The sequence below is a fragment of the Pongo abelii genome, chromosome 5 (assembly GCF_028885655.2).
Source record: "Pongo abelii isolate AG06213 chromosome 5, NHGRI_mPonAbe1-v2.0_pri, whole genome shotgun sequence".
In the NCBI taxonomy this organism is placed as follows: Eukaryota; Metazoa; Chordata; class Mammalia; order Primates; family Hominidae; genus Pongo; species Pongo abelii.
Window position 1 is genome coordinate 40932205 of NC_071990.2, and position 72089 is coordinate 41004293.

A 72089-nucleotide genomic window follows, 5' to 3' on the forward strand; every position below is an offset into this window, starting at 1 on the left:
ATGAGTAACTGCTATGGTTGAAATGAAGGTGTTCGCTCCAAAATTTATGTTAGAACTTTATCCCCAGTGCAACAGTATTAAGAAGTGTGGCCTTTAGGAGATGATTGGATCACAAGGGCTCTACCCTTATGAATGGGATTAGGTATATTTATACAAGAGCTTGATGGAGGGAGTTCAACCATTTTCACCCTTTCTGTCCCTTCTGCCATGTGAAGACCAGTGTCCTTCCCCTCCAGAGGATATAGCAAAAAAAGTGCCATCTTGGAAGCAGAGAGCAGTCCTCACCAGACACCCACACCTGCCAGTGCCTTGATCTTGGACTTCCCACAGAATTCCTCCAGAATTCTGAGAAAATAAATGTTTGTTCTTTATGAATTACTGAGCCTCAGTGTATTTTGTTATATCTTCAAAAATGAACTAAGACAGTAATAGAATCCCGAATAAAAGGTGACTTCTGCACATTTATCCCACTTAATAAACAATACAGAGATAGGAAGTTGTAGTTTTGAGGTAATGGTTCAGCAGTGTTACTTTTCCATTGTCCTTTGCTGCCAACCACTGTGAGAGCCACCTCTCTCAGTATCAGATCCTCGCACCATGGGGCAAACACAGGAGGCAGAGTGGTGGGCTCTCTTTGATGATGCTCCTTAACAGGGAGGAAAGCTTTTCCCAAACACTCTCATGTTCTACTATGGGTGGGATTTTGTCCCCCAAAAGGAAATGTGGAAGTGCCTCACAATGTGATGTTATTTGGAAATAGGATCATTCATCACAGATATAATGAGGAGTTAAGAGGAAGCCATACTGGTGTAGGGTGGGTCCCTAATCCAATATGACTGGTGTCCTTATAAGAAGAAGAGAGAGACACAGAGAGGAGATGGCCATGTGAAGACAGAGAAACACAGGGAGAACACCACGTGACAAAGAGGCAGAGGCTGGAGTTCTGCAGCAGCAAGCCAAGAACTGCCAAGGATTGCCAGAGACACCAGAAGCCAAGAGAAAGAGATAGGACAGATTCTCCCTGAAAGCCTCCAAGAAAGAATGGCCTCGCGGACACCTTTTTTACACTTCTAGCCTCTAGACCTGAGAGAATAAATTTCTGTTGTTTTAAGTCACCCAGGTTGTGCTACTTTGTTATGGAAGCCCTAGAAAACTAATCCATGCCCCTTCTGCTAAAACTGAGTTACATGTCCACAACTATCGGTAAATCACCCATTGGTAAAAAAGAGAGTGGTATTGCCACGGTCAGTTATGGCTCATCTTGTGAGGCTGAGTTCATTGCTTCCAGGACAAAACCAGGTTCTACAGACTACAAAAAAATTAGGGAGTGACTATCAGGTTGCTGAGTCTAATATACACATTTGAAAAGTGAAAAAAAAAATAGGCTCAGAGAAGAGAAGCATCCTGCTTTAGCTTCTCCCCATCTGTGATGCAGTGCCTCCTCACTGCATGTGTGCAGTTGTTCCATGTGTGGACTCTTGCCCACTCTTAGTCTATGCTATGTGATTCTGGCTCGCACAGATTAGAGTAAATTGCTAAACAATGATTGATGAGAGACAAAGTAAGAAAAGGGCATTTTCCAAGGCTTTCAGCATCCCGGCTCACACAGGAGATTAAAAGTAGAGCTGCTGGGTCTGGGTATGACTCAGTCTGGTTGAGAAATGGGACTGGGAAGAAACAGCCTGAATACTGCTTCCTAGAGGCCAGGGGTCACAACAAAGGCTGAGGTTGGACAGGGGGTTAAAATGGGAAGGGACAGAAGAAGAACATGACACCTGAAGAGGAAAGCATGCCTGGCCTAGCCTGCAGAAGGCATGCTATTGGAGTCCTGAGCTGGTGCGGAAGGCTTCCTCATGGAGACTCTATAGATAAACACAGGCATGTCTAGAAAAAAAAAAAAAAAAAAACAGATATATTGCTGCCAAGAATGTCTCACGAGCACCTCACACTCGGATCAACACGTATGTCCTCCAAATGCTCTTCACTGTGTGCTTTCTGTCTTATCAAAAAGTGTTTGCATTGGCTCAGTTGTCCAAGCCATAGTCATGGGAGTCATCCTTGCTCCCTCCCCCGCCCCCTCCTTAACCAATCACTCACCAGCTCTCCCTCCTAAATACTCCCCAAACCCACGCACCTCTCCCAGTCTCTCTACCTCCATCATCCTCGCTTGTGGAGATTACTGCAGTGGTCTCCTTATTCATCTGTTGCCTTTAATGTCCCTTCCTCCCTTGCCCATATCTATCCCTACAGATGGAATGGTCTTCCTGAAACCCAGATCTGATCATCTCACTGCTTAATGACAGTCAGTGGCTCCCCATGGCTTTTGCATTAATGTCCAATCTTCCTGACTTGCTTTCAAGGGCCCTTATGACATTCCTCCTACCTCCCTCCAAGCCTTCTCTCTCACCTCATTTCCCCTGGACCCCAGCCTTAATTCTTCATGCTTCATAAAATAACTTTTCCCACTTCCTGCAGCAAACACACTCTCTTAAGCACCAGCGCCCATCTCCCCACCATTCCCACCCCGCTCCATCCCCCGGGCCCAAGTCTAGATTGAGCCTCTTGGCCCTCAGATTCATTTTGCACCCTCCCTGGTCTGCTCTGTGTTGTGGGGGGTGGGGAGGGCCTGGCTTACCCGTGTAGGTGGCAATTCCCAGCCTCCTCTGTCACAGGGCTCCTGGCTGGGTTCAGCCGGTGGGAGGCACTGGCAGACAAGAGGCAGCGGCAGGAGAAAAGGAAAAGAGAGGATATTTCTTTCCTCTTTCTCTTCCTCAGGGGATATCAGCAGGAGTGTCTCATCCAGGCTCCCACTGGACACAACCACTGTGGCTCTACTTTCCACTAGGGGACTCTATGATCTCGTTACACTGCTTCCTGTCCTTGTGGTTCTAGCTGAGATACAGTAACTGCTTCCTGGAGTTGTTAATTTCTAAGACAACCTGCCCCTTCCATCACCTGTGAGCCAATTTCCAACATTAAGTCACTTCAGTTATAAATACACTATGTGATTTTTGTTTTCCTGGTTTTTCCTAACTGACATTGGCCTTCTCTATCATCAGCTCCCTGTCCTTCCCCTAAGGCATCCCTATTCATCCTGAATTGTAAGGGCTGGTTTACTTGTGTCTACTCCCTTCTGATCTGAGTGTTCCATGAGGGCAAAGGCTGTGTCTGCTGGCTTACCATGGAACCACATCGTACTCCTAAACTACCTGGACACAGTAAGTATCCAATGAACACTTGAATGGGTGAGTGAGTAACAGAATGAATGAATAAACTTTGTAGCTAAGTTTCTTGCCTATTCTTCCAACTGCCCAAATCTACTTTGATTTTCTCTGTCTTTTAAACCTCCCTTCCCCAAGAAAAGAACTTTCGCTGTTTTATCCTTACCCTGTAGATTCCCCCTTTCCATTACTTTTTTAAATACAAGTAATATGGGGTAAACCATCTAAAGGTCTCTGCCCACACAGGCTTCCCCTTTCCATGGCATATCTCCTGGGCAGGGGCCTCAGCCAGGGCTGCTGACCAGAAGAGAAAGAGAGTTACAAGGCACAAGGATCTGCACAAAGCTGCCTGACAGGATTCTAGCTGGGCTTTGGCTGTGGTTCCCACATGGAGCTTCCTCCTGGCATCATGGGGTGTGAATCTGGAGACAGCTTCATGAGAAGAAAGGCCTTTGCACCATTTCCCCTTCCCAGTGTTCTGAGCCCCTAGTTGCTCCCTGCAACCCAGCTTTGCTGGAGTGAGGTGAGAATGTGAGGAAAAGAAGACACTTGGCTTTGTTCCCAAGTATGGACTGGGTGGAAGGTTTATGTCTGGTTTGGCAGCCTAGCATGGGAGGGGACAGGGTGCCCGGTGGAGGGTGGGAAGCATAGGCAATGAACCAGGACAACTGCTGTGGTCTGAGTCGCTGTTTTCCCTCTCTCCTTCCTAAGCCCACACATCACATTTCAGTCATCTCAGAGGATCTGTGCAGCAGTGGGAGACGGGCTGCAGGGATGCAGAGCATCCAGCCACGGCCTCCCCGGCACCATAAGCTGCTTAGAAATAAACATGAGGGCAATACACAGCAGTGGCTTTCTCATCTTATGCAGCAGAATCTGTTTCTAAGTCCAGGCTAAAAGCCAGCAGGCAAGAGAGAAGGGCAGTGAGACACTTAGGCAAAGGCTCAGGGGCTGGGGGCCTTGGGGTCATTTTGTCATGCCTCTATCTCCAAGAAAAACTTCAAAGATTCCAGTCTGGGCACTCTTTTGACTCCATTTGGATAATGAGACACCCTAAACAGTAAAGTGCAGGTCACCACATATCTCAATAAAATAAGAGGATTAAATGGAAGAGGAATCTGGATTGGTGCAAGGATTGGAAGAAACCTCTCCACTGTGCCAGCCAGAAATCTGTCTTGGAGTCCCGGATCTTCACACGATATGATGAGGAAAGGCTAGGACAGAGGGAGCTCTCAACCGTGTGGGTTGGGGATGGGTGGGATGAAGGGAACACAAGGTCAGTGCTGCTGGGGATATAATAACAACCAACACTTATCCTTACTGAGAAGGTCCTAGGCACCAGGGCCTATGCTAGGCACTTTTATTCATTATGACATTAGATCCTTATAATAAGCCTCTGAAGTAGCTACTATTGTCCTCGTATTACAAAAGAGGGGAACCAAGGCTCAGAGAGGCTTGGTAGGCTCACACAGCTAGGTGTGAGTAGCCCAGTCAGACCTGGAAACCAAGCTTCCAAAACCCATCACTCTTGCAGTGACATCTGTGCCCTGTCCCCCAGTGCAGAGCCATCACCACGGTGCTGCGCCTGGGTGAGGCTAGGGCCACAGCTCACCAATGGCAGGCAGAGGGGTGGCTCTAAAGTGGATGACGTTGGGTGGGGGGACCCCATGGCTCTGGTTCCATCTGCCTAGAGGCCTTTGCTTAAGGCAGCTGGAAGCCCAATCATCTCACTTCATGCTTCTAACACGTTTCTGGTTATTAACAGGGACAGCAGTCCAGTTTCTCCTCTCTCCCTGAAGTTTCACAGTGTCTAAGTGCCTGGGCACAGCCACTGCCTTAGCTCAAACCCTGGCCATCTTTCATGTGGCCCATCTGAGCAGCCTCCTGCGCCATAATTCTTCCTGAGGCAAAGCTCAACATGTCACCTCTCTTAAACTAACTCTTTCAGGACCACTTTTGCCTGGGGAGTGAAGTTCAGATTGCTTAATTTGACTTTCCCAAGCTGGCCCCAATGTGCTTCCCAGGGTCCTGTCTCTCCCGCATTCTCTGCACTCCAGAGACCTCAGAGGCCTGGCTGTTATCCTGGGTGTGCCTTGCATTGCCACACTTCCTCGCCTATGCTGGTGCTCCAGCTTTCCTGCTCCTGATTATTCCCCTTGGCAAAATGTCACCTTTCCTGCCCAATTCAAATGTCATATGCCTTACGAAGCTTCTCCTCTGTGGCAACTCCTCCCCTGAAGACTCCTGAGTTTGTGATGAAGATGAGGATAATGATAAAAGTAGTAAGAGCTAACACTGAGGAATGCTCACTCTGTGCCAGGCACTTTTCAAGTATTACCTTGTTTAATTCTCATAACAACCTGAGGAGATGAGTGCCATCATTATCTTCATTTCATAGATAGAAAATGGAGGCCCAGAGAGGTTAGGTAATTTGCCCATAGTCATGCAGCTCATAAGTGGAGAGGAGCAAGGATTCAACCACAGCCATGCAGTTCCAGAGCCTGTGCCCTTAAGCAATCCCCAAGGCTCCTCCACACAAAGAACACCCGTGGGGTGCAGATCGAAAGGTTCTTCTACAGAAGCATTGCTCACCTTATCTGAGAGGCCATGAGTCGCCTGTCTCCCCTGATCATCTGTGAGCTCCTGGAGGGCAAGGTCTGTCTTAGGAATCTGTCTTGTGTCTAGCACAGCACCAAGGACAACAATGAGCAAGGCGTTTGCAAGAGAGAACAAATGAATGACATGTAATGATAATTATTTAAAGCATCATTCTAGCTGAGTCATCACAGGAGAGTGATAAAGGCCCCAAAATGATGACCCAGTGGTGAGATGAGGCACTTCTGTGCTGTCTCCCAGGCAGAAATGTGGGAAGAGTCCAGGAAACATGTCCTCTATGAAGGGCCCTTAATGAGGCTCTGTGCACACAGGGAGAAGGAGGTCACATGTCCTTTCACTGTCCTTTGGGCCAATGGTTTAGGGCAGGGGCAGGGCACAGCTTTTCATTTTTCCTAAGTGCCAAGTCTCAGGTAGTACCTCATGGACTATACTGTTTATGGGCTCACCAAGTCCCATGAGACATGGCCAGCCATCTGCCCCTTCTCTCACCCACACGCTTCACTGCAGAGATGGAGGCAGATTTGGGATTTACATAAATCAGAGGGAGAAGGTGATGGGTGACAGTGCCATTAGCCACTGAGATTCAGCTTGCCCCACCCTGAGCCTGAAATCCACACACCCCACCAGACCTCCTATAGAGTCCCCATCTCAGTTCAGTTCACCACCTATCTGGCTATCCAAATGAGGAACCTCCTGCTCTCCAACACCACCCACCTCCCTCTCGCCCCCACACCCAGCAAGTCCCCTGGTCCTGTCACTCCATTTCCCAAATATTGCTGAACCCAACTCTCTTCTTCACCGCCATGATCCCAGCTCAAATCTCACCACTTCTCGTCTAGAACTAGAAAGCCCCTTCCTTCTACTTATTATTTAGCTCCCATGGAGCACATTATAGTTTATAAATGGGATCATACCACTTCTTGTTTAAAAACTTCCAGTGGATGTCATATGTCACTGTCCTTTGGGCCAATGGTTTAGGACAGGGGCAGGACACACCTGCTGGGCCCTCTCCCATGTCTCTATCACATTTTTATATTAAAAAATGAAAAAAGAATGGAACCAAAGGACAGTCCTTTAAATTAAATATGTTTAGCTTAACAACAACCATGCCTGTAACCTCTTCCCACCTCTCTCACTACCTTCCACCTCCCCTGCAACAGCACACCATGCTGTTGCCAGGCCTGGGGCCTTTGCCAGGCTTTCTGCCCAAAGTACCTCCCATCTCCACCCTCACCCTTCCCCACTTGGCAGGCTCCCCTCCCTGTGGAAGACATGGATCAGCTCCTCCAGGAAGCCTTCCATAAGCCACTCTGTCTTCAAATTCCCCCTACCTGAAATCTGGCCACCTGCCCCAACATACCCCCATATAAAAATTGCTCATGAGACTCAGCACATTTCACTGAAATCATTTCATTGCACATGTTTCCCCACTGAGCTGGTTCAGGGCAGAAACCCTCTCTTATTAATGTTCCCATGTCCCGACCCTAGTACAGCACCTGGAGTGGGACCTAATGGGGGCTCAGTGAATGTGTCTTGAATTGAACTGAAGTCATCTTTGAATCATCCATCTGTAAACAGTCTAACCCCTGAGCCTACTCACCGGGCTGCCATGAGACGAGAGAGATACTGCTTGTGAAGTGCTTAGCATGAGCTCAATGGATGTTCACTATTAACATAATCATTATTACTATAATCCAGTACCCTCCAGGCTGGGCATTAGGAGACACAGATTCTAGTCCCAGACCTGATGTTAACTATCAGGGTGACCTCGGGCAAGTCAATTATCTTTTCCAAATTTGTCCTCAATAAATTTTATTTTCCTTCCTTGCTTCACCTCCAGTATTGAACAATTCTCTATATAATCTCTACCTCTCCCTTACTTCAGCATAGACAATTCAGAATTTGCAGATAACTCACAGTATATCTGCACTTATGAACACTGCATTTATGAATATCCCAACACATAAGCAGTCACGTTGAGACTCACCGCATGGGGTAACCTCTTCCATCTCGTTCCTTGCTGGGCCCTCTCCCATGTCTCTATCACATTTTTATATTAAAAAGTAAAAAAAGAATCGAACCAAAGGACAGTCCTTTAAATTAAATATGTTTACCTTTACAACAAACAAGTTACATTTTTCTTATTTTCTCATTTCCTTGTGGACTGGTAAACCTTCATTGTGAATGAATAACCACCAGCCTGGATCAACACTTGGAAACAAAGCACTGTGGTGCCCACTATGGGATCTCCACGGGAAACAGAAGCACCTCTCGATTACCAAATCCCACTGGCCCACCCAGCCTCAGCCCCACCCCTAACCGTGGGGAAATAGCAACTTCCATCAGGAGAGAGGGGCCAGGATCTTATCAAAAACAGCACTGCAGCCAGGCCCAGTGGCTCATGCCTTTAATCCCAGCACTTTACGGGGCAAAGCGGGAGGATCACTTGAGCCTAGGAGTTCAAGACCAGCCTGGACAACATAGGGACCCCGTCTTTACAAAAGAAAATTTTTTTTAATTAGCTGGACATGGTGGCATGGACCTGTAGTCCCAGCTACTTGGGAGGCTGAGGTGGGAGGACCACTTGAGCCCAGGAAGTCAAGGCTGCAGTGAGCTATGATCACATCACTGTACTTCAGCCTGGGTGACAGAGCAAGACCCAATCTCAAAAAAAAAAAAAAAAACACAGCATTGCAATTGCAGGTTGCAGGTCTATATCAAAGCAACCTGCCCTTTCTGAAAATCTCTAAACTGTGTCAATCTATAAAAAAGAAAACCACTGTTTCTGTAACTCCAATTACACTATTACTCCCTTCCCTTCTGAAGGGATCCCCCTCACAAAAGCTACTTTAAGATTTGAAGCCATTTCCTTCCAATAGGAGCAGGAAGAAGGTAGGGAACTACATTACCCAGAAACCTTGTGGCAGAACCTGGGCTGTTCCATGGCTTTCATTCCTACCGGCAGTAGCCTGAGCTGCTAAGTAGGCAGAGAGAATCTCCTCTGAGCTCTAAAGACCAATCAGAGCATGAAACTGAGGGTGATGTTCCCATCTGTCTCACCAAGAAACTCGGGGTGGGTGTGAGGAAGGTAAGACAAAAGTGTTGAATTTTTCTAAGGCCGTTTTAGAAAAGAAGACTTGAGCAAAAAAACACAGTCTGCTGGTAACTAGTCCCTTAACCATAGCCTGGTGGAAACAGTTTAGAGCCCAGACTAACACAGCCACCTCTTCCACCCACAGAGGGTACTCTTTGTCTTATTTCTTTATCCCTAAGGCTGAGAGAAAAACGATCTCTGTGATCAGAGAACCCTTGATCTGATGGGGGAGACATAGCCCTTCTCCTCAGAGAACTCCCCATCTGACGGAATTATAACCCCTGACTTTCAAGAACCTCCAGTCTAATGGGGGTGACAGAGCTCCTGCCCCCAAGGAGCTCCCATTCTGATGGGAGAAGCAGAGGTCCCATCTTCAAAGAGCACCCAACTGATGGGGGAGCTCAGAGTTCAGTTCTCTGCCAAAGTGTCCTCTGCAGCCAGCTGGAGCTGGCTGTGCAGCTGTGAGGGACACAGGTGACTTGGCACTTGTCCTTGTCTTCGCCCTACTGAGCCTGAGGCTGGGCTGGCTCTGGAGATGAATGGGCGGTCCACACACCAGGGAGAAGAGCTTTGAGGATGCAGACAGACCCAAATGTAGCAGAACTTTCAGCCTGAGCAGGTGGTCCGCCGTCGCCCGCCAAGGGCGAGCTTCTCCGGAACTCTTATTGGCCAGAAACCTTTATTCTTAGCCCTCTTTCCACCCCCAGAATTCTGTTCTCTATTTTCTTTTCTCTTTCAGAAACTGGCCCAACTTGCCCTGTTCAGGCAGCTGTCAGGGGTTACTGTCCCACATCTGCCTGTCGCGTTCTGCATAAGGCTGCATAGGGCTGCCACAGACACATACATTTCCTCTTTTGACATCCTTTCCTCTCTCAGGGATTTGTTGGGTCCTTCAATTCTTTCAGAAGTCCCTGCACTCCTCAAAAGTTGGGCCTGAGTCTCTGCCTTTCAGATTATTTTGTTCCTATCTGTCCAGGGACTCCCTAAATGCAGGATCTTTGGGGTCTCCACAAGGGTGGAGCTGTCACCTCCAGGGGATTTGAAATTAGAAAACCTGTAATTTGAACCCTATCCCTGCCACACAACAGCTGTGTTACTTTAGCTAAGACACATCACTTCTCTGAGCCAGTTTCCTTGAAAATGGGGAAAATAACATTCTTCCCCAACTCAAATGGTAGTAAAGTTGTTTAACTGATTAAGAGCTCTGCAAACATTAATTACCATTAAGGTGGGGCACAACCAACACTGAGGAACCTCATTTCTAATGTATAAAAAAAGATAAAAGTGAGACTTCTCAGTTGACAGTCAGGATGGGGCTCCTGGAAGCCCTTCCTTCTCAACTTCCCCTACCTCCTATCCTCCTAAAGACCTCACAGCATCCAACATGCATAGTTGTAAAGTTAGAACATCACTCAACAACAAAGCCCAATTCTGAAGCTCATATCATTAGGAATGCATTCAACTGCACTTAGCAAGAAACCCAATCAGATAATTTAAATTAAAAGATGGTTATTGTTCTTTGATAACAAGTAATCCGGAGGTAGGTGTTGCTGGTATTGATTTATCACTCAGTGATGCCAGAGACCTCGGCCTTTCCTACCATTCCATTCCACCACCCTCCAAAAGCTGGCTTTCTTCCTTGTGCTTGGAGTATCATGGTCATAAGATGGTTTCTGTAGCTCCAGGTAACACATCACATTCAAGGAAGGAAGGAAGAGGTCAGGGGAAGGACAGGACCATCTGGTTGTCAGGGCAAATGCTGTAGAGGCCATGACCTTTACAGCAGACAGACCTCATCTTTCTAGGAGTGTCAAATGGGACCGCAGAAATGTGTTGTGCCTAGCCTTTTGGACAAGCAGCCTCACCCTCCCGCAACTTGCTGCTCACTCGGTTCAGGTTTCCAAAGGATCACCTGTGCAGATATGTGCTCATCAAGTGTAGAATCTTTATCCCTCACCAGACGGAGAGGGTGGAGGGAAGGTGGAAGGACCCCACTCCCAAAGCATCCTCCACCTCCTGGTGGCATTCAAGCTTCTTTCAAACACACTGGAGGTGGAATCTCTGGGAACAGAACTATGCCCATCAGAGGTTGCCAGCTTAGTTACTATAATGACTGTTTACCTCGCCTTCCTCTCACTGTTCTTCTCTACAGCAATACGACTAGAAGCACATGCTGTGCTAGGCAGAGATTATTAGAGATGCAAGACCATAAAAAGGCCCCCTCTTTGCCAACTGTCTCTTCTACAGAGGTTCTAGTGCACACATTTGAAAATGGCAGCACTAGGTTCTTAATATTTCACCTTCATTTGCTGCCTTTAATAGCAAGAACAGGAGGTGATTGGTGGTGAGATGAGCATCATGCTAGGAGTCCAGGCCTGGTCCTATGGCTGACCTCATTGTTTGGCCTTGGGCGAGCCACTTACTCTCTCAGGCTCCTCTTCTATAAAGCGGAAATGATAATCATATGCACCCTGGAGAATTACATGCTTTAAAAAGATCTCACTGGCTGCTGTGTAAGCAACAGACTCGAAAGGCAAGATTTGCCATGGAGTGGATATAGATTGTGAGAAAAACATAATTAAGATTATGCCAACATTTTTCCCTAAATATCTGGGTGAATAGAAACGTATTTCCTCATTATGATATACTCTCTGCAGGAGGAAAGAAAGGGTCAGAGAACTACTCATAAACCACGGTGCCAGGGTCCGGGAGCAGGTGGGGCATGTGACATTATTGGTCTCCAGTAGCACAGTAAGAACCACCACCGCACCTCACATCCCCGAGATGGCCCTTATGTTCTGGCGAACCAAAGGCTGAAGGCCCCTGAATGTAAAAGCTGGGAGGCCCACCTTCCTCATTACCACCTGGGATGCTTGACAAAGATGGAGTACCCAATCCCATCCATACACCTTCTGAATTAGAACATCACCCAAGCCCATCCGTACACCTTCTGAATTAGAACATCAGTGTCCGGGGGCTGGAAAGCTACCTGTAACAAGTTCTCTGGATGAATTTTATGTCTCCAAAGTCGATGTTCCCTGGCTCTAGCCTTCAATTTGCAGATAAAGAAACAGCTCTTAACCTCCAGGCCAGGTCTCTTCCATTGTGTCAAGCTTCTAGGGTCCTCAGTGGCTCAGCTGACATCACCCTTCACTGTGGCCTCCCCAGCTCTCTATCTCTTTTCGCAAATAGGGTATCAGTCACAAGGGGGCCCAGAGAGGATGCATGGTCCTCCACCCCCACTGCTGGGAGATGTCCTCACAGGTGGTCAGTGTGTCACTCCCGGGGGTAAAGGATGAAGACAGCTGGACTGATGGGAGAGCCTGTGGCTGGATGGCTGTGAGGCAGTGTTCAGCCAGGCACAGAAATGCAGTAGCAGGTATGAGATTGGGGTCCCCACACTCCTGACACTGCCTCTGCCGGGTGAGTTATTGAGACTGGAAGAAAGTGTTGCTGCCGGTTCCCTCCATAAAGCTACCCCATAGCAACTCAACATTAACCCAAATGGAGAAAGGCTGAGACCAGGCTCTGGTGAAGCCATCTCACTGATTAAAGACTCAGTTTTGTGGCAAAACCACCAGCAGCTACCCCCCTGAATCCCAGCACTGGGGATGAATTGGCAACTTTCTCATAAGGCCTTAAGCCAAACATGGCAGCCAGCAGCGGGCAGCACATGGCAATTCCAGCAGCATTATGCTTGACTGACTCTCCCTTCCTAAAGCCCCAGTCTCCAAGGAACATTGATGACAGAGAGTGCTAGCAGAGGCCCTGCAGTCAGATGATTTAGCAAACCCACCTATTTTGTTAATGTCTAAGAATTAGAGTGAGAAAAATCAGCCAGAGTTATACCTGGCCCCTTGGATTTTCATTAAACCCTGAGTTTTATTATACTGACAGGCAAAACTTTCATTCTCTGCCTCTGAAATGTGGCCATCCAGTTACCCACCTGTTCTCCCCTACAAAGGCCCAGGTAAAGGAGGCCTCTGCAGCAATGGGAGGACTTTGTATCACTAACTAGCTCCAGGAGAGCTCTTCCACTAGAAGGTGTGGGTGTCACATTCCACCTGGGAAGGGATGAGTCCCCAACAGCCAGGAAGTTCCCTGTCTTTAATCACACTAAGGTTTCATGCACACCTTCACGTGGTTGCCCTTATGCACACACACAACTGAACACACTCAGATTAACACATACATATGCATTCCAAACAGGAACTCATATGAATAAATACACGAAACACACGAAATGAAAGTAGCCATCATCATAAGTGCTTACAATATGTTAGGCAACCTATGAAAGGCAAGGTAAGTGTTAACTTCCTTTAACTCTCACAAGAACCCTTTAAGATAGGTGCCATTGTTATTGTTTTCTCCATTTCACAGATGAGGAAGCCCATTCGGGGCTTCCAGCTGTAAATGGTAGAGCCAAGATTCTAGTGTGTCTCTGCGGCCTGTACTCTCAACCTTCCAGGTTCCCACTAGGACACATTCCATTCCCTGCACATGTCCTGCATGTATGGTGCTCCCACACCCAACTCTTCATGACCACACACATGCATACCTGACTAAATACACTGTGTTCTTTGGGGACATGTGCCAAGTCAGCAGCGTTCAGTGTTTCTCTGACCCTCCCTGGAAGGGAATGGCAGTGCCTTCCAATGCTGTTTTAAGGCTCATTGGTTCCCCTCCAGTCCTCAGACCTCGAGAAATTGCCCATTTGTCTTATTCAAATGCAGGCAAATTGCTGAGATGGGATAAGTCCTTGTTGAAGCTTCTTGGTGATAGGCAGATCAGGAACAGAAGCATGAACTTTAAATCATCTTATCTAAGTTCACAACATTTAATAAACCTGTGGTCAGAAGCTTTTTCACTTGCTGCTGCCAGTTAAAGAAAAGGGCAGTTTTACAGCTAAGCCCTAATATGCTGGCTCATAAAGAAATCACTCCTTGTTCTGACTTATCAGCCTCCATTATCACTGCCTTAAGCAGAAACACACTGTTATGTTCTGCTGCTAACACCATTAGCTCAACGTGCACTAAAAATACCAAAAGCACCAAGGGACTTCCAGTCTCTAGCAAGTTCCTGGGGTGCAAAGTCCCTCCAGATAGGGTGAGATCCGCATGGAAAGAAGTGGGCATCGTGTGGGCAAGGGCAACTGCCTGGACATGCCAAGCACTTCTCTGGAGGGTAGACATTAGCTGCCTCACCTCCAGGCTACAGAGAGGACTCTTGGGCTCAAGCCTGGGCAGGTGCAAGGAGCAAGGCTATTATTCACCCCTCTGGGGCTGAACATGGCTTCATGAGTATTAGGACCGTAAACTTGGGTTTGAAATCTGATTCAGAATATGCTGACCGTGGCCTTAGACAAGTCAATTTTCTAGGCGTCAGTGTCCCAATCTGTGAAATGTGGATGATAAAAAATAGCACCTGTTTTGAGTTATTGAAAGAATTAAATAAAAAATGAGTTTACTCTTAGGGTTTTTGTTCTAAAAAACATTTCAGTGACATGAGTTGGTGCATGACCATGAGATCCCTCCTTTCTTGCTTCAGCAACCAGGAAGTCACCTGTTCTAGAGTCTGTATCTATAAGATGCAGCCTGGATCCCTGAGTCATTAGTTGGAAGAGGGCTTCTCTGGAGAGCCAATAGACCAAGAACAGACTTTAAATGAACCAAAAAGAAACATTTATGTATTAAGCTACTGAAATTTCAGAGTTCATTACTGCAACCTAGCTTAGCTTAACTTGACTGATATACCATGTGTTCCAGACAACACTGTTACTAGTTGGAATAGGGTTATCCAACCCATACTGGACTATGGTGGAGTGAAGAATAAACTATTATAGTGTTAAATTACTGAGATTTTAAGCTTTAGTATCTTATTGTATCAGAACCTCCTAACTTATTAATAAATCAACTGGAAATGATGCACCTTATAACTGAGGATCCCTTACAAATAAGAAAATTGAATAGTGAAAAATAAAAACAGACACAAATATTACCAGTAAGTTTCTGTGTGAGTGCAAGTAACAGCAAGTCAAACTAACAGTGACTAAAACCATGAGGACACTTATAGTTTACTTCACAAGAAGTCAGAGTTAGGCAGTTCAACTATTAGGTCAGCAGGTCCATGATGTTATCAGAGACCCAGACTCTCGCTCCTTCCTCTATGAGTCCTCAGCTTCCTGGTTTTCATCCTTATTGTCTTATGATCAAATGATGCTGCCACAGCTCTAACTATCATATCCTTACATAACCACTTTTTTATCAGGAAGAGAGGTAGGAAAAAAGAGCATTTCTCCTTGAGTGGCTCTGTCTCACCAGAGAAGAAAGCCTTTCTTAGACATCCCCAGGGAACTTCCCCTTAGACATCTTACTGGCCACAACTGATTCATAAACAAAAGAAAAGAGATTTACCATGTCATTGGGATCATTACCATATGAGAAAATCAGGATTCTCTTAGCAAGAAATGAAGGTAACAGCCATTAGATTGGGCAGATTATCAATAGTGTCTGCCCCATATATAAATTTGTCTCATTGCCTAACACCAAGGTATTAAAAAAGGAAAAAAAGTGGTAAGATAATGGTTAGAATACCATTGTCTCCCTCTGGCAAATCCATATTCTTCCTTTTCTTCAAGTCCCTTTTTTCCAGTTAATTGAGGCTCAGAGAGAAGGACTTGTCCAAGGTCTCCCTCCTGCTGATTGATAACAGAGCTCAATCTTCAAGCCAGATTACTTCACTCTTGGACAAAGGTTGGGTCCATGCTAATATTTCTCACTGTGAGTTTCAGAGAACATTTTTCATGATGTGCTCGGTAAACCAAAAAGGGTTGAGCAATCAAGTAACTTTTTAAAAATGCTACCTACTTGATGTCTATCTTGGTGATTCATTATGCCCACTAGTATATTAAAATCTCTGAGAAGTCCTGCAGCAAAGGACACATCTTATAACATTTAACCTTGTAGTTCCCAAAATGTATTTGAGCATGGAATTGTCACTTCACAGCACCTGTTAACATCTCATGGGACTAGTGTTTTGGAGAACACCCTTTGGAAATGCTGTCCTAAATAAGGCAGCTTCCAGCCACCCCACCCCATAGCGCAACCACTGTGCTGAACAAATCCATCTGTGGAGACAGGGGTAATTAGTTCAGCATATGCTGCTGTGCTTCTACTGCATTATGGTTCACGTTCCACTCAGGTGGTGGATTTTTTCCCTAGTTAATGAAGAGGTTTATTTTTGTGTGTTCATTTAGGGATTGTAATCACTTTCAAGAAAGAACAAGAGTGCATCGCTGGAAAGAATGAGCATAGCGTTGGGAGGTTATGGAGAAATCCACTTAGATGTATCTCTGGCCCAGAGAATGCTGGCAATGGCAGTATGCAGAGCTTTACCATGCCCATCGAGCACACAGCACCTCTGCAGACATCATCCCATCACTCTAAAAGCATTTGGGCAGGACCTTGACTACCTCATTCCATGTGGCCAAGATTCTCCCAACCACTGCCTGTGCAACCTTGGAAGATTCCCTTCTCTTGGGTCTACGTTTCCTTGTCATCTATTGATAAGGACATTGATATACTTTGGATACTTGTCCCCTCCAAATTTCTGTTGAAATGTGATCCCTAAAGTTAAGAGGTGGGGCTTAGTTGGAGGTGTTTGAGTCATGGGGACAGATTCTCCATGAATGACTTGATGCCCTCCCCACAGTAATGAGTGAGTTCTACTAGTTCATGGGAGAGCTGGTTATTTAAAAGAGCCTGGCACCTCCACCCCTCTCTCTTGCTCCGTCTCTTGCGATGTGACATGCTGGCTCCCCTTCTCCTTCCATTATGATTGGAAGCTCCCTGAAACCCACACCAGAAGCAGATGCCAGTGCCATGCTTCTTGTACAGCCTGCAGAACTATGAGCCAAATGAATCTCTTTTTCTTTACAAATTACCCAGCCTCAAGTATTCCTTTATAGCAGTGCAAAATCACCTGATATAGGCACTGAGACTTGGAATGCTTAAAGGTCCTGGCTCGGGGTCTAAGTCTTGGATCATGGACTTCTTTCCCTCCCACAAGGCTGCCTCCTCAGGAAGAGTAGGAGGCATGAAGCGCCTGATATTCCATGATCACTTAGGTTTTATTTTTTTTAACAGGCAGGGTCTCGTTCTGTCACCCATACTATAATGAATTGGCACAATTATAGCTCACTGCAGCCTTGAATTCTTGGGTTCAAGCAATCCTCATGCCTCAGCCTCCGTAGTAGCTAGGACTACAGGCATGTACCACCATGCCTGGCTAATTTTTAAATTTTTTTGTAGAGACAAAATCTCACTATGTTGCCCAGGCTGATCTCAAACTCCTGGCCTCAAGCAATTCTCCTGCCTCAGCCTCTCAAAGTGCTGGGAGTATAGGTGTGAGCCACTGCACTTGGCCAAAATTTTTAAACCTATTTTTGAAGTAATCACACCGAGAAGTGCACACATCAGAAGTATTCATCTCAGTGAAAGTTTACAAACTGAACACATCAGAGTAACCAGCACTTCTTAAGATAAGAACATACCTTACCAGCACCTTAGAAGCCCCCTTGGCCGGGCACAGTGGCTCACGCCTGTAATCCCAGCACTTTGGGAGGCCGAGGTGGGCAGATCACAGGGTCAGACTGAGATCATCCTGGCCAACATGGTGAAACCCCGTCTCTACTAAAAATAGAAAAATTAGCTGGTTGTGGTGGCGCATGCCTGTAATCCCAGCTACTTGGCAGGAGAACCGCTTGAACCCGGGAGGCAGAGGTTGCAGTGAGCCAAGATCGCGCCACTGCACTCCAGCCTGGTGATAGAGCAGGACTTCGTCTAAAAAAAAAAAAAAAAAAAAAAACCCTTGTGCCGCCGCCTTCCAGTTACTACGCTCCGCGGAGAGCCAGCATCTGCCGTCTAATGCCATAGATTCATTTTGTCTGTTACTGAATTTATATAAATGGAATCAAACAATGTATACATATTCTTCATGTCTGGCTTCTTTTGCTCGAGTATGTTTATGTGATTCTTTCATGTTGTTGAGTGTAATTGCAGGTCATTAATTCTCACTGCTGTGTAGTATTCTTTTGTGTGAATATGCCACTTTTGATTTTTCTATTCTACTCTTGACAGACACGTTTATTCAGGTAGTTTCCAGTTTGGTGCTATTAAATATAGCACTTCTATGAATATTCTAGCACCTGTCTTTCAGAGAATCATGCGGACACACTTCTATTGGTGTATTATACCTAGGAGTAGAAATATTGGACCATAGGATATACTTTGGTAATATTTCCAAACAGTTGTCCAAAGTGGCTTTATCAATGTATTATCACAGTGGCTGCATAGAAGAGTTCAGTTGTTCCACATCTTCCTCAGCACCCATCATTTTTCATCTCCTTTACTTTGGTCTTCCTGGTGAGTGTGTAGTGGTATCCCACTGTGGTTTTAACAGACATTTTCCTTCAAGCTAATGATGTGAGCACCTTTTCATATGTATTGGCCATGTGGCTATTCATTTTCAAGTAGCGTACAAGGCTTTTCTTCATTTTTCTCTTGAATTGTCTTTTTCTTATTAATACACTGTAATATAAATACAGGGGCCTGGTAACCTCCTACCCACCCACCCTGACACACCGCACTCTGTTTGACTAACAGAAACAAGAGAGTATGAAATCAAGTCCTAGGTGAGCAAAGAATGCTCCCTAGATGTGGGGTGCTTCCAGCAGGAGCTGAAGTAGACTCCTCAGCTCCAAACATCCCTCCTCTTCTCAGGGCCAGACTGACAGATGAGACATAGTGAGATGTCGTTTTCACACAGTGAGTAACTGCTAAGTCTACACTATGTTCTGAGCACTGCTCTGGGGGTTGGAAATTCTGCAGTGGACAAGACAAGACAGACCAGTCCTTGGAAACTCAGATGGTCAATTAAGCACGAGAATAGCACCCCATCCTTTCGCCTCTGCAGCTGGGCTGAACTTCCTCACCCAAGACTCTCGGAGTGATGAGTTCCCTGGCTAGTAACAGCAATCATAATAAGCTACTGAGACTTAACTGAGCACTTCCTATGTCTCAGGTGTTATGCTAAGTATTTCCATGTGTTAAGCCCATGGCTCTCAAATTTTAATGCACATCAGCATTGTCTAGGGGGTATATTAAACACAGACTGCTGCTGGGCCCTGCCAGTTTCTGACTCAGGGGGCCTGGGAATTTTCCTTTCTAACAGACTCCCAGATAATGCTAATGGTGCAACCATTTAAGTCACTATGTCAGAGCAACCCTATGGGGTAGGGACTATTATAATCTCCATTGCCCTGTTATGCCACTGAGACACAAACAAGCTAAGCAATATCTATGCCTCTGGCCACACTGCTAATAATCGGTGGAACTGGTATTAGAACCAAAGCAGCATGACTTCACAGAGCACACACTTGTCTATTAACTACACCACGCTATGCCCCAAGTAGCTTGCTTTTAAAGGCTCTCATAAACAGTCCAGCTTAACTGCTAAAATAAGAGCCAGGTGTAGCCTATAGCCTCTATTCCTATTAGATAAATCTGTCCTTCTCTGAGCACTCGTGGATGAGCTATATATCTGTTCTCATCCTGCAGAGAGGTGCCAGCTCCTGTGACAGGTGGATAAGCAGTGGAGGACAGGGACATATGTTAGGGTTTGCAGCTTAAAAATCTATATTTGAATCCCACCTCCAGGCCTTACTTACTACCTTTGAAACCTTGGAAAGTCCTTAAGGTAACTGAGCTTCATTTTCTTCATTATTGTTACAAGAAAAATATATAAAGTAATTTAAAACCCCAACTGATGATAGCTGTTTTGTCCTACCAGCTGGAAGGGCATAATTCCCCTTCAGGCAAATGGCTCTTTGTTTAACAGAATCTCCTGATGTAGCACAGCGAGTATGAATGGGGAGGCCCTGAAAGCTCAGACTACATCAAGTCAGAGGCAGGAGGTTTTAGGGGAAACTGGGGGAGGGAAGCAAAGGGCAGGAACAGGAGACAAGGGCCGGGGCCAGGGATCTGGGAGAGGCAAAGAGAAGTAATTCAAAGGCACACTGGGAAGATGGGATGTTCCATGGGGGTGGTGGACAAGGAGACCAGACAGAGGCACTTAAGAAAACTGGTATTTAAAATCCAATTCTAAGTAATTTGCTTTCTTATGGTATGATGTCACCACCCCTTCCTCCCCCATTACCTCCAAATTCTGCTACTACACGGTCGTGTGTTTCTGTATTTAGCAAATAAGCGAATAAATGGGGTTAAACATAAAGACAATATGCCCACCATGAGGAATGCAAATAGACCTCCATGTGGATGACCCACCATGGCAGCAAGAAAGCACACAACTTAAAAGAAAAAAATAGTTTTTGTGCCTCAGACTGCAGAGTCCCTGAGAGGAGGATCCAAGCCAAAGACCCCTTTCTGCCCTGAACCTGAACTAGTAAGTTGGCGCGAAGGAGGATGGCGATTCCTGCCTTATGAGCAGGGTGGACATTGAGCCCCGGCCCATGCCCCTGTGCTGGAAACACAGGTGTGCTGGCTAAGTAGGTAGTCATGGAGGTTTCTAATATATGTTATTCCATGGAGTCCACAAAGTAGATCTGGGAAGTTTCTCTTGATGGATGTAATCAGCTAAGAAATAAATAATCCACCTAATAAATGAAGAAAGAATAATAAAATCAAAATAGCACCATCTGGCAACCCCTGTGAATTAACGAATTCAGGCATTGCTCCTTGAGCTGCTAACATTACAAAAAGTGAAACAATCACACTTTTGTGCCTTTTGACCTAAGAATACACCATTACCTATGAGAGAGTGAGTAGTTTTGCCAAGAGAGAATCAGGGGGAGAGAGGAATGAGAGGGGAAGGGAGGGAGAGAGAAAGAGAAAGAAAAACAGAAAGGGCAGAGGGAGGGAGAAAGAGAGAGAGAGAGAAAGCTGAATCTACTCAAGCCTGTAGGTCCAGCTGCAATCTACAGGAAATACAGAAGACAGACGAGCATGTTAAAGGACGCCAAAGGAATGCAACCAGCAAAGACCGAAAAATGGAAAACTATGGCACAAACAGCCCAATTTCATCCATAAGTTGTAAGGGGAAAAAAAATGATGGGAGGAACTATAGATTAATAAACACTTAAAGACATATCAACCACTCAAAATGTGTGGACCTTATTCAAATTCTGACTTAAACAAATAAATGATTTTTAAAAAAATGTCATGGAGGCTCTTCTTCTGCCTCAAAGTAGAACATTATCTAACCCACGTTGGATTAGGTTTAGGTCCAGGGAGCGGTAGAAAAAATTCTTCCTCAACTCTTGGGGCTATGTTCATTCCTAGTCCTCGTGCTTGTGATGAATAAACACCTTGGTTGTAGGAGTTGGCTCTGTTGTCTGATGAAGGTTTTATACACTTTCCCACCCATCCCTTCACTGGGCCTTCTCAGGCAACCAGATGGATTGAGGAAGAGAGAGTTGGGAAGGGAAAAGAATATGTCTTTAGGGGAAGAAGCTTATTTTAGGGGTGAGGAGAAAAGGATAACTTCCTAGAATGGTGGGGCTAAACTGAAATGCCTGACACCACCTCCTGCTCCCATGTCAGCAGGGAAATGTAGAAATCATTGAGACCTAAACTGTGGCAGCCACCTTGTCAGGAGCTGAGAGAGGCACTGATAGCCACAGGTGACCCACAGGATGTCAGTCAGGCTAATGAAGGTATCAAGTGCTCCTTAGCACCAGAACACAAGGCTGCTGGGTCAGAAGGAGCAGAATCGAAGTCATGTTGCCAGGAGAAATATTTTTTGTTCTTATGAGGCTGGACTTTGCTCTCCTGGGAGAAAACCACTAACGTTTCCTTAGTGGGGTATGTGTGTATTTTTGATAGCTAGTGAGGAAATCAGCCATAGCACTCACTGGTGGGACTAACCTGGAATCCCAGAAGAAAAAGAGGTGGAGGGGGAGGTAGCTGAATCTGCTGAAGCCTATAGACCCAGATTCTAATTTGTAGAAATACAGAAGACAGAGAAATATGTTAAAGACTACCATACTATAAGGATGCAAGCAACAAAAAGCCAAGCACTGGAAAACTGCAAAGAACAGGAATTCAATTCATCGATAAGTCACAAGGGGGAAAAAAAGGGTGGGAAGACATAGATTTTTTTTTTTAATTAGCCAGGCCTGGTGGCATACCCCTGTAGTCCCAGCTACTGGGGAGGCTGAGGTGGGAGGATTTCTTGTGCCCAAGAGGTCAAGGTTGTAGTGAGCCATGATCATACCACTACACTCCAGCTTGGGTAACAGAGTGAGATCACCATCTCTAAAAAGTAAATAAAATTAAATTTAAAAAAAAGACTTAGAAGACATGTCACCCTCTCTCACTGAACCAGACAGCACCCTCCCTGCTCTCAACTGGCATAGCTTGAGCACAGGAGATGTTCTGAGGACAAAGCTAAGTTAGCTAGACAGAAGAGTAGACTGAGGCTGGGGATGGGATATCCTCTTCCTTCTGGAAGAAGGGAGACAGCTCTCCATGGAGGAGGTGGGAAAATGACCTGGGGGCTTAAAAGAGGCGGCCACTGCAGGAGGAGGTCAGGAAACTCGAGAGAGGCCTCTGGGGAGATGTAGCAACCATGTGAAGATACTCCTTTTAAAGATGTAATTTGAAAAGAGCTTCTGCCCCTTGAACAGAGACAGCAGTTACTGAGTTGATGAATGAACAGCCTCTTTTCTTCCCACCCTCCCTGCTCTGACCCTTTAGGGAAAGACTTGTATCAACAGGAACCTAGTCAGGTTCTGCCATCATGGGAAGTGAGTACTAAAACGTGCCACAGGCCCAAGGTCTGCACAGATCCCATTTGGGAGCAGGTGCTTAAAGATGTGGCTACTGCTCCCACAGTGTCCTATCTACACCTTCGTAGTACTGCAGAGTGGACCTGATGAGGAATCTGGGGAGGAGGAGGACACTCCGGACAAGGATGCAAATCCCTCCCTATCATGTCGCCAAGCAGAGCAGTACCAAATTGAGCATGGAGGTCCCTACGGCTGACCAAATGGGGTCACCACTGATTAATGGCAGCCCCAGAAAGACCTAGAGGAGGGAAGGCAGGAGCTGAAATACACCCCCATGCTTGAAAGCTGGGAAAACTGAAGGCCATAATCTCTCCCCTAGAGATTATTAAGAAATAGTTCTGAGTGTCTTAGTCCATTTTGTGTCATTGTAACAGAATACCACAAATTAGGTAATTTATAAAGAACAGATTTATTTCTTACAGTTCTGGAGGCTGGGAAGTCCAAGGCTAAAGGACCTGTATCTGGTGAAGGCATTCTTGCTGTGTCATCCTATAGTGGAAGGTGGAAAGGCGAGAGAGCAAGAGGGGGGCAAACCCACTTTTATGATGAGCCTACTCTCATGATAATGGCATTAATCCACTCATGAGAATTGGATGGCCTGATCACCTTTTGTTAGACCCTGCCTCCCAACACTGTTGTATTGGGAATTAAGTTTTCAACACATGAACTTTGGAAGACACATTCAAACCATAGCACTGAATAACAGAAAATGAAAGGATGCTGATTCTCCCAGATTAAACTAGTAACATGGTGATAAACTCTCAAAGCCCCTCAATAGTGCTACAAGCATGGTCTTGCATGTAGTCTCTTGTGGAGGTACAAAGGTGCTCCTTCCCCCAGTTGGACCCAGCCTGGATCCAAGGAACCCCACTTTTACTTTCAGCTTATGCCTCTGTGCAGTTCAAAAGGCATACAACTGTATGTAGCCCTCTGGGTAAAGGTAATACGTATCTCCCATGGAGGAAGGTGGGGGTTAGAGAAAGGGCCCATGTACCTAAGGGGGTTTTGGAACAGGGCAGAAAACGAATCCCACAGGCTCTGGCCAATGGTCCTCCCTGTGTGTCCTCTGCTTTCAGGGGCTTCCTGGTGTTCCTGTATTTCTTTTCTGAAGTTCAGTGATCTGGGATTTGTTTGAGCAGAAATGGAGACAATGAAGCCAAGCAACAGGTACAGGCATGTTTACTTGGGAAGTAAAGGGAATAAACTGGTACCGGGAATCTGGCAGGCTCTGATGGGTCTTCCACTTAAAGCCATTTATCTGGATTTCTGTCCAGCCTCTCCTGCTGCCCTTCCCGCTACTCCCACTCCTCCTGGGAATCTGCGCTTTGCAAATAAACCCAACTCTGACTGGGGTGGAAGCAGGCAAGTGACAGCGAACCAGTGAAAATGGAAAGAGGCTTCCCGTCTGTCTCCTGGGGCCCTGTGGCTGGAGAAACTGAGGGTGGGGAGATTGGATCACTTCCGCCATGAGGGCTTCAGCTGCATCCTGTTCTCACAGCCCCCTCCCTCCATCCTGCCCCCTCCAATTTATCTCTGAAGCTATGTGCATGTCATCTCTAATGGCTAACATTTATTGAGCACCTGCTATGTGTGTTCTGGGCACCAGGCCAAATGCTTTACACACTCTAGCAGACCGGGCTCTGAGCTGCAAGCAACAGAAACCAACTCTGGCTGATTTAAACCTAAAAATAATTTACTAAAAACATCTTTGGTTGCTCATAGAATCTCTAAAGGGCCTAAATACCAGGTTTGGGACTACACACTCAAGAATAACACCCAAAGTGATGCTGCTGCAAAAATGGTCCGCATTTGAACACCACTGCTGCTGGGCTGGCCCTAGGCTTGGAGCTTGCCAGCTGGATGCTGGCCACCAAATTAGCAGCACAGCCACTGCTGTCCTGGGAACTCTTAAAGTGGTTGCAGCAGCCAGAGATAATTCTTTAGGATCCCCCTGAGTCCTGGGCAGGTGCATCCGAATGGCAGAGCCAAGTCTTCCATAGTAGAAGGTAGGCTCTGCCACCCACTCTGGTCCCAACATAGGGAGAAATCTCCAGACACAGCGAGAGTGAGGTTGGCCACAAAGACAGACACCTGTCCACTTCACATGCTTGTTCTTGTTTCTCTCATTTAAATCCTGACGGTGGATATGTCATCCTCACTCATCAGAACAGCTACATGAGGGTCAGAAATATTAGCCAAGGATACACAGCTAGTCAGCGGCAGAAAGCTCAGGAGGACTGAGGGCTAACTGACTCCAGAGAGACCATCTCCTAACCCTAACTCCCTTAAGCCTCCTGTCTGCAGCACTGCCAGACAGAAAGGAGCAGTCTGCAGGAGAAAAATAAAGCAAGACAGAGAACGAGAGACAGAACATGTGTGTGTGTGTGTGTGTCTGTGAATGTGTGCATGTATGTGTGTGTGAATTGTATGTGTGTGTCTACATGAGTCTGTGCATGTATGGCTTCCCTGCATTCCCCTGTTTACATTGGCAACCCATGCCCCTGAGTAAGTGTATAAGTGTATGTGAATTGTATATGTGTTTGCATATGTCAGTATGAGTGTGTGTGTGTAAATTGTGTGTGTGTGTTTGGGGGGAGGGGTGGGTTCAGGACCTCCCCCTGACCCTGCCCGTTTAGGATATCAGGAGCTGACTATAACAGCCATGCCCTATCTACCCATTCCAGGGATAAGAGCACGTCTGTACCTAAAGGGGCTCCGTAACTCCAGACTTTATGAAGTTGACCAAAAGGATCTATAAAGAGAACTGAATGCAGGGTTGGCATTCTAAATCCTTAATACCCTAGTTGCTACTAGCTCTGACCACAACCACACAGCTCCACTCCACATGCAGCTCTGATGCCCATTCTCTCATCAGCAGCCCTGACCGTGTGCAGTATGGGCTGGATATATAGAAACCACACAAACTCGGAGGGAAACATGGGGTCTTTGAAATCAGTCCCATTGGACTGTGAGTTTCATGTCTCTCTTGTTCATCCAAAGGCCCAGGGCTGCCCCATGCTGGCACGTGGCAGGTGCTCAGTTGAATGAATAAATGAGTGGGCAAGTCAGTGAATGAAGGAATTAATAGGCCTTCTCACTGACAAAGTCACAGTGCCCTGGACCAGCGTCACCAGGTGGGTCACCTCCATGATCCTGGTCTGCCTTGACCCCTCTGTTTTCCAGTCCCCACACGATCCAACAGAGGCTTTGTTCATCTCTTGCTTCCTCTAGCTTTTTCCCATGTCCTGGTATTTGCTTATTCATTTGCTTAAAGCACTCTTCCAGAGTATGAAAACTGTCCCCATTGGTTTCTACAGGAAGGCTTTGATTCCCTCCAACATGTTCTGGAAATGGTGGACGAGTAGTAGAGCAACTCACCACACCTCAAGGAAGATTCCCTGGATGTGCAGCCAGGGAGCAGGCACAGGAGACAGAAAGAGACTGGATCTGTGGATAGCACAGTGCAGCCCCCCAAAGCCTGGACTCAGGGGGCTGGAGAGCCCACACGACAAGAGGACTGGGCCGTAACTAAGCTGCCATTTTCCTGACTGCACAGTATTTGCGCACACAGCAGTCAAGATACCTAGAAGATTAATATTATGTTTGATGCTCAGATGACCTGCTGCAGACCCAGGATCTCAACTCAAGACCTGGAGGAGAATCCAGTCCTTCAATGAAAGAAGTTACTTGCTTATTGCATGCCATAATGAGGCAGAGTCCTTGCTCTCTGTTGCCCAGGCATCTCAACCCAGGGCTCTGAGGCTTGGGTTTGTGCATCTGGCCCCCTGCACATCTGGAGTGTTGGAATTCAGAGACTGCAGCGGCAGCTTCTGTGGGCCCTGCCTGGAGGAAGCCTCAAGAGGGAAGCACTGTTACAACCTCAGAGCCTGCGTGTCTGAGCTCAGTGCAGTTCGAAGGCACCAGCACATGCTGGTTTCATCTCCCCTCTGCCTGGTCCCTCTCTGGTTATTCTTTCTCTTCTCTCTGCCAGCCCAAGCCTCCTCTGGCAGGAGGGAGGGAGAACTGTGTTGCAGGCAGGGAACTGAAAGGGAGAGGATGTCCCAGAGGAGCTGACAGCTCATGACTGTCACCACAGCAGGGAAGGTTGCCTTCTCCTGGCCAGTTTTGTTTTCTCCTCTTCCAGCCCTCATGCCTGTTTGCTGGGGGGAAAATGTCAGTGTCAAGACTCAGGCATGTCATCTCCCTTGCTGCCAGCAGGCCTCCCGGTTCCTATCAAAGGGCTGCTGGAGGGGAAAGGCCACCTCAGCTGAGGCGTGCCTAGGTGAGGGATCCCTATGAAGAGCCAGTGACATCCTCCTGGCCTGGCTTCAAGTCCTCAGGGAGCCACAGCACAGCTCCCTCTCCTCCCATGGATGCTGGCTTCCCTGCATTGCCCTGTTTACATTTGCAACCCATGCCCCTGAGCTCCAGGCCCTCCCAGAGGTTACAGGACTCGGCAATAAAAGTGGTGACAAAAGAAGAATTAAAGCAGGCTGAGGGGAGCCGGAGCTAGAGAAAGCGCCGCTTTACCCAGGGCGGTCAGGGAAGTCTCTCTGTGGAAGTGACACTTGAGCCTGGAGACCTGCAGGAGGGGAAGGGTGAGCTGGGCGGACATCTGGGAAAGCTCACTCCACAGGGAACAGCGTGTATCACCCCTGCAGGGAGGGGTCCAGCTGGTTGGAAGACAGCAAGGAGGCTGTGTGGAGTGGCGGGGACAGGGGAGAGGCTGAGGAAATGAGATCAGAGCAGGGCTGAGCAGGTCAGTTGCAGCTTCCAATAAAACCCTTTTAGGCATTTAAGTATCATTAAATTCTCACTCAGACACTCTGAGATAAGTATAATTATTATCCCCATTTTCCAGATGAGGAAACTGAGGAGGCAAGAGGTTACATAATTTCCCACAGATCACAGAGCCAGGATTCAAGCAGTTCTTGCCTGTGGTCTGCACACCAAGCTGCTTTGCTACATCACCCGTAATAGTAACTCATCCACCTGAGAGTTGGGCAGACACGAATCCCAGTGCTGGACAGCAGCGCAGGATTTCTATGGCCCTGGCAGGTGAATCCTCTTCCATGTGCTTCTGTCTCCTCACACCCTGCACCTCACAGGGTCATAGTGAAGCAGGAAGCAGAGATGAGCAGATATGGCTTCATGCGGTCTGGGGGTCATCCTTCCCTTCCCCACCCCGTTTCAGGCAGATGGGGGCATATTCCAGAAACCAGGGGTAAGGAAGGTCAGTCTGAAATCTGAGGGGGAGTGGGCAGCTCAGCTACAGAAACCACAGGGCATGAAGGTGAGGGTTCTAGTGGAGGGCGTAACTTCCCAGGGTGCCAAGGGGGTGGGTTCCAGAAGGCCTTAGGCCTGGTTCTTCATGGGAAAGGCTTAGCTCTGAAAGGCAGAACACCCACAGATAAGAGGAAGGAAGAGTGGGTCAAGTAAAGGATTTTCAAATGAAAGGAGACTTGAAGCAGTGGAGAGAATGGGAGGGAGATGGGGAGTGTTAGAGACAGTGATAGCAGGTGGGTGCGCTCAGGGCCAGTGTTTGAAATAACCAGGCGTGGCCCTTGGTTGGCTGTCCATGCCCCAGGTGCAACTACACTCACTGTTTGCAGAGCTTGGCCCTGTGTGTCATTATTTGCAGAGCTTGGAGCTGTTTGCAAAGCTTGTCATTGCCTGTGTCACCATTTGTAGACCGTGGCACTGTTTGTCATTCTGTGGAGTTTAGTTTTATTTGCAGAGCTTGGTATTATTGGGAGAGGCTAGTACTGTTTGTGTCACTGTTTGCAGTACTTGTCGCTGTGTCTGTTGGTGTTATGATGTCGACAGAGCCCATTCCTCCCTATTTCTCTGTTTGCTGAGCCTGCCAGTGCTGATGTTACTGTCTCTATGGATGTTTGGGGTCTGTCACTGTCAGAGGTATGGTCTGCAGTGCCCTTCACTGCCTGGGTCCCTGTGTGCAGATCCTGTCATGGCTGGAGTTACGGTGTCTGTGCTGTCAGTGTCACGAATGCAGAGGCAGTCTCTCTGTGCAACTCTGTGCTGAGGCTTTTCTCACTGTTAGTGTCACTGTCCGCGTCATGATTTGCAGAACCCATTGCTGCCTGTGCCTCTGTTGGCAGGGTCTCTCACTGTCTATGACACAATAGTGAAGCATGATATCACAGGAGAATATTCTTCACAACCATATCTGAAGCCTATCTCTGATCCCCAGCAGTCACTGCGCCCCCCACCTGGGACACACACACCACCTTGCCCCATGCTCACATGCCCTCTGACCTTTTTTGAATACTGGCCTCTGGGGTCTCGTAAGACCAAACACCCTGCCTCTGCTCCCTGCCACACTTAATGGGCCTCACACCCTGCTTCCTGGAGCTTGATTTCACTGCAGAGTCCAGGCCTCGTGGATGGCTCTAGACCAAGAGCACAAGCAGATTTACAAAAGAATCAGTGTTGGCAGGAAGGGGAAAAAACGCCATAGAAAGAGAGGAGCCATCCAGAAAGATGAAAGGGTTTTGCTTCTTCATCTGACGGGTCTTGAAGGCTGTCTTCGGGAGGGAGATGGCTCCTTACGGCAGAGGGTGCAATTAATTAAGGGTGAGGTGCAGTGAGCTCAGGCAGCTGGCGCAAGTGATAAAGTGGCATTGTGCAGCGACTCCCCGGTGGTGACAGAGATAAGGGCCCTACCACAGGCACGAGGCTTGCTGGTCGCAGTGTGGGGAAGGGGCAGGGGTGCTTCTGGAGGGAAGGGCAGGAACTGGCCAAAACACATTTACGGGTGAAGCTCTGCCTCCTTCAGACCAGAGCACCCAGAAGTTTAATCCCCTGGTGGGAAAGCCGAAAATACCCATTATGCCATTGCTCATTTCTTGTAGAGAGAAATATAGAAAATGAGAGCATGTGTTGAAGAAAAAAAATCAAAAGGAATGGTTAAAAGAAAGTTTTAAATAACATTTTTAAAAGCATAAGAAACCCATAGACTATTTTAAAAAAATAAAGAAAATCCTCATTGAAAGCCAGGAAAAAATGTGTGCTGAGGATCAAAAAGACTGGTTTCTGGAAAGGAAAAAAAAAAAACCCTCTGCATGGCTAACTAGCAGAGAAAAAGAAGTCATGTAAAGATGTAAAGGGAAAGGCATCCTGTAAGTGTATATAATCTATATTATATATTTATATTTTATTATTAATTATTTATTACAAGAAAAGAGTGCATGGCAGGTCAGATGTACATTTGAAGTCAAACATCCAGGAAAAGCATCTGAGAATCCCCTTGTGAGGAACTCCAAAGCCAGTAATAACAGTTCCTTTAAATAACTTCAAAGTCAGGGAACCAGGTGAAGAATAAGTGGGAGCCCTCAGTGATCACAGTGCAAAAGGTGCACAAAGAATGAAAAGAGGCTGGTGGACAGGCTCAACCAAATCTGTGCCAGGAAAGATGGCCCTGAAATCTCCACTCCCAAAATGCCTTTTGATGGTGAGAGTTGAATGTACAAGATCAAATATTAATGACAACAGTAACTCCTTACATGTACATATTGATTTATGGTTTGCTTTTTTGTTGTTATTGTTTTTACTCACATTATCTCATTTAATCTCATCATAACATAGTCTCTAAGATGGGTAGGAAAGGAATTTTTGTAGCCCCATTTCATAGATGCGAAAATTATAATCAAAATTGGTTATGAAGTACTATGGTTTGAATGTCTCCTCCAAAACTCACATTGAAATTTAATTGCCTGGCCAGGTGCAGTGGCTCACACCTGCAACCCCAGCACTTTGGGATGCCAAGCAGGTGGATCACCTGAGGTCAGGAGTTCGAGACCAGCCTGGCCAAAATGGTGAAACCCCATCTCTACTAAAAATACAAAATTAGCTGGGCATGGTGGCATATGCCTGTAATCCCAGCTACTTCGGAGGCTGAGGCAGGAGAATTACTTGAACCCAGGAGGCAGAGGTTGCAGCAAACTGAGAACATGCCAGTGCACTCCAGCCTGGGCAACAAGAGCAAAACTCCATCTCAAAAAAAAAAAAAAAGAAAGAAAGAAAGAAAAGGAATTTAATTGCCATTGTGACAGAATTAAGAGGTGGGTCACTTAAGAGGTGATTGGGCCATGAGGGATCCACCCTCATGAATGTATCAGTGCCATTATTGTGACGGTGAGTTACTGATAAAAAGGATGGGTTTACCATTCTAATGTTCTCCCTCTGTTTGATACACTCTCACACTTTCTTGCCATGTGATGTCTTCCACAATGTTATGACACAGCACTAAGGCCTTTACCAGATGCCAGTGCCATACTCTTGGACTTTCCAGCCTCCAGAGCCATGAGCCAAATAAATTTCTATTTTAGTTACCCAGTCTGTGGTATTCTGTTATGGAAGCAGAAAATAGACTAAGAAATAAGGCAAGAACCTTCAGCTAAATCATGTCAGCACTGGAACATGATCCTAAAGCCCATGGTCTTTATGCAATATCATGCTATCTCAATTTGGATTCCTGCAAAAGCTGAGCCTGAGGCAATGATGTGGGTGCAATATCATTTATTTGGGAGGTGAAGAAAGCACTGAAAGAGGAATGGGTCAGAGGGACAGGGAAGGGGAGAAATCAAAACAGAGTGAGTGATCAGGCTGGCTAACACCTGATTCCTAAGGCTTGGTCCTGCAGAGACCTTGGAGCAACAGCATAGCACTGACTGTAAGAGTTTTCCTCCTTGAGGGGAACCCAAATTCTGAATTTCATCCAGAAATCAGCATAAATAGGTCACCAGGACCTGTTGGAATCCACTTGAACCTCCTGAATAAACTCAAGGGTGAACTGTGAAACTGATATCCCTGATAAGTTACTTGTTCCAAATACTACTATGCTTTTTTGGGCTGGTAGACTGCCAACTATGGCTGCTCCTAATAAGTGGATCCTTGAAATAGGCATTATCTGTAAGATAGGCATAATAATTATTCTGTAAGATAGGGATTATTGAGCCCACATTTGACAGATAGAGAAACTGAGGTTCCAGGAGATTAAATAACTTGCCCAAGATCACAAAGTTATTAAGTAGGGAAAGCTAGATTTGAGCTCTGAACTTCTAACTCTAAAATCTATACCACCTGTGTTAGTGAAGGTTCTCCGGAGAAACAGAATCAATAGGAAGTATAGATAGGTATAGATACAGAGAGATTTATTACAGGAATTGGCTCACACGATTATGGAGTCTGAGAAGTCCCACAATCTGCCCACCTGCAAGCTGGAGAACCAGGCAAGCCGGTGGTGTAATGCATTGGCTTAAAGTGAGTGGCTTAAAGTCTGAAGGCCTGAGAACCAAGGGAGACAATGATATAAATCCTGGTCCGAGTCCTGAGGCCCAAGAGCCAGGAGTACTGAAGTCCAAGGACAGGAAAACATGGATGTTCCAGCTCAAACAGGGAGCAAACTTTCCCTTCCTCCACCTTTGTTTGTTTGTTTGTTTGTTTGTTTGTTTTCCTCTCTGGACCATCAATAGACTGGTTGATGCCCATCCGCATTGGGGAGGGCAGATCTTCTTTACTTGGCCTATCATTTCAAATGCTGATCTCTTCCAGACTTATCCTCATCCACACACCCAGAAAGAACATTTTACCAGCTATCTGGGCATTCCTTAGCCCAGTCACGTTGACACATAATGTTAACCATCACACCAGCTTTTCCTATAACTTACAGAGGTGGTCTTTGGAAACATAAAACAGTAAATTTTACCCCATCCTCTATCAATCCACTACCCACTGGAGAAGAGAAAGTGGGAAAGAATAGAAATTGGTTAAAATGCAATTTAGGTCTGTTCCTGGGAGATAGATTCCCATTGAATTTGAGGGGATTTCAAAGAGGGAAGTAAGAAGGGAATTTGAAGTCTGTCTCAAGCCTGTAAGGATGGCTTCCCTGACACCTGTTCATGACAGAGCTGTGGCCTGGAGAACTGTGGGCCTGCAATAGAGTGGGGACTCTAATGGCGTAAGTGTGTGTCTGGGGGTGAGGTCCCGGTGGGCATGAGCATCATTAACATGCCGTGGGGCCAGTGAAGCTGGCCCATAGAGTGGCTCAGATGGAGAGAAGGCTTGGAATCTGAAGCCAGATAAGAGAGGTACAAACAATTCTTGGAGTGTCTTGGGGCTGAGTCCTCTCACGCCCACTACTGCCTGCTATACCTCCAGCTCCACAGCCCCACCAAGGCCCTTCTGCCTCTCCTACTTTGAATTCCTCTTTTTTTAGAGCAGTAAGCCTGGCACTGAGAGGCAGTAACTGAGGATCTTTTGTTCCACACAGTCTCTGCCACGCTTGCTCCCAGGGTTGCAAAGTTGCTTTCTACTGCCAGGCACATGGGGTTTGACCTTTTTCATTTATTTGAACATTTACCTTCCAAATAGGAGATGGGGTGGAGTGTGGGGGGAGTAAGAGAGAGACAGAGACAGGCTGATAGAGCAGGAGACCTACAGGGACAGGAACTGTAAGATCAGAGCACTTAGAAAGAAAGAGGCAGGCAGGCTCTGGGAAGGAAAACAGGAAGCGGGAAAAAAAACACTTAACCATGTAAGACTGAGAGGCATCTGGAGCCCAGAGGAGCTGGAAGGAGACACAGAGCCAGGGAGAGATGGAGAGGATAGACAGGGAGATAACAGAGAGGAGAGCAGACAGATGCAGAAAGAGAGCACACATGGGAATCCAAGCAAACTGGGGAGAGAGAATGAAGAGGTGGGAATGCAGAGTGAGGTGCTCTCCCAGCTCTCAGAGTCCTGCAGTACCTGCACACCTACCAGCCCAGAATGTTAATTACACGCTGTCTTTAACAGCCTCCACTGCTGAGTCCCTGAAAGGGAGAGCTGAGATGCAAACCTGCAGGTAGCACTTAGCAGCCCCTTAGCCAACCCAGGGGCAGGAAGCAGAAGAATCTTTTGGTATGATCACAGAGAGAGAGGCGCAAGACAGTCTTGTGTGTCCCGCAGGAGTGGCCAGTGTCCCTCATAGACCTCAAGAGCCAGAAGAGAGGCTGACCAGCTGGGCTGGGGAGTGCCTGGATAGAGAAAGCTGGGAGAGAAAGGACCCTGGGGAAGAGGAAGCTCGGGAGGGAGAGAGGGAGGGAGGGAGGGAATAGGTACTAAGAGATGAAAGATCCCTCAGGCCTCCCCACCCCCACCTCACTTTTTGTAGACAATAATCCCCTTCTGCCCCTTCTGTCCTGAGATGAGGCAACCCCTCCCCCAACTCCACCCACAGCATCCTTTCACGTTCATCAGCACCATCTATCACCACAGCCAAAAAGGTCTCAGTGCCTATTCCTGCTCCCTGAACCCTGACCCAGCCCTGGCTTTCCAGCCAGCTACAAGTGAGAAAAACTTACTCTTCTCTTCAAGAGCATTATAAAAACTGAGAATGCAACTTTCTCCTGAGTAATGAGACCTATCTCTTTATGTCTAGCCCTTTCGTCCACCCCACCATCTCTGTGCTTTGCCTCTACAGATCCTCCAGCCAAGATCCATCTTCAGATCAGGCATCCAAGTCAGATGGAGGAGGCCAGGCCTTGGCTGTGTAATCCAGGAGCTCCAACCTCAGCTGTTTGCTTCCCTCTTGGGAAAGGTACTGAATGGGCAAGCTCCTATTTCCCTCAGCCTCCACCCCTGCCCACGTTACCCAGGAAAGTCCTCATATCCATGCCCTCCTCCTCCCTCTCCAGCCAGCCACCCTGCTAGCCATTGTTCAGATGGGAAAAGGAGGTCGGGACATTCTTGAGTAGTTAATAACGAGGGGGTGAGGGGCTATGATGGGAAATCCTTTGCCCAGATCCAGGTCACAGAGGCACTAGGCTCTTGAGGTCCCCAGAGACCTCTAGCGAGGTGACAGCTCAGTGGACCTGAGCTTTTCTGGCCCTCCGTTCACTGGGGCCCAGGCTTCAGTGGCTTCTCTGAGATGCTGATGTGTTCTCAGCACTTTAGCAACAGATGCTTCAGGCACAGGCTTTCTGTGGCTCTCTTCTTCCCACCCCACCACTGCATCCATTAGTGTCTTCACATAAGCGCACTCCACCCGGAATCACTAGGCTAGGCCTGCACATGAGGGCACATGGACGTATGCCAAACACATAATACACAGGCATGCATGAGTGCCTGCAGACAGAGATGCCTGCAAAAGGGAGCATTCAAGCACACAGGCCCCCACCTAGGCAGACAGCGCAGCACTCCATAAATACAAATTAAATTAAATATGCACAAGTACACCAATGGCAAGTCATCAGGCCTCTGCTCTGCCCAAGGCAAGGGTGTTTGGGCTGAGCAGCCTCTGCACAGCTAAGGAGCCTTTGATTTGACAAAGAAATTACATTTCTTTCACATTAAAAAAGGCTTTGAAGATTCAAAGCCTCAGGCCAGAAAGCAGTGACCACCCAAGGAATGGGGGCAACAGGTCAAGCTTTCCTCTCCCTGCTCCTGTCACTGAGAGACCGTCTTCCTCCCTGGGGCCCTGAAGGGCATTGAAAGTCGTGATTTCATGAGGCTGAAATAGGATCAGTTGTTCCACAAGCCCTGCTGCCAGGCAGTGGAGAGGCTGCCCGGAGGCCCCCCAGAGCTACAGCATAGCGTCAAGCCTGTCTGGGGTCCTTCCATCTCCCTTTTGGGCACCTCATCATTCTTTCCTTTCAGTGGCCTCCCAAGAGGCCAGCAGGCTAACACCCTCGTGTGTTAATGATGTGACCTTTCTTGTCTTCTTGGGATTTTCCTGTAATCAAAAAAAGGAAGGTGTCACTGGGACAGGAAAGATATCCAGGCAGCCTCCTGCTCTGCCAGTAAGTAGACTGGGCTGTACAGGAGAGGCTGGGGACCCAGGAGAGTCAGGATAAGCTGTTTTTCTGCCCCTCTCATCACCTTCCTCTCCTGCATGACGATAATGCTTCTTATAGGACAGAACTTGTGAGAACAGTTGCTGCTCGGGTCTTAATCCTGTTCTCTCAGCTCAGAGCATTCCTCAGGCAGGGGACGCCTCAGTGTGTAATCCAGGAGCTCCGACCTCAGCTGTTTGCTCCCATCTTGGGAAAGGTGCTGAATGGGCAAACTCCTATTTCCCTCAGCCTTTGTTGGTCTCCAAGACACATCACAGCCCATCCTTACACTCCATGATACCTGCCGATCCCTGCTTAAAAGCCTCCCACGTTAACTTTAAATGCAGTTAAATCTTTTGAAATGAGCAATTTTCTGCAAAGGTCACTGTAATGCTCAGAGTTCTATGCTGCCACGAGACCCTTGGAAGGCAATGAGGCCGTCCCAGAGTGGGGAGGGAGGGAAGTGGGGAGAAATGAGAAGACAGGTCTCGGGACCACAGCCCCTGCAACACCCCCACCTGGGCCTCCTCCCCGCAGATGAACATCCTACACAAACAAAGCCACGGGTTGTCAGGCTTGAGAACAACCCCAGAGATTGCCCAAGCCTCTGTTTCTCAGATGAGAAAACAGAAGTCCAGAGAGGTGACATAACTTGTCTGAGGATGCGCAACCAGTCAGGGTCAGAGCTGAGGCCTAAACCTCCTTGCCCCTATCCCAATGTTCTTTAAATATTAACTTTCAAAACACAGCAATACTGCCCCTTAATTCTGGAGGGCGATTATTTATACACAGCCCATGTCCAGGCTGTTGCCTCTGCTTGGAGTGCCCTCTCCTCAACACTGTCCCCAACATTTCTCTCTGGCAAGCTTCTATTCATACTCCAAAGTCCAACTGGCATATCACCTGCTCCCTGATCTCTCTCTCCACCCACCCCCTCAACTTCAACAGACTGAATTACTCCTTGCCTGGGTCTCCACACCCTTCATATGCCTCAGCTGGGCGCATAACAACGTACATGTCTGTTTCTTTCCCTGGGCCATGGGCTCCTTCCAAGAGGGGAATTATAGCAGAGTCTAGCCCAGTGTGTAGTCCAATTGACATTGCTAATTGGGGATCAGTTGCCCATGTCCATGAATGTGTGGAGGGAGGGAATAGATGGAGAAGGGGCCTCAGGACTCAAGGTCAACTTGCTAGAAATATGGCTTCGGCTGGAGTATGCGGCTTTCTCTCCAGATATATTTGTGCCTATGAAGACCCCAAGTGCTACCCATGAGGGCAGAACAGATCCAAGGAAGGGGCATGTTCCACAGGAGTATCAGGTGACCTGAAGGAGCCCCCGCTTCACTGTTCTCTGTTGGGACAGGGTTGAGGCAAAAGCAGCTCCTAGCCTGAGCCCCTGACCCAGGCCTGGCAAATATGGGAGGTCAAGCAAGCCTGCTCCACTCCCCTTTCTTTCCCCAGATGGGCCATCGATTTCTCACACACCCCAAGTGAGTGTTGAGGTGGCTCTGCCCCTTTGACAACAGGTGCAGCCCAGCTCCTGAAGCAAGAAACCTAGGCCAAACATCAGGCTTGGGATTTGGGTTTGGGATACAGTCTGAGTAGGGTTTGAGAGATGAGGTTAAGGGTGAGATTTGAGAGGCTGCGTACCACTACTTGTAGGGCGCTTTCAGATTGGTGAAGAAGAAAGGACCCTGCCCTAAGGGAGCTCAAGGGGAAAAATACATGAATGCAAGCCGTTAGGGCCCACAGGGACACAGGGCTGAGCAATGCCTGGAGAAGAATGGGTACGGAAGGAGAAACAGGTTGGAGAAAGAGGAGGAGGTGACTGGTAATGCTCTGGCCTGCCTGCTCCAGCTGGATGTGAGTCCAGCAATGTGAATTCTCTCTCTAAAAGCTCCTGGAGACACTCAGTTGTATGTTTCTGTGTGTCACTGTATGTGAGTGTTTCTGTTTGGCAGAAGTCGGGGAGGTAGGATGGAAATGGGACAGGACATTCAGAGATGAACAACTAATTTCCTGTTAATGGCTGGTTGCTTGGCAACCCAGCTTCTCTCTGCCTGTTGCCCTCAAAATTGGACTGCAGGAATTTTTAGTGTTAAAGCACCTCCCGTGGAAACTCAATTCTGTGAGAGGCGGGTCCTGTCATCACTGCCCTGCCCTGCCCTGCCCTGCCCTGCCCTGCCCTGCCGTGCCCTGCCCTGCCCCGCTGGGTAGCAGAGCAGGGCACAGGACACACAAAAACCAAAGCCTGCCACAGCCTCTCATTCTGTCTTTTGTGCCATCCTCTCCATGAACAATCACACATACACATGTGCTTACACACACACGTGTTTATATAAGCACATGTGCACACACACAAACACACTAATCTGTGGGTCACACACATATAACAATAGTAAACTATTACTATATCTGAGTGCCTACCATATGACAAATATTTTGCTTCAAGTTTTATATTCTCTTCTTATTCTCTGTTCTTCTTCCCTGCGGCCTTATGAACTACAATATCATCACATTTATAAAGAGAAACCAGGAAATCATGTCCAGGGACCAGCGTACTCATGGGCAGGTGTTACAGAAATTCAAGTGTGAGGGGGGACCATCTTTCCAAGGATGGCCTCTATTCGAGTCCTTCATTCTTACCCCCAACAAATCCACTGAGAATAATTCCATCTGGAGAGAGAGAGAGAGCTAAGCACAGGAGTTCCTTTCTTCTTTCCGACCAATCAGGACCTCAAGGGGTGCCTGTTCTCTGCCATCCCCCACCTGAGTTTGGGGACCTCAGACAGGGGCCTGAGCTGGTCTGAGCTTTGGCATAAGTGGCAGAGATTTAATACCATATATCCAGCATCTGGTCTTTCAGAATGACAGTTTCTTTAGAGTGGAAATATGCCACCTAAACAAACAAAAAAGTATTTCTCAGCTTTCCCTGAAGATGGCGGTGACCAGTGAAATATAAGGGGAAGTCACTGGGTGGGGATTTTGGAAAGGATTTGTAAAGGGAGGTTTCTCAGCTGATAGATACCCTTTTGCCTTCCCCAATTTCTCCTACTTTCTATCTAGAACATCAACATGATGGCTGGAATTCTAGTGGCCATCTTAAGTCTTGGGGTGACCTTAAGAAACAGAAAGACACACGGCGGCTGGGACGTGGATGGTACCAAGGAGCCCTCTTGACAGGCCTGGATTGCCAACCCAGACTTCTTTTACGTGAGAGAAGAGCAAACTTGAATTATATTGGCCAGTAGCCTACTCAATATTTGGCCTTTCTGTCCTGCAACTGAACCTAATACTAACAGATACAGCAGGTCTCCAAAAACAGAAAGCATTGAGGCCCCTGGTGCTCAGAGATCCCTGGAAAGAGTGACTGAGCTGAGATAACCCACAGCCCCACCTTGAATCCGAGACCTTCCATTGGAAGCCAGGGCCTGCCTGTCATTGTCTTCCAGGAAAGCTGTCTCAGTCACTTCCCTGGGCCTCAGTCTTTCTCAACACAAATATCACCATCTCCATAATACCCCTCTCCCAAAATAATGCTTGTAGCTCCCCACCTCCCTCCCTCGTGAGACCTGAAGCCCGATGAAGGCTCCCTAGACAGTTTGTAAAAGCAAAGAATGGCACAAGCGCGAATGATGATTTCATCAAGAATCTGCAGGGCACAAGGCTGTGCCAGTCCTTTTCTGGAAGGTCAGGGATAGGAAGACAGGTTAAGGAAATGCCAGAGGCTCTGAGTCTGACTGAGCCAGAGAAGGAGAACCAAGATCAGTCCATAAACAAGCAGGAAGTAACCCCTTTTGTTTTGAGCTCAGGCCTGTACCAGGGAAGCTGAGTCACTTAGGGGTAGGGAATGGAGGCAGGGAGAGGGCAGAGCCCCCAGACTCGTGGTTAGGACCCCTAAGTGCAAAATCCCAGTTCTGGCTCCAACTTGCCCAGAAAATGAGGGTTTTTGGCTAGGTGAGCTATGAAGCCACTTTCACCCCACGGGTCTGGCGCCATGGTCCCTAGTTTATGGAGCTTGTTATCTGGTACACAGACCCCGTCTCACTCACTGTTCTCTACACCCTCTTCGGTGTTCCCCAAACCTCTAAATGAGCCCCTGTGTCCACACTTTAGCATAAGCTGGACCCTCCTCCTGGATTCCTGCCCCTCCAGCACACCTCATTCCCTTCCTTACGAGGGTCTCTGTCTAAATGTTACCCTCTCAAAGACACCTTTCCTGGTCACCCTGTTGTAGGTAGCACCCTGGTCACTCATCCTAATTGGTTTTCTTCACTTAATATTTGCTTGTTTGTTGGTTTGGATATGGTGTTTCTCTCTGATATGGTTTGGATCTGTGTCCCCATCAAATTTCATGTTGAATTGTAGTCCCCAATGTTGGAGGTGGGGCTGGTGGGAGGTGATTGGATCATGAGGGCAGAGCTCTCATTAACAGTTTAGCACCATCCCCTTGGTGCTGTCCTGGAGATAGTGAGTGAGTTCCTGTGAGGTCTGGTTGTTTAAAAGGTGTGTAGCACCTCCCTGCTCTCTCTTGCTCCTGCTCCCTCTTGCTCCTGCTCCCGCCATGTGAGATGCCTGCTCCCCATTCACCTTCCCTCATGATTGCAAGGTTCCTGGGGCCTCCCCAGAAACCAAGCAGATTCCAGCACCATGCTTCCTGTACAACCTGCAGAACTGTGAGCCAATTAAACCTCTTCTCTTTATAAATTACCCAGTCTCAGGTATTCTTTTATAACAATGCAAGAATGGCCTAATACCCTCTCCCATGGGAATATTAGCTCCATGAAGACAGAGATTTTGTCTGCTTTGGTGCATTGCTGAATCCTCAGCATGTAAAATAGCACATAGTAGACATTTTAATAAATAGTTAACTGACAAACAGAATGAGTGACTACACGTGCAAGTGTATCTACATTTTTTCATCCACGTGCATATACATATATACACACTTCCATGCACGTATCCCACACCTACACAAACACACACACACACACACACATATAGTTTTTTGCATAAGTGGAAATTCTAGTACACTGTTTCAGGACCTCTTAGAATTACATAAGCTAGAAAGGCAATGCCAGAGTCTCATTCCTAGCAGACGTCAGTCTGCATAACAAAGCATGTGGGGTATGGCAATGAAATTTAATGTTCAAATCGCATAATAAAATATTTTTATTTATATGCCTTTTATACTCCCTATATAATAAAAGTAACAGTGTTTTCATGGATGCTTTTCTTATTCAGTGTGTAGCTCCCTCCTACTTCTGGTTTTACATGAGGCTCTTTTAGCAATACTCTGGGGGAACACCCAGCAAGAAAAGGTTGGGCGATTTACTCTTGAGTGGTTTATAACACCATGTAACCAATGGCAACCCTCATGGGCTACTCCCCATCTCCCCCTAGTTGCTGGGAATGGGAAGAAGCATGCACTGGGCTAGAGTAGTCAAAAGAGTTGAACAAAACATGCTCTTAGCATGTAAATCACCTTCATCTCCTCCTCCCTTTCTTATTTATGCTACATAATAGAGTAATTAGTTCATATTTGCTAACAGTAAAAGAGAACCAGGTCAAAATGGTAAAGTTTCTTATAGGTACAACTTTTCTGTGTCACGGGGAAATATTGGTATTGTGTACACAATGTAATAATTTATCTATTTGGAATGCTCATTAACAGCTGTTAAACTTTATTGTTTATTAATAGGTGAATAATTTATTTAATCTTAAAAAATTAAATATAGAACTACTAATGGATTAAATTTAAATAATTAAGTCTAATATAAGCAGACAGGGATTCCAGTAGAGAACTGTGTTCTGCAAAGTGTTCTGTGTAAGATACAAGAATCCTGTGTATGGACAGACTTCTAGCTGTACATGGAATATACACTTATGTATTCATGAATGAAAATCAGGGCAGCAGTAGACACAACAAGCAGAGGTAAGGTTAGTCTGATTCCACTTAGAGAGTGACTTCAAACCCTGTGGATCAACGCTTGCATCTCTCCTGGACAGGCACATTTGCACACCTGGCTACCCCCAAAGAGGGAAGCCTAGGGCAGTTCACACACAGAAAGTAAGAGAGAGAGAGATACAAGCGACCTTCATCATGGGATCACATTCAGTCCTGCTTGCAGGTCCCACCTACCCACAGCTGACACTAACCCCTGGGATTTAGCATATTAACCTCTCAGAGCTGACCTTTTTGAACTTGACCTTTGCCTGCTAAACCTCTGGAGCCAGCCAGTTCCACAAAGAGCTTTAGAGCCATCTCAGCCATTCTGATGATAGCTCCTGATACCAGTCATCTTGGTCTGTTTAAGCTACTATAACAAAATACCTTAGACTGGGTGATTTATAAACAATAAATTTATTTATCACAGTTCTGGAGGCTGGGAAGTCCAAGATCAAGGAGCTGGCAGATTTGGTGTCTGGTGAGGGTCTGCCACTTGGTTCATAGACGGCACCTTTTGGCTGTGCCCTTACAGGATGGAAGAGATGAGGGAGTTCTCTGGGGTCTCTTTTATAAGTGCACTTATCGCATTTATAAGAGCTCCAACCCCATGACCTAATCGCTTCCCAAAGGCCTCACCACCACTTTGGGGGATAGTTTGAACATATGAGTTTGGGGTGTGGGACGCAAACATTGAGGCCATGGCACCAGTGCTTCTCACATTTCCATGTGCACACAAATTACCTGAGGATCTTGTTAAAATGCATATTCAGATTAGCAAGACTGGGATGGGTCCGAGTCTGTATTACTGACAAGCCGATGCTGTTAGAAATGACCCAGGGCCTTACTTATAACAGAAGGGCCTTAGGCTACAGAAGCCCTTTCTTTTCCCTGGAGTTTCCACTCTCCCTGCTACACATTCTCCAACCCCAGGTCCTCTTGCAGCTCTAGCCATTGGGCCTGGAGCTCATGTGGCTGGTTGTGGTAGGATGAGCTGAGGTGTCTCAATCTCTCAATTGATGCTGATTGCCAGAGCCTTTACCAACGGCTGAGTACGCAGCTGGGCAACCTGGATGGGGTCCTGCCCCATGGAACACGCATGATCTTAGGGAGGAAGCCATGGACCAGTCCCCATATGATTCCTGTTAAGGAAGAAGATGTGCAGGGGTCTGGGGGTTAACACTTTAATACTCCTAGCATCATGCTAAGCACTCATCAGGGGCTCACTAAATAGTTACAGAATACAGAACATGATTAAAACACATATTCTAGATTAAAACCAGAGTGCCCAGGTTCAAACCCTCTAATTCCCAGCTGTGTAACATTGAGTCACTTACTTAACATCTCTGGGTGACCATGTCTTCATCTGTCAACCTGGGAAAATATTCACCTCATAAGTTGATAAACTTTGAATGAGATACTATGTTAAATATATGTGTGTGTGTCTAGAAACTGCTTAGCATATAAATTCGGTGGTACCTACTATTATTATTCATTATTATAGGCTATCTGGTGAGTGGGATCAAACTGTCTTCACATCTAAACAGTTCTCTATGAGAGTCACCCATCCCTGACTCTAAAATCCAATCACCATTTTCATAAGAAGATAAACTAAGACAGTGCAGGAAACCTTTCCATTACCTGGTTCTCCATCCCTGGAAGCCTTAGCAGTTGACTAGCTCTGCCCATCTTCAGTGCAATCAACACAGCAGCCGTGGTCCTGAATTCCTGAATGAGCACAATATGCTTCCTTGAATCTCTAAGAGACATTAAATTGCATCCGACAGGGTTTTGATGTTCTCTGCATTTTGCTGAATCTTATTTATTTGAAAACTCATTGTATGATACCTACAGTGAGTCTCTCCTAAGCAGCATGAGCAGGGCTGAGGAGTCAGACAGGCCCAAGGCCAAATCCTGGTTTCATACCTCCCATGAGGATCACACCTACAGCAGAGGATGGCATGCTGTTCTCGGGAGTCAGAACCCCTGACTCCAATTCCGGATCTACCATTAGCAAAGTTCGTGTCTCTGGCAAATTGGTGAACCTTTCTGAGCTTCAGCTTCCTGATTTCAGTTGAGTGAATAATGGTTTCTGCTCCCAGGGTTCTTGAGAATAAAATGAAATGATGCAGGGAAAGCATTTGGTTAGCCAATGGGGACTGGCATCCAATATGCTGTTATACAGTAGTATTTATTATTAGGATTTACTTATCCCTCTACTGCCTGCTCCAGTTCAGGACAACACTGGTCTGGGGGACTTCAGGACCTGGAGGAGGGGGATGGAGGTGTTACGGGAAAGGGCAATCAAGCAGGCCTTTACCCTGACCCCTGTTGCTTGGAAGCATTTGCTGCAGGTATGAAAATGTTTAAAGAGGTAGAAAGTGCCAGCCCTTGAGAGGTGTTGATGGACTATGACAGAGGCCCTGTTAAATGAGCCCCTTGGGGAATAGCCTTGGGGAGACCCTTTGCAGTAGGAAATTCACCACTCCTAGTCCCAGCACCTACGAATGGGAGATTGTCAGGGACCAGGAAGAGGAAGGTTTATTCTGTGTTGAAAACTACATCCCTCACTCTTGCAGTATTTCTTTACCTCCCTTGAAATGTGAAAGCCAGATTCAACAAACTCTGTGGCCTCAGGAACTCAGACATCCAATTTACATATAAATGGAGACCAAGGGCTTCAGAAGGAAAACAATGTTGGGAAAATTGTCACTTAAGGATAAAGCCTTGGGGACAATCCAAAGGAGACATATCCCTGAGGGAGGAGAACTGAAAGGATTCAGAGGCTGACTCTTATGTGTCTGCTCAAGGGGTCCCTTACATCCAAGTGACTACAAGCTAAGGGGCCTCCGACACTGTTCCCTTCATACTGATAATTGCGACAGGTAATATGGATGTGGAGCCTGTGATATGCCAGGCACTGTACTGAGTGCTTTACACTCACCACCCCATGTACTCCTCAAACAGTCTGGCAGGGTTGGCATTACCACCATCTCCATTATACAGGTGAGTGAGGAAACCGAGTCCCAGAGTAATGTGCCCACCTAGGAGGTGACAAAGGCAGCTGGTTGCTCTGAAGCACGGCAATGCTGCCTCCTGGGGCTGGCCCCACTTAGCTGTGAACTTCAGGAGAGCCCCAGCCTGGGGCCAGAGGAAGCCCCTCCAAGCACTGCCAGCCTGGCTGCTGTTATTCGCACAAGCTGCCTTCCTTTTCAACCACAGTTTACACAAATCGCTCCCAAGAAGCTTTGAATTTACCAAATTAGTAAATTAGAGAAGAGATATGGCTTTCATCTCACCGACATATAATCTAAAAACAAACAAACAAAAAACCATGCAAAACCCTTACAGCCAACAAATATATGTCTTCTACTTAGGCAAAAATAAAGGGAGTAGTAAGACAGTCCCCAATTCCATCAATTGGGTAAATAAAGAGAATCATTAATTGGCTGTTAAGAAGTTGGTTAAAGGAAAATTGAACGCAGAGGTGCCTGAGTAACTGGGTATGCAGTTATTTTGTCTTTGCTTTTTCAAGAACATTAACATCTTTCCTATCAATTATCTCTAAATTTAGGTCTGATTGAGACTCTTTGAGTTGTGATACATCTAATAATTCCCTTGGGCCTCTGTCCTCCCACCCCAAGTCTCAAAACATAAGATCATATAAAAGTGCTTAATAAATGCTTGCTGATCTAACAGTCAATTCTGCTTGAAAATGTGTCTCCCAGCTGTGGTCCAGCATTCATCAGAGACCCAAGAAACCTGCAAGCACAGAACATTTGAACTGGAAGAGACCTTAGAAATTGCTTTGCCCCACTCCTTGATTTTACTCCAAAGGGTCTACACAAGAGGAATGAGAGAAACCTGCTGGGAGCACATGGTTGGTTAAGACTGAGACAGGCCATGAACCCAGGCCCTCTCCCTCCCAGGCCAGCGTGCTTCTCTCTCAGCTCTTTGCTGATGGAGAGAAATCAGGAAACCTATTAAAAACATACTCCAGTAGCAAACCCAGGAAATCTCATCAGTTCTGGAAAACAGGGGCCACTGAGCATAACCCTGGAGAGAATAAGTACTCACTACTTTGTTAGCACCATCATAACATCTAATTTTTAAACTACATAGTTTTTCTCTATGAGAACCCTGCAAAGACAGGTCAAGCCTTGCTGAAGTCACCTCAGGGTTAGCACAGTCTCTTGTCCCAGGGGAAGAAAAAGAAAGAAAACTGACGTTGGCTTGGGCTTACTGTATGCCCGGTGTTTTTGCCTCCTTTAGTCTTCACAGCAAATCTATGAGGTAAGTTTTTTTTTTTTTTTTTTCCTTCCCTTCCCTTTTTTTAGATGAGTAAACAAAAGCTCAGAGAAGTTAGGTGACTTGCCCCCAATCACACAGCAAGTAAGTGGCTGAGCTGGGATCTGATGCCTCCTTTGAAGCCCCTCCTGCTAGCTCAAGGATCCTGACAAAATATGGAATCTAAAGCTTTCTTCTTCTGAGAAGGTGAGTTTAGTAGAAGAGCTTTGGATTTGCTAGTCAGGGGACCTAGACTGTGACTTTCCACAGGCAGACTTCAGGCTGTCTAGTTTAGCACATTGCCTGGTATTAGCAGTTGTTCAATTAACATTTGTTGGTTAAAATAATTACTGTATATATCTGACAAAGGACTTATATGCAGGACACACACACACATAACCCCTAAAACTTACTAATAAGGAGATAAATAATTCTCTTTTTTAAAAGTAGACAAAAGATTTTAACAGATAGTTCACCAAAAGCCAATGCAAATGGCCCATAAGCATATGGAAAAAGTTCTCAGCATCGACTGACCACCAGAGAAATGCAAATTAAATTGATAATGAACTATCGTTACACACTCACCAGTTTAAAAATGTAAAAGGCTGATGACAGAAAGTACTGATGAATATGTGGAACAACTGGAATTGTACCCTGTTCATGAGAATAGAAAATGGTATAGCCACTTTGGAGAAGAGTCTGCAAGTTGCTTATAAAACTAAATACACATCAACCTTATGACCCAACACTTCCGTTCCTGGGTATTTACCCAAGAGAAATGAAAACACACATCCTCAGAAAGACTTGTACAAAAATGTTCATAGCAGTGTTATTCTTAATCACCCCAAACTGGAAACAACCCAAATATGTGTTAACAGTAGAATGGATGACCAAATTTTAACACATACATATAAGGGATGCTATTCTACAACAAAAAGGGAGGAACTCTCGATACATGCAATACAAATTAATCTCTAAAACATCATGTTGAGTTAAAAAAGCATTGCCCAAAAAGGGATATAATGAATCATTCCATTTATATGAAGTTCTAGGATAAGTAAATTTAATTTATGGTGCAAAACATCAGAACAGTGGTTGCCTGAAAGTTGAAGGCAGGAATTAACTGAGAAGGGACACAAGGGAACTTTCTGGAGTGATGGAATGTTTGGTATCTTGATAAAGATCTGGGCTGCACAGCAGTATGCTTTTGCCAGTGATACGATACACAGGCCAAAGTGTTTGGGGCTGAACTGCGTTGATGTTATAACTTACTTTGAAGAGCACGAAAAATAAGATGGATTAATAGATGAATAAGGGATGGATTGATGGAAAGATATATGATAAAGCAAAGAGAGCAAAATGCAAATTGTAGAATCTAAGTGGTTGGTATATGAGTGTTCACTGTGCAACTTTTCTGTATTTTAAAATTTTATAGACAATTTTGGGCAGAAAAAAATGAATAAAACTTGGATTCCACAGCTGGCTTAGCATACATGCCCTCCAAGCACCTATGAGGACCCTCCTGCCCACCTCTGCAGCCTCATTTCTCATCAGCCCACACCTTGTGCTCCATACTCTGGCCACAAGGATGTTCTTTCACTTCCTCAAACCCACCATGTATGTACTACCTCAGGCCACAGGATCTTTGCATATCCTATCTCCTCTGGGAGGCTCCCCCTTCCTTTTTCTCCCAGATAATGCCTCAGACTTCAGACTTCAGTTCAAATAGTCTTTCTCTGGGTACCTTCTCTCTCCATTCCCCACCACCACAAGATTAGGTCCATTGCTTTAGTTCTTGAGAAACATGTTCCTTTCTGTCATAGTACTTGCTGTTTAACCCTTAGTGTGACTGTTCTGTTTAGAGCCACAGCCTCCACGAGACTGACAGCTTCATGGTGGCAGAACTGTGACCATTTGGGCTCACCAAGGCACACCCCGACCCAGCACAGTGCTTAGTCATAACTGCGCCCATGTAGTATCTGCAGAATGAATGGATATTCCTAACTAGCCTGTAGCCCTAGGGACACAGTCCTCCCTGCTCCATTTTCTCAGCTATCAAATGAGAAAATTAGTGAGGAGCAGCCTTCCTCTTTATTTATTTATTTATTTATTTATTTATTTTGGCACAAGACCAATTCAGAACAAATATTCAGAAAGAGCATGTTTAATTCAAAATGAAAACAACTTTAATGCATCTTACAGAAAATATAATGTATATTCCTTCCACTAAGATTATCCACTTTGTCGAGTAAAAGAATTTCAATGAGAAAATTGGTGCTGCCTTTTAGCCATTAAAATGTTCCCATTTGGGCATTTCGAAAAGCAGCAACAAGAATAAGAGGCAGCTTTCTAATATTTCACCCCTTAAGATTCAGAAGGTGTTAGAATCACAAAGCTCATTCACACTTGTTATCTCATTTTATCTTCTAAGTAGGTGATGTATTTGTAGATGGTGAAAGTGTGGCTCAGAGAGGTAAAGTGACGTGCCCAAAATCACACAGCAAGTTGATAAGAGAATACACTTTAATTAATTAACTCAATCTAATGGAATAATTTCTGGGCATGTATCCACCTGTCCCGTGTGTGGTACTATGCCAGGTGCTGGGACTACAGTGACAATAAGACGCAGCTTCCTGCTCTTTCCCAGTTTGGAGTCCTCTGCCTTGGTTGTCAGATCTTCTCTGTGGAGACAGTAAGGAGAACCAATCAATCCAGGTTTCTTGGTCTGAGTTCATCAGAAGTAGAGTCAGAGACAATGATGTCAGGACAAATAGTTGATTTGGGAAGTCACCCCCAAGAAGTATCTATAGGGAAGAAAGAAAATAAGAAAGGAAAATAAGCCAGTACAGGGAGCAGATTACTGTTGTGGGTAACTGGGGCTTAGTCCCACTGGGAATCTCTCAGAGACTGCGTAGAACACATTCCAGAGCTGGCTATTTATGCACCAACTGCCTGGTATTGTTTGGGAGCTACTCCTCAGGGTAATTCCCTGGCACTTCTGTCCTGTGGGAGGGCACAGGCATGCTCCAGTAACCAGAGAAAGCCCTCAGGCAGCATGCACAGGAGCTTTCACAAAGGAGCCATCATTTCCTTTGGAAATAGAATTTAAAAGGGCACACTAAGAGGACAGAGGAGGGCACCAAATGCAACTGCTGGGTCAGAACAGGGTGAATCCCCCAGAGTCCTAGAGGAGCCCCCTGTGGGTGCCACGACTGCATGGTGCTCAGCCCCTGCTGCCGCTGCATAGCCTCTAGGCACCAGCGCTGGTGGACTGAGGGTCTCAGCCTGGCTTCTGAGGGACCCCATCACCAACCTCATTTTTAGGCAGCATCAAAAAGTCTACATGAAAACAATTCAAAAAGTCTTCTTCCTGCCTCAGAGCTGGTTGCCCTGGGGGCTTTTCTCTGGAATCCTGCTATTCCTTGGGAACAGAAAGGCTGCTGAGGTGTTTGGGGGAAATAAAGCTGCTGTGGATCTTCGGCAGCATTGAGGTTATCCCTATGACACAAACCATGAATGATGCCCAGTGTCCATTCTCTCCTTGTTTTTAGTATCACTCAAGCTTTAGCAGAGCTCATAGCTTCCCTGATGCAGAATACATTTCCAAGATGCCCCGACAATGAGAACTGGCCATGTGACTAAGTTCTGGCCAATGGGATGTGAGTGAAAGTGTGGGCAGAACCAATCTCCAGGCCATATCCTTAAAAAAAGAAAAAGGAGAATACTCTTTATTCTTTCCTGACCTCCCACCAGCTGGAGATTGGCCACCACTGGAGCAGCCTTCATGCAGCCTGCAACGGAAGGCCTGTGCTGACAGTGGCAGAGCAGCACCCCCAGTCTGGGGTGGATAACCCAGACTACCCACCTGCCTCTAGCTTATCACGAAAGAGAGTGGTAAACTCCCCTTTGTGTCAGCCGCTATCTTTTGAGCCTCTATTACAGCAGCTTCACCTGTTCCCTAACTCAGCTATCCTAAAGGACACTACCTGTTCTAAAGGCAGCTATACCCCACATGGCACCACTTCACTCAGACCAGCCCCTGCCCCCACCTCCCAGGGCAGGCCCAGCAGGTGGGACCAGGTGGGACCACTTCACCCAGACCTGCCCCTGCCCCTGCCTCCCAGGGCAGGCCCAGCAGGTCCTACGGCTATTGCTCCAATTCCCAAAGTGTGCTCTTGATTTACCCCCTATCCCAACCCCCAAACTCCCCATGGGGTGGCGCACCTTTGCCCTGGGAAGATCTTGATTCTGGGCTCATAGAAACCTATCATCTGATTCTCTTCAGGGTCTTTCAGTGAGCAGAAACCACAGAGGTGGCTAGGCTAGTGTGCCGTAGCGAAGCCGGGAAGGCAGAGGAGGTTGGAGCGCAGGGAGGGCGAAAAGCTCCTCCATGGCGCCCCCACATGAAAAAGGGATGAGTTTGCAGCAAGAGGGATAGAGGAAAGCTGATCAGACCTAAACAGAGATCTCTTAAGAGTGGGGATCAAGTGGCCGGCCGTGGTGGCTCACGCCTGCAATCCCAGCACTTTGGTAGGCCGAGGCGGGAGGATCACGAGGTCAGGAGATTGAGACCATCCTGGCTAACATGGTGAAACCCCCTCTCTACTAAAACTACAAAAACAAAATTAGCCAGGCGTGGTGGTGCATGCCTGTAGTCCCAGCTACTCGGGAGGCTGAGATGGGAAAATGGCGTGAACCCGGGAGGCGGAGCTTGCAGTGAGCCGAGATGGCACCACAGCACTCCAGCGTGGGTGACAGAGCGAGACTCTGTCTCAAAAAAAAAAAAGGAGGGGGGATCAGGTAAGTGCAGTTGGATTTGCCTGGATTTAGAGTGCTCCTTTCTGAGCACTGTGCCAGGTGCTGGGAGTCGGTCTGTCCACACAACCTTGTGTCTCGAGCTGGGGGACAGAACCAGAGGGCCTCCAAGTGGCTTTTGCTCTAAAGTTCTGGAATATGCCAATGAAGAATTGCTGAAGATTCCACAGGTCAATGAGCTGCTGAAGAGGAGGAGTCATGCCTACCGCCCTTCTCTCCCTACATTTGGCATAGTACTGGAATCTAGAGGGCCTCCAAAAATATTTACTGAATAAATCCATAAATGAATGAGTGAAAACCATCCTTTAGAGAGGTTCCGATATTCCACATTCAACACTTGTTTTCTTCCTATTCCATCTTTTTGGAAGACTCCACAGCAAAATGGAGACTTTGGGCCATGCCTGTCTCTCTCCCCAGACCTGTGGGCTCCTCTCTGTTAGAGCACTTATTACAATTTACAGTGAAAACTGTTACCTACCTGTCTCCCAAATATGGCTGGTGGTCTTGAGCGAAAAAGACTGTGTCTTATTTTTTTCAGGTGAATCCCTCAGTATTATGACTACTTGGTACAGAATTAAATCTGTATTCAATAAATATTTGTTGAATGAATAAATAAGTAAATCAGTCCATTCCATTGCCCATTGAAAAATGACACTGTCAAACACATCTCCCAATCAGAAAGTCATTGAGCTTGAGAACACCATCTCTGAAGCGGAATAGAATCTCCCTTCTTACAGGAAGTCCCAAGAGAGCCTGGGTTTCTCTTCCCTCAGATTGGGGCTCCCTGAGGACGGAGCTGTGTCTCCCCAATCAGACTGGGACTCCCTGAAGATGGGGCTTCATCTCCCCTCAGACTGAGGCTCCCTGAGGACAGGGCTGTGTCTCCCCTCAGACTGGGGCTCCCTGAGGATGGAGCTGTGTCTCCCCTCAGACTGGAGCTCGCTGAGGACGGGGCTGTGGCTGCCCTCAGACTGGGGGTCCCAGAGGACAGGGCTGTGTCTCCCTCAGACTGGAGCTCCCTGAGGATGTGGCTGTGTCTCCCCTCAGACTGGAGCTCCCTGAGGATGGGGCTGCGTCTCCCCTCAGACTGAGGCTCCCTGAGGACAGGGCTGTGTCTCCCTCAGACTGGAGCTCCCTGAGGATGGGGCTGTGTCTCCCTCAGACTGGGGCTTTCTGAGGACGGGGCTGCGGTTCCCCTCAGACTGGGGCTCCCTGAGGACAGGGCTGTGTCTCCCTCAGACTAGGGCTTTCTGATGATGGGGCTACAGGTCCCCTCAGGCTGGGGCTTCTTGAGGACGGGGCTGCATCTTCCCTCAGGCTGGGGCTCCCTGGGGACGGAGCTACATCTCCTCTCTGACTGGAGCTTCCTGAAGACAGGGGATCTGCCTACACCCACCCTGGACTGGGTGCCCTCGTGCGCAACCCTCACGTCTCTAAGGTCCCTCCTCCTCATCATAAGCTTCTTCTGTTGATGAGCTCAGAAATGCCCTGCCCATGTCATGCTCATGAGTATTTTTAATGTTTCAATTTCTCAAATGTGTCGAGGAATCATAAACTCATGGAGGAAAAAATGAGAAAGAAAAAAATAAAACAAGGAAATAAAGCCAAGTTGTGGCTAAGTTCATTCCAGCAGGCAGCCCTCAGCCTCGAGGGAAAACTCTAATGCATACACAAAAACCTCATGAATAATTATTTCTGAGTGGCTCAGTATTTTAAATGCTGGATATTTTTTTCCTCCTCAGAAGCACGCCGCAACTATTTATCGCAATGCAGAAGCCAGACAGAAGGTGATTAAGCTTGATTTCTGAGGGATGAGCAGACAGAAAGTAGGGTGGAGATTGTGAGCAGAGGTGGGTGGGTTTCACGGGGCAGCAGGCAGATGGGACCCCTAGGCCAGCATCTTATGGCAAAAAAGAAAGGCCACCATCCAGCAAAGAGGGTTGTGTGGGTTGCATTATCTTCTTCGCTAAGGAGCTTCAAGTTTGGTCCTTCTGTCTTTACCAGCTGTGATATCCATGGGCAAGCAGCGTGGTGCAGGAAGGCTACAAGGTCAGCTATTTACCCCATAGTTGATGTCAGCACTCTGAGGAGATTAAAACTAAAAACAGAAGATCTTTAGGTCTGTGAGATGAGATAGCTGTCCTCTCACCAAATCAGGGGTGAAAGTACCCCAACTTCTCCTTCAGAGGGTGATTCATTTGAGTTATCTTCCCAATAGTCCATGGGCTGGTGGTTCATGCATTGGCTAATCCATTTGAAGATCCTAACTACCTACTTGGTACTTTCTTCTTGGTTTATTTTACCATGCGACCACCCTGAGAAACTGGCAGGACAGGTACTATGATTCCCATTTTATGTTTATGGAAATGGAGGCTCAAGGCAGCAAGTGACTTGTCCACAGTCTTCTGTTCTCAGAAAGGTTAGGCAAATACAAAGGCCACTGGTGTCTGGACTCCTGTTACACTGTCACTGGCTTGGCTACTAGGCGCCTCCACAGTGAGAAACTTTAGTGGGGAGACACGGAGCGTGTGAAATTGGATAGCACACCTGGCCCGTCCTGCAAGGGCACCTAGGCACCATCACCTCAGTCACCTGCCTCCTTCTACTCTGCTGCTCTGCTCCCAGTGCCATCTTTTATGTGCACTTCCCCTGGGTCCTTGGTTCTATTAGCCTCACTCTGGCCCATATGCCAGCCTAAGCATGGTTGCTGCAGGGATGAACATCTGGCCTCCTCAACGAACTGCTTGAGGCCAGATGTCATGTCTTATGCTTCTCATATATTCTTCACAGGACCTAGAGCAATGCTGGGCATAGGGCAGGAGTGAAATGGAATGGCAGCTATCACCATCATATCAATGGCTAACATTTACAACGCACTCATTTTGGGCCAGGCACTGCTATAAGAGGTTTATGTACATTAACTCATTTAATCCTCACAGCAACCCCATTAGATAGGTATCATTATCCCCATTCTCATTGTATATACAGGGGTGTGGAGGCCTGGAGAGATTTAGTAACTTTTCCATATAGCAAGTAAGTGACCAAGGCCAGATTTAAGCCCAGGCCAGTTGGCTTCGGAGCCCTCACTCCTAAACACAACATTATACTGCCTGTCAGTGTAAGACCCCTACCTGTGTGTTTATCTCTGCAATGGCCCATTCATTCATTCATTTATTCATCCTTAAATTTGCTACCATTTACCAAGAACCTGCCATGCCCAGGGCATTGTGCTAGTACTCTACACGCACCTCACTCTCACATCCAAATTGCAGTTAACTTCGTTATGATCTCCATTTTATGGTTGAGAGAGGTGAAGTTGTTTTCCCAGGCTCACATGGCAGGTAAGCAAGAAGGCTGGGATTTCCACCCAAGTCTGGTCTGGGAGTGTCTAAAGCCTTAGCTCTCTCCCCCTGAGTTACATTGCATCCACCTTCCTTCACCAAACTCGGTTCAACTCAGAACCCAGCATGAAGGGAGGTGCTAGCAGGAGGAGCCCAAGGCCTCTGGAGCCACTAGAAGTGGAAATGGTGATAATGAAGATAATTCTAGGCACGCCACCATGGCCTCTGCTATTCCCTACCATATGGCCACTCTAAGCTGACCCCCAGCAATGGCAGTTTTCCAGCACATATGGGAATCAAACAAGATAATATATGTGTGGCAAGGTCACAGATGTACTTACAGCACACTCAGATGTGCAGAGAAGGCACTTTTCTTTATTTCCTGTGAGCTGATTGGAGTGTGTGCCCCTAGTCTGGGGGAATCGGGGAGGGGCAACTAAATTTTAGCCCAATACGGTCATGTAAGTTCAATTCAGTGATTTAAACAGTCTTTTAAAGAAACCACTTAGTTTCTTGCGGATAAAATGCTGATCTTTCTTTCCCTCCTGCCCTCCAGGGTGGAACCTTTGTGGATGGTGAGAGGCTTGGATGGCACTGGAGGGAAGGGTACATGTGGCCTCGAGCAGTACTTGGGTATGTGTGGATTGGTGCCCAGCAAGATGAGGGTGGGTGGTCTATCCCTGAGCGTTCAGCAGCCCTCCACTGCTGATGGGCAAGGCTGATAACCTCTGGCATGTTCTTTTCCAGCTCCATCAGGGCAGGGCTGCCCCTGGTACTCCCATATGGAACAGGTCTTATTCTGCCTCTTGATGATGCTGAAGACCCTCTGAGGTCCTGTCCTGCAGCATTCTCTGAACTCTGGGAAACTCTCAAACTAGAATTACCTCACTTCAGGCAAGCAGAAATTTCTGGGCTCCATCATAGGCATGCAGAAACCAAGAGGTACTTGGAGACCCAAATTCAAGCCTTCTCCCCACTAACCATTCCACACTGCCCAGTCACCTTCAGTGCAGCCACCTCACACTGCGGCAGGAGTGGCCTGGGAGGCCAATGACCTGCCTGAATCCTAAAAGAGATTGGGGCAGAATCCTCTCTTCTCTGGTGTCTTCTCCATTAATATAGGGGAGTTTAGCCTGGAGAAAGACGAGTTTTCAGGTCTTATTGCCTCCCTTCTCATCTCCAGCTCCTTCCTTTCCCCTACAAGCCTCCAGACTGGAATGAATGGGTGATGGGTGCTCCCTGTGGAAATCCCCATGAGCAAGTCCTCTAGGCCTGATAGCACGTATACAACACTTACTCTGTTCCTATCTCAAAACTCCTTTATAAGGGAGGTCTGAGATATCCTCTGGCTGCAGAGGAAAAGGCTAAGGAATAGAGAAGTTATTTGCCCAGCGAATGAGCCAGGATTTGAGCCCTACTAGATTCACCAGAGTCCTCTAGGCCGACTCCGTGGAGTCTTTGCTCCAAGCAGGACCACTCTCTCCTCACTGGAGTGACAAATCTCATGGCTCAGCCTTGGAGAAAGAAGACTGGATGAGAATACACTTTAGAGGGGAAATCAAAATGCATTGATTTCATATTTGCAAAATATTATCCCCATCACAAATGAGATAGGTATTTGTAAACTGTAAAGCCTAAAACACAAGTAAAGGATAATTGCTCTTATTGAAATATCCATTTGTACTGGAAAATTTGAGAAGGTTGTCTTTGCCCAATACAAAAAAGATAGCATAGAATAAGGAGTTCTAATTCCAGCTCAGTGACTTTGGGCAAGTCATTCCCCCTCTCTTGGCCAGTTTCCTCCTCTGTGTTATGATAGGAATGAGTCTGTAATGCCCATGAGCTCTAAATTCCACATGTGTCTACAGATCAGACGAGTTGGAGGTCCCTTGCCAATGCCCATGGACTGAAGCTCTTACATGATTCATCCCATGCCTGGACCAGGGATGCACATGCTAAAGGATCAGGAAGTTTTGTCCCATGGGATGACTTCTGTTGAGTCTGGCACAGATTCCTGCATGGCCCACACAGCACCATGGGCTCCAGGCAATCCTCTCCCTGCTCCTCTGGCCACTCAGCCACAGAAGACCTTGTCTTCCCCACAGACAACCCATATCTCTGATGTGCCAACCTCAGGAGGGCTGAGGATGGCACCTACTCTCTGCCCCCAGAGTCTTCCAGGCTGTTTGATTTTATAAGCTTGCAAAGGGAAAGGTGATTGTACAAGGGGATAATGAGGTGACAAGGGGCATTTTCAATGAGAGCACTCTACATGGGCTCTCAATTCTGGTTTGGTTACCTACAGAGGCACCCTTTCACACAGGGCACACACAGCTGCCCCCAGAAATGGACATCCTCCCCTTCCCCAATGCACACTCACATCCACAGAGATTTATCAGTTCCGTTCACTAGTAATAACACACACACACAGAGTTTATTAACATACATAGTTCACTGACACACACAGTTAACTAATAATAGCACCACCCATTGACTGAACACCTGCCACATGCCAGGTGCTGTGCTCTGTGCTTTACAAGGGTTGAATCATATGATCCCCATAACCACATTTTGAGGCATATTCTAATGTTACCCCCATTTTACAGATCTGCATCCAGAGGGGTTATACGGCAATGGCATATGAATCAGGCAGGTCCAAGCCAGTAAACAGAAACCACTAAGAGTACAGAACCAGAGGGAACTTAATGCAGAAAATTGGTTGCTTAGATGATGCAGGGAGCTGGGAAGTCAACAGAGGAGAGTAAGACAACAGCAAGACTAGCAATAGCAGGAAGCCACTGTCACCCCTAGGGCTGGAGGTGAAAGAAGGAGATCACCAAACCCCAGCAGTAGGGGGTCACCTTGAACATCATGAGCCCGTTAGAAGGAAACTAGAACCAGAGAAAAGGCAGGCACTGTGGGAAATAAAAAGGAGAAACACTCTCCCTTCCTCCCACCCTCCAATTTCCATCAGGGCCTCCTATCGGTGGACCCAGAAGCCAGTCAAGCTGATGAAGGAGCCTGAGAAACACAGCCAGTAGGGGTCGGGCCCCCTATTATAGAACAGAACAGGGGAAGCGGGAGAAATGGTGCCGAGAGCAACGGCGTCTGTGACTGCACAGGCCATGAGATGAATCCAACCTAGATTCTGCTCTCAAATGTCCTCCCCAAGACAAGACATGTATCTTTAACCATAGCAGAGAGCAGAGAGTGGATAAAGACTTTAGAAACAGAGAAGTGAGACTGCGGTTCAAAGGGGTCAGAGGTTAGGGCTGCAGGTGGAGGGTGCGAGTGGGGGCTTCTGGGGGTACACCATGCTTCTGGGTACCAGTGCATCACGTGGGCAAGTGGACATGAGTTGAGACTGCTTTCTAGACCAAGGCCAAAAGGGAGTAGATGGCCAAGGGTGAGCCAGTGGTGAGATGACCTCCAGTGGCAGCAGCAGAAGCTGAAAAGGAGGCCACAGTGAGGTCACACCCCCGGAGGCTCAGCACCAATCAGATGAGAGATAAAGACACGTGAGACCAGGAAGTTGATGTAGGAGCTGCAGTGTTTCAGTCCAAGCTTATGAGAAAGTTGAGGAGGAAAATAATAACAGCCACCCCCGTTCTTTGAAGATTCTTTATTCTTAAGCATCTTGACTTGCGTCTTCCAAAGGAAATTCTGAAACAAGGATTTGAATGCAAGTGGTTTCTTTGGGCCATGAGCACAGGGAGCATGGAACCGGGCAGGGAAGGGAGGCAGCCACTTCAGGGTGCAGTATTGAGTAGACGACGGCTGTGGGCCACTGGGGTTCTGTCCTGCTGGGGAGGCCTGGGGCCCTGTGTGAAACACACCTCACGCTTGAGCAATGAGCATGTGTGGGGACATGGGTGAGGCACCAAAAGCCCCGGCCCCACTGGGAATAGCAGAGTGTCTTCTAGCTATCCCACCAGGGAACGAGCTAAAGGTGCCACTAGAAGGGACTCAGACTCTTGGAAGTGTAGAATCTGGGAGAGAACTAACCTGAAAATCTGAAAGAAATAGAGAAAACTAACTAGCTTCCCTTTCCCCTGCCCTCTTACCCAGGCTTAAGAAGCTGCCATCTCTGACGATTGCATTTCCTACCCCAACCTGGAGGAAATTATGAGCACTGGGAGCTGTTGGTCTTTCTAAATGGAGTAAAAATTGAATTCCCTTTCCTTTCCTTGCCCGCCAACCCGCCCACTCTCCTCACACCCATGTTGCTTGGCCCCTGAGTACACTTGACATTCATTTTCCAGGGAGATGGTCTGAGTTTAAGTCTGGTGGGAAGAGGAGGTCCCTGGAGGGAAGACCAGGGCTCAAGGGCTGGGCTCCAGCCTCCTTGTCTGCACACGGAAGGATTTTATCATGGCTTGGGACCAGTTCCTTCACCGTTTCCTTTTTGCTTTCCCCACCCCCAGTGTGTTGTTTCAGAGAACTGGAGGTGCTTCCTTTTATCTCTAACTTGAGCATTCCAAGTTCTAATTAAGTTCATTTCAGCCCTCTGATTTGAGAAGCCTTATCAGGAATACTTAACCTGTACAAATAATACGTGGAGCCAGCCAGCACTGGCCCTGCATGCTAATTGAACCTCACACAGGATCTCGACACAGCCAAGTTGCCAGGTCACCAATAAGCTCCTGAGAGGTCAGAGGAAGGCACTCATCTAAGAGTGAGAGAATCCATCCTGGGCTTTTCACAACCCGAAGTCCTGGGCCTGGATTGTTGGCAACTGGATTGCTCAGCCACTGGGGTCTAACGAGCTGGGGGTATAATCAGGAAGTGCTTCTGAGGTTTGTTCCAGTCCCAGATGTCCAGCACTCCCCCCTAGACCCAGCACAGCTTCACGGGCTATGCTTTGTCCCCCCATAGACCTGGTTTCTTGTTCTAGAGGGAGGGGAGAGAGCTGGGCCACAAATAACCAAGGCAAACAACTTTCATAAGAAGCCAGGTGAGAAAGAAAGGACATCAGCCTGGGACTGCTGAGGCCAGGGTTCCAGTTCTTCCTCTGCCAGTAACCAGCTAAGACAAGTTACCTTCCTTTGTGGCCTCAATGTTCACACTGGGGCTGCTCAGAGATTTGGCCTTGTGCCACATGGAGCCCTTGGCTCTCAGACCTGAAGACCAGCAGAGGCTGAGTGGAGTTCTGGCCCTTAAACCTCCTTAATCAAAGAAGCTGCCATTTCTCTGTTAGCTATTGGAATCCACAAAAGATTTAATTTGTGGGAAATAAAAGATTCTGTAGCTAAAAATTAGTGTAAACTATTGGGTTAAGTGATCTCTCTGCTTCTTTCCAATTCTAACAATCTCAGTTTTCAAAATCCAGAACTAGAACTTGGTTCAATGGTCTCTCTCTGTTCCCAGAGCCATGGAACCCTGAATATATTACATTTTACTCTCAGCATTGTGTCTCTGGGGTCAGGTTAGATGATTGTACAGAACACCGTGCTTCCCCTGCAACCTCACATTTCCCAGAGATGTTGGCTCAGCTGGTGCGGATGGTGAAAAGTTGGGGACATTCCAAAGAGATGCTCCATGAAAGTGATCATAGTCCAGTGGGCTTAGAACCCACATTTCCAGAACCATATGCAGGAGCAACAGGAACCTGTGAATGATGATTGCCGATGGTGCAGAGAAGTGAGCAGATACTGGTGGGGTAATCAGGGAAGATTTCCTAGAAGGAAGGGATAGAGATGGACAGTCTATATGGAGTTAGGAGTGAGAAAAGGGTAGCATATCCAGATTATGCTCCACGCTGATGGATTCTCAGGTCTTGCAAAAGATGAGAGTCAAAACAAGGAGGCAGGCTTGGCACACCTGGGTCAGGTAGATTCTCCTCTTCCTCAGAAGAGGTGTGTCCAAACTCCCCTGAAGTCCAAAGCAGGGCCTAAACGGCGAGTGTTGCTTTTGTTTTTCTATGAGTGGGAACATGAAGGGGAAACACATCTAAACCAGGTTCTATCTGTCAGACTAGTTCCACTTGCCTAATAAGCCCTGAGAGACAAATACACATTGGTAAAGGTAAGGAAAGGAGGGAAGTGTATGGAGACATGACTGGCAAGCCTGGGTGTGCAGGAAGCTAGAAGGCCAGGCTCAAACAGCAATGACTGAGGCTGAAGCTTGTCCTCCTCCCCCACCCACACATTGCTTTTCTCCACAGCCCACAGCCAGAGAAGCCAGGAGGATGACTGCAGAGAGCTGTGCTGGGTCCTCTATATATGCTCCTCCCCCCAACCCCTCCCCCGCAAGACCCCTGTCCAGCCTATTGGATCTGTCACTGGGCCTTCGGCCCCCAGGCTTCCATTTGGGTTTTGCCAATGAAGAACACCAACAGAAGATGGGGGAAGGAAGGAGAATGAGACTGGGGTGCTCATTCCCAGCTCCCACCCTGCAGGATCCTCAAATGGAGGCCGCAGCTCCTGTCCAGTGGTCCTGTCCATACAACTTGTTCTGCCTCTGGGTTCTGGCCATTGTTGTTCTGTTCCATCCCCTTGGCCCTTAAGATCTAGGAGTGAGAATGACCCCTGTATTACTAGCCCTGGACACCACATTATTCCTGTGATTCCTCTGTACCCTGCCCTCCTCTTTAAATGGTCCCTTTATTAAACCATCTACAAACTCCCCACTTGCAATGTGGCATCTGTTTCCTGTCTGAACCCTAACTATGATTTGAGCAGTCTCTGCTTGGGCCTGGGGCACAGTATCCAGTCACACTTCCCCCTCCTGACTCTACCCCCAAGTCCACGCCCCTTTCCATCTCTCCTGGACCTCATTTTCAAGATCCAGACTCTTTGAATTCTGTATCTGGTAACCACTTCTTGGTATGCCTGTCGCTGTCATTACAGACAGGCACATTTTGGTCACATTAAAGAAAAAACACAACGCCAGTGCTTAACGCCTGAAAACACAGCTTTTATTCCGAGTTTTCTAGGTGCAGGCTGTTTTGAGCTGAACCAGGTTGATCAAGGAATTACATAAGGATTAAGCAAGTTGGAAGGCGCCTGCTAATCCAGCAATCAGACAAACCTGTGCAAAATCATCTTGCTTCCTTTCCTAAAATAAGAATTAAAAAAACAAGCAATTGGCTTTTTTGTTAATTAGAGGATCAGCAAAAACTGGGCCAGTCAGGTAACCACATCGAGGAGTGGGAGGAGGAAAGAAAAAGGAGGTAGACGGTGCACAGAGATCCATTTTAATGGGGACTCACATGCCTGGGGAACCTGCCAGGATGACCTCTCAACTTCCAAATCTAGACTGAACCCCTCATTCTCTCTGTCAGCCTGGATGTTAAGCTGTTTCCAAGGCTGTTCTCTTTTGTTGGCCTCCCTGTAATTGGAAAGTCAGTGTCAAAGGCCAATATTATTTTCTCCACCCAAACTCACTCGCAGGGAAGATACACATTGAATACAAGAAAGCACAGGGTTTGAAATTAACCCCCAAATCCTGGAATCAACCCTCAACCCCTCCATTGAAAGTCTGTGTGATCTCAGGCAAGCAACCCTGTTTCTCTTGAGCCTCAGTTTTCTTCTCTATAAAATTAATCTTACATCATGGAATTGTTGTGAAAATAAGGAAAATGACCCAATTCAATACCTGGCACACAGTAACTTCATCCATGCTAGTCCTTTTCCTTTCCATTCTCCTTCAAACCATTCTCTGGGCTCTGTTTCTCCCCATCTAGATTGTTGCCATCGCGTCTGCATTAAACATCTATTTTCCCCTCTGTCTGTGCATGTCCCTTCTGTCATTTTCTGGCAGCAGAATCCCCCAAGTCCTTCACCCCTTCCTTTAGGGAGGTGCTCTTCCCAGGCTCCCTCTGGTTTTGGTGGGGCTCTCAGTCCCAGTACTCCTGCCCAACTGTATCTCCCATCCCATTAGACCCTGAGGCCAAGCATGAGGCTCGATCAGAGTCCTTTCTCAGAATATTCTCTTTTTTTCTGGGCAATGAATGTAAAGATGTGACCCCAAAGCGGCTGGCAGCCATATCCTCAGTATGTGGAGAGACCCGAGAACATGAGGACAAAGGGGAAAGAGAGTCTTGGGGGACTTAAACCCAAACCAATCACCAAGGTCCCTAGAGCCTTCTCTTCAGTTCTGAGTCCCCTAACTAGTTCCAGTCAATCCTTTTGTGGCCGAGATAATCAGGGTTAGTTTCCATGTCTTACACCCAAACCTTCTTAACTGACCTCCCAGAATCATCTTTGGATCCACTCCTATTCTTTCTTCAGATTTCAAGCAGAGTAGATTTCTAAGATCACAAACCGAATCATACTCATCCCTGCTCCCTTGGCTTCCTACTGTTTTTAGAGTTAAGATCAAAATTTTCACTGTGGCCTGCCAGGCACTGCAGGGCCTCCTTTGCCTTCCCAGCCTCCTCTCTCACCAAGACCCTCCCCACCTCCTTGCTTTCTCTGAGTCCTAGCTATTTCTAGGCCTTTGTTCTCACAACTTGGAATGTCCTTCCACTTACTGTACACCTAGAACACTTCTACTCAGACTTTGCATCCCAAGGAAACCTCTTTTCCTCAGGGAAGCCTTCCCTGACCCACTTCCACCCTCTTTCCAAGTTGATCAAGTTGCTGTAACAGGCTCATCTTGCCATATGTGATCCCCTATTGATTTGCAGCATCACTGCATTAATGTCTGTCCCCCTTAACAGACTAAGCTTCCAGAGGGCAGGAACCACACTTGTCTCATTCACTCTAAATCACCTGGGCTTTGAACAGTGCCTGGCAGAGTAAGGCTCTCAAAAGTTTTTTGAATGAATGAATAGGTGACCCACATACAACCTATTACCTAGTCTTGGTTACTCTTCATTCATGCAGTCTCTCCTTCTGGGTGATTTTCCAGGCCCTCTGAGTCTACAATGCCTTCTTGCTTACTTCTCACCATCCCCCTCCCCAACTAATTCATCAGATCATTTCTGCCTTCCTAAAACCACCTGGTCAATAACCTCCAATGGCTCCCTATTGCCCAGTATACAAAATAAACATCCACTCACTGGAGTTCTCCGAACTTATCCCCACTAAACAGCAGCCACAGTAATCCCCTGCCACCCCTGCTGCCCTTTCTGCATTCACACACCCATATACATTCTTCACAGGGTTGGTTGCCTCTGTTATTCCCCTACTTGGAGGGTCTTCTCTCTCTTGCCATCCATATCCTATATCTTCTACAAATCTCTGTGCAGAACCACTGCCTCTGTAGAGCGCCATTTATTAAACTCTCCCCACAGTAAGTCTCCCATCTCTGAGTTCTTCTCACAGTGATCCATTGATTATATTTAAACTTAGAAATTTTTTCCAGATATTTCATAATTGGTATAGTTCCTTGCAGGTCACTGAGCCCTTTCATACACATGAGCTAATTTGATCCTAAAAACTTTGTAGGGAATTCGGGGCAAGTATTTTAGGGAATAATTCAACTCCCAGGATCAGAAACCCACGGAGTTCGCATAAGTAGAAGATATTTATTAGAAAGGAACTGGTGCAGAGCATGCATCCTAATATCAGGGAGTACAGGCTGGTCTCCAGGGGCCTAGAGAGGCATCCAGCAGGCTTCCTTCTCTCTTTCTCCTCTCCTTCTTAGCTCTGGTCTCTCTTCACTCTATCTGTTCCATTCTCCTCTCTGCAAACCAGCCTCCTCTGAAAAGTTCCCCATAAATTCAGTGTCAACATAACTTTGAGTTTTATGGTGCCAAATCTGGCTCCAGCTCTGAAATTACCACTCTGGGTCTCAACGTCATCCAAAGTTTCAATGTCTCTTCTCAATATCTCAGTTCAAGTTCTCAAGAGAAACACTGATTGGTTACTAGCCATCCAGTTCAATGGCTAGTTTGAGCCACTTGCCCACCTCTGGCACAATGAGCCGTAGAAATAAGTCACATCACCCATAGCCCATTCGGCAAGGCCTGGGGGAGGGCAGGGCAGTGAGCTGAACAAGCAAAGGGACAGTGTAGTGTAATGAATACACAGTGTGAGTGCTCAAGTCACAACATCTGTGTACAAATCCTGGCTGTTGTAATTACTAGCTAGTAGCCTTGAAAAGCCACTTCACCTCTCTAAGCCTTATTAGGATTAAAACAACATCTTTGGTACAGAATTATTGTGACACTAAAATGCAACAATCTCAGTAAAGCACTTGACACAAGGCCTGGCACATGACAGATGCTCAATAAATAATATCTGATAACATCTGCTACAGTACATATTGTGATTCTCATCTTGTTATTGAAGGTGGCCTAGAGTCCTCAATACCAGCTGGAGCTCACACAGAATCGCTGAATCAGAATCCTCAGGAGTCCACATTTTGAAAGAGTTTCCCCAGGTGTTCCTGGTTCATCCAATCCAGCTCCCTCATTTATAGATGGGAAACTGAGGCCCCAAAGGCAAAGGGACTTATACCAGGTCACATTTTGAGCTAGTATCTGAGCCTGGGACCCTGACTACCTGTGGCACAAAATGAAGACATGGTTCCCAATGGTGGGGTCTGAACACACTCCTGACAGTGGGGCTTGAAGGTCCTCAGGGAGGACGGGGGTACCCAGCAGGAATCGGCCCCACACTTCAGAGCATCTGGGTTTGCACCCAGGTGGGCTTCTAACCTGCTTATGTGACATCCAGGGAGTTAGGTTTTGTGCCTCAGTTTCCTCTTGTGTGATATAGGTTGGGAATATATATCAAACTGAATTGTTGTAAGAATTACATGACTTGGCCAGGAGCAGTGGCTCACGCCTGTAATCCCAGCACCTTAGGAGTCTGAGGGAGGTGGATCACGAGGTCAAGACATCGAGACAAGCCTGACCAACATGGTGAAACCCTGTCTCTACTAAAAATACAAAAATTAGCTGGGCGTGATGGCATGCACCTATAGTCCCAGCTACTTGGGAGGCTGAGGCAGGAGAATCACTTGAACCCAGGAGGCAGAAGTTCTAGTGAGCTGAGATCGCACCACTGCACTCCAGCCTGGCGACAGAGCAAGACTCTATCTCAAAAAAAAAAAAAAAAAAAAAAAAAAAAAAAGTATTACATGACTTATGATGCGTGAAGTTTTGAAAACAGTTCTTAGCACAAAGCTATATCAGCTTTTATTATTATTGGTAAACATATACCTTCTGGGTCTCCTTTTGGCTACTAGCTGGTAGGAAGAGACTAAAAAAAAGAGAGATTTTTGACAAAGTGTTACTAAATCACAAATGTGAAAAGGACAGCAAACAAATCCAACTAAAACTCTGGGATTCAGCCTCCACACAAAAAGTTTCCAGTTAGAACATGAATAACCACATACATTTCTACTGGTACCTTCATTCCAAATAAACTTAAGGTTCACACATGTGAATGTGGACACATTCAACACAATACTCCCTGAGGACGGGGCTGTGTCTCCCTTAGACTGGGGCTCCCTGAGGAAGGGGCTGCGTCTGCCCTCAGACTGGGGCTCCCTGAGGACGGGGCTGCGTCTGCCTTCAGACTGGGGCTCCCTGAGGACAGAGCTGTGTCTCCCTCAGACTGGGGATCCCTGAGGACAGGGCTGTGTCTCCCTCAGACTGGGGATCCCTGAGGACAGGGCTGTGTTTCCCCTCAGACTAGGCTCCCTGAGGATGGGGCTGTGTCTCTGTCAGACTGTGGCTTTCTGAGGATGGGGCTATATCTGCCCTCAGACTGGGGGGGCTCCCTGAGGATGGAGCTGTGTCTTCCCTCAGCCTGGGGCTCCATGTGGTTAGAGACCATCTCTCAACATTCAACTTGGAAGAGCAGGGACCTCTGGACACTCTCTTCCCTCTTCACTACTGACCTTCAGAGCCTTGGGCAAGGCCCTGCCTGGTATTTGGTCTCTTCCGAGTCTAAACACTCAGCGCTTATGAACTTTCTCGAAGCCACTTCCTGCCACTCTAATTGCTCCATGCTCTATTTTATGTATTTTAATTCATGCTTTAAATCTTACAGGTACATCTCAATTCACTCTGGCAAAAGTCCCCTCTTTAGAAACTGGAATAAATAAATAAATTCTTCCCAGGCAGATGGCAGCCAGAAACCTTAATGTAATTCATATCAGCCTGTCACTCTGCCACCTTGGTTCTGTTGTCTGAGAGAGGCCTGTGTGTGGGGTCACCCCAAAAGCCCTCTGTACCTTCCACTCCTGCCTTCTGAGGGGCACCACTACTCCCAAATGTGCAGTCTTGATGGCAGTCACACTCCCCAGATTCTTTAGGTGAAGACACACATTCTGGCTTGCTTTGTTCAATGTGCTCTTGTAGCAGCTGTACAACAGTTGTTCTCACCCTTGTGGTCAATTTCCATCACCTGGAGAGTTTTTGAAACACATCACATTAATGCCCAGAGTCCGCCCCTAGAGATTTGGGTTTTGTTGGTCTGGGGTGAGACCCTGGTATTGTTTGTTTCTGTAACTCCCCAGGTGATCTCATTTTGCAGCCAGGGTGGTGAACCATCACTGTAGGAAATTCAGAGGTGAACAAAACCCACACCCGATTTCCACCATGTCTCATGGAAGGCACAGGCACCTGCCCCATTAGACTGTGAGCTCCATGAGGGCTGAAACCCCTTCTCTCTTGTTTACTGCGGTACTCTCATTGCACTGCCTGGTACATAGTAGGTATCCTATAAATATACACTGAGTGAAACTTAAGCCACCCTTTTTCCGTAGGCACCCTGACTTGCCTCACATTTCCAATATAGGTCCCACTACTTACCAATTGGGAGGTCTGGAGCAAGTCAACCTACCTTTCTAAGTCTCAATTTGCACATCTTTAAAATGGGGGTTCCCTAGGCGAAGGCTCACCCAGAAAGGAAAAATATGGAGTTCAGCAGGAGCTCTGAGGAGCAGAGGCCTACACTGGGAGCCTAGAAATGCAGATTTGTGGTTTTGCTTGGGCTGAATTACTGTGTGACCTTGAGCATGTCTTCTCACCTCTCTGAACCTCTAACCTCCACCAGCCACCCTCTCCCCACCTTTCAGCATATCGGGTGGCTCTCTGGATTAGAAGTCTACTTTGCTGACCATGGCAGCTGCCCTTGAGACTGCCAGGCAGTGTCTGACCAGCCTGAATACTCTCAGGCTGGAAGTGTGGAAGTGAAGCACAGAAATGCAGCTGTAGAGAGAAAAATCTCTTGATGTGACAGCCCCTGGAAAATCCCTACTCTAACAGGCACAGTTCCGTCCCCAAGACACAGCCGCAGTGCGGGTCAGATTCCAGGGCCCTCTCTCTGTATCATCTGCTCTGGGAGGAGGAATCAGGGCATGGAGGTCACTTCTGCTCCAGCGTGGCATGACAGGGTACTCATCAGTGATGCGGCCTTCCACATAGATGGGAAAATGGCACATTGGTTGGAGCTTCCTTCCCCTGGTCCCACGAGCTAGTTGGGTCACTTTCTCCCATCATAGAAGAAATGTGAATTCCTCGGATGGTGGAGAGAGGGAGGAAGAAATCTGTGCTGATCCTGGAGGTGGGAAAATGAGGAAGGAAGTCTCCATGCTTTTTAATAACCCACTCAAGGCAGGAGTTGCTTCCTGACTGCTTAAGCCTGCTGCAATCCTACTTGGAACTTCTAAGCATCGTATGCTGTCTGCAGAGAATTACACATGCATGATTATGACTTGGGGCTGTTTCCATCACTGGGTCTGTGACTTTTTTTAAAAAGGGCAGCTAATAGGGTGGGCAGTATAACAGCTCAGGGTCAGAGAGAACAAGAATCAAAGCCTAACTTTGCTGATTCTTAGCTGTGCAATCATGGACAATTTAGTTTTACCTCTTTGACCCCCCATATCCTCATCAATGAAATGGGGACAAGAAAACCCACCCCATAGAATTGCTGACAACGTGGAATTAAATAGCCTGTAATATTCCTAGCACAGTGCCTTGCCCACTGGACCTGCTCAGTAAATAAATGATGATGATGATGATGATAACGATGATGATAGTAGTGGTAGCAATAGTAACAGTTATGCTCCAGGGCCTTGAGGGTAGGAGCATGTCTTAGAACCCAGTGGAGGGTCAAACACACCAAAGGAGAAGCAGCAAGATGGAAGATTTGGGGAGTGAGTGGGAGGAGCCAGACTCACTGCTGGCAAGAGTACAGCACATGCCATGCATCTGTTTATCGCTGCCCCTGCAGATTTCTTCTCCAAAACCCCATAATTAATAATGCGCCTCTTCCGCCCCAGCCCCCAGGCGCCTCTTAGGCAGGGAAGGAACGTGCCTGCCTTCTGTCCCGAAAAGCACCAGAGAGAGGCCAAGGCTCGGCGGCGGCGGCGGCGGCGGCGGCGGCGGCGGCGGCGGCAGCGGCGGCTGGCGAAAGAGCTGCTGACGCGGGGCTGCCCTGCGCTGCGGGGGTTCTTCCCGTTCCCTTGGCAGAAAGGGGCATAATTAATCCGCAAGGCTGTGCTTTCATTAAGCCTTCACGTTTATACCTGAATTAACTTTTCACATCCAGTTAAGGCGCATGGGAGGCCCTGTCCGCCGCAGGCGTGACAAGCGCAGCTGGGAGTGTTGGTTGGAAGTGGAGGCTGCGATGACCTACCAGCCAAGAGCTGAGGAGCCTGAGCTTCCAGGTGTCTGGGGGCAGGGAGGGGTCCAGCTTCCAAGCTCCGCCCAGGCAGCCGGGGCAGATGTCAGAAAGGGGAGAAGGGCGTTGCGCCCCAGCCGAGGACCTGCGGAGGAAGGCGAAGGCGCAGGCCCAAGCGGCAGTGGTGCGAGTGTGTGGGCTCCTTCCCATCTCTCCTGCTGGAAGAGATTGGAGCCTCCTTTGGGGGCTCTGGCTTTGCCAGCCCGAGCGGGGAGTGGGAGGTGGGGGCTGTTCCAAGAGGGAGGCGAAGTGCTCTCAGCTCTTTAGGTGTCCTCCTCACGCTCCTGTTTGGACTTAACGAAGTCGCAGAAACACACAGGGGCGCGCGCCCTGGTGCGCACAGGCGGGTGTTTGTGGAAGCAATCCCAGGCTCTGGTTTGCTGTAAAAGAGACCTAATCTTGCTTTAGCTCCCTGAATCCGGAGCCTGTGAAACTGCCAGCGTCTCCTTGACACCCTTCAGGGATATAAACAGGGGCCTGCTGGTGCCCTCCGCTTCGGGAAATGGGCTATGTCAAAGCATCTTTCCCCAGACGCCAGGAGGAGTAGGCTGCCTTGCTTCTCTCCTGGCAGCCTCCTTGTGAATCATCGGAGCGAAATGTTTTCTAGGAACTACTCAGCCTGCAGTGTTGTGACAGGGGAGGGTATGTTAACGTGCTCTCCCCCTCCCCACCCGCAGTAGTCTCCAGGGGCCTTCCCTCCTCCTCCCCCTTCACCTGCCTCCTTTATGCAGTTCAAGACATCTGGGTCTTCTCAATCAATAATCCTGCTCCCCCACACCACCCCCAGCCCTAAGCTGGACACCTAAAAGTGTTTAGTCAAAGGAGAGAAGGGAAGGAGCCAACCAAGGTGCCTGCAAGGTCTCAAGAAATTATTTGCTTCATGATCTTTGTCCTCTAGTGGTTTAAAATCTAGTGGGGGTGCGGAGGGACAAGACAAGTCTGGTAGACATGGCTAGCATGTGGGGAAATGATGAACGCTAGAGTGGTGAGTGATTAAATGCCGGAATGAGTGCTTGGGACCAGACTCACACCCTTCAGAGGAAGGAAACTCTTGTGGGCTGGCTCTGAGTCACCCAAGATTTGTCAGGGGAGGTGGGATTTGGACTAAGCCTTCGTAACAGTCTCTGTTCGGTGCATGCTGTCAAGATGCCAGGCTGTGAGTTCAGTGCTTGACGCCATTATCTCATTTAATCCTTATAACAACCCCATGATCTGGGCATTATAATTACCACCCCATCTCCTAGACGAGGAAACAAGCCCAGAGGAGTCAGGGAACTGCCAAGGTCACAAGCTGGTGCATAGCTTTTAAGCTGGGCCTGTCTGACTCCTAAGCCCTGGCTCTGAAACTTAATGCTTTATGGCCTCATCCAACCTTGAAAATATGCAAAATTTCCTAAGAAGGAGAACTGAAAGGAGGGCATTGCCACAGAGCCAGAGCGTTAAGAAGATGGGAGGGTGTCAGGAAGATCTAAGTCTTGCAGGAGGGAGGTTTCCAAGCCAGCAGTAAGAACTCGACTGTCTTTTCTAGGATGTGTGTGTGTTACTGTCCCCAACCCTAAGATCTCTTCATTGTAGGGGAGGGGATTTGGGGTTCTATGATTTCCCAGGCCCCGCTCTGGGAAACCCAAACCACCTCTGAGTAAGGGCAGAAGGGTCTCCTTGTAAATCCTATACCCAAGAACTTCAGGATATCAAGAATTTAGAGATTCTATGACCCAGTTGATCCAATACCTTCTGTTCAATTTGGATCAATAAACATGTGGCAGACACTAAATGCTAGAAATGATTAAGGGACAGTCCTTCTCACCAGAAAGATTATAGTCTAGTGAAGATGATAGACACATAGAAAAAAAATCAATATGAATGATAAATGCAAAGATAAAATTCATGGTCCTTCTCCATACTTGGGACATCAGCTCAGGAGGAAAGGACACACTAGCTGAGCCTTGAAGGCTGAGCAGGTGATCGGTGAGGAAGGTGGGGAGCAGCACTCAGGTTAGAGAACATCGCATATGCAAGATCATGGAGGTGTGGAACAGCAGTTCGTGTTTGATTATTAGAGCACATCCTTGGAGACAGGGAGTGGTATGAGATGAGGCTGAAGAGATGAGCAGGATCTCACCATAGGAGGCTTTGTGGAACTGGCTGAGGGGCTTGGGCTCAATCCTTCAGAGAACTGAAGGGCTTTCAGCAGGATCTAACCTGGTTGCTTTGCATTTTAGAAGCACCCCTTTGGCAACAAAGAGGGCGAGGGTTTCCACTGGGCAAGACTGAAACCTAGGAGGCTGACAAGGGAAAGTCTGCTATACTTCACCCAAGATATGATGAGGGCCCGGATCAAGGCACTAGTATTGGGTTAGAGAATAGAGGACTGGGTTAAGAAACACTGAAAAAGGGGAAGAGATGAGAAAAGACCAGGGATGGAGAAGGAGGCACCTGGGCGACTGTAGACTTCTATCTTGGGTGACTGAATGAGTGTGTTGCCTTTAAGATTTGGAACACAGGGAGAGAAGCAGTTTGGTGGGAGGGGATGATGGGTCATTCTGGATTTGGTTAAGTTCATGATAATCAAGTGACATTTAGGTGGATGCTTTCAATAGATACCTGGAATCAAGTTCAGAGGAGAGGCTGGAGATGCAGAATTGGGGAATATCAGCAAAAAGACAGGTTTAAAAACTAAGAGAGTGAGTGAGCCCAGCTACAGAGATCATGTAGAGGAAAAAGAGAGAAAATCCATAAACAGACCCCAGGGAGCAGCCATGCTCAGGAGGTGGACAGAAGGGGAGACAACCATGGAGGAGACTAAGCAGAAACAACCAGAGAGTTAGAAGCCAAGGGAGCATAGGATGTCACGGAAGGAGGAGCCCCAATGTTAAATGCAGCCAAGAGGCAGAGGAAGATCAGGACTGAAAAGTGTCCACTGGCTTTGACAGAATGGAGGTCGCTGTGGCTGTCTTATCAGGGTCCTGGCAGGAAAGAGATGGGGCTCTTAAGTTGGGACATTTCTAGAGAGTTGAATAAAGGGAATCTTGATAACAGCATGGCCTGGTGCCGGGGAAGCCCCGAGGAGAGTGCAGTGCACTGGGAGAGGTCACAGAAGGACACATAGGCAGCTGCTACCCTGGACCAGAGCACCAAGAAGAGAGAAGAGCACCAAAGCCAGGGCCAGGGAGGGCTGAATGCAGAGGGTTGTCAGGGCTTGTGAAGCTGGTGAAGGTGAACCGCCAGCAGAGTGAGAACCCAAGGGTAGGGAGTTGTGGAGATCAACTCTCTGACCTCTCTCTCCCCCTTCCAGTCTCCAGCAGAGGCTCCCTATGGGCCTGACCCACTAGGAAGCCACAAGGCTAGTGAGACAACAGGTAAATGCAAGATGCCCAGGTCAGCCTCTGGGAGCAGAGAGCAGAGTGGAAGAGGGTGGAGAGTAGACATGGAGGGACAAAGAGGAGATGCCTAACATGTTTGTCCCCCTAGAGCACTTCAATGAAA

General features: G+C 47.3%; 1 long non-coding RNA gene across 1 annotated transcript; it reads right to left on the reverse strand.

Moving 5' to 3' along the window:
* Positions 1-26338: 26338 nt before the first annotated feature.
* On the reverse strand, positions 26339-28946 carry LOC134761614 (uncharacterized). Its single transcript, XR_010140523.1, has 3 exons — positions 28399-28946; positions 27788-27890; positions 26339-26955 (listed from the first exon to the last, which is right to left on the reverse strand). It is a non-coding gene; the product is annotated as an uncharacterized LOC134761614 (long non-coding RNA).
* Positions 28947-72089: the final 43143 nt, after the last annotated feature.